Raw genomic sequence first — 72,089 nt, forward strand, 5'->3', positions numbered from 1 at the left:
GGGCTTTATCACTGTGTTCATCGCGAATTTTGATGCCAATAATTCCACTTTATCTCCCTGTGGTACCTACTGCCGCTACAACGCCCACAGCTACTGTGTGATGCCTCTTTTACCACCTGTGGTATGTAGGCAACTGAAAAACAACTGATTCCTGTGTACAACTTGTATTCTCTTCAGTTCCTCCAATTCTTAGGTTCTTAGGGCCAAGAAAACAGGATCTCATGACACAGCTATCCCCCTCGCTACTGGACTTAGCTCTTGCTTTCACAGCTAACTGTCCTGGCGGAAGTGATGGATAGCACTCCACCTTTCCATCAACCACCCCATGCTTGATGGAGAAAACTTAGTTCAATTCAAGAAGATTTAGGGCAAAATTTAGTTGTATATACTCTTTCAATACAAGAATATATGGTTATAGTCCCACTTCCTGATCCTACTAGCAGGAAAGACTAACAATAGCTGCCTCCTAAGGGCTAGGCAAATGATATGCATTTATTCTAGGTCTCACAACCACACTGCATGGATATTATTTCCATGTTATAGAGGAAGATACTGAGGCTCAGAGAAGTAAAGTAATTTACTCAAAGTCATACTGCTAATAAGGGCCAGAGCAGGATTTTTACGTTCAGATCTGTCTGGTCTCTAAGCATGTGCTCTTTCCACTCCATGAGGATGCTCACTCCCCTTTCCTTCTATAGTCAACTGAGACCAAGCCTAGGAAGAGGCTTCTAAAACGTGAGCAGGTTATTCAAAGCCACATCCCTTTTTTTGGGTCCTTTTTATTTTGATAAATATTCATTATCTTATTTGAGCCTCACAAAATCTCTCTGAAGTTGGTAAGGCAGTAATTATTAAGATAGTAATTGTAAATTGAGGAAACTGGAGCTTAGAAAGGTTAAATGATTTCCCCCAAATTACAAAGCTAAGAGGTGATGGAGAACAGGCTTGCTTCTAGGTTCTCTGGATCAAATCCCCGTGCATTTTAAAGTAATCCTCATTTTAAATCTGATTACAGAAATAACTTCTATTTCTTATGGGAAAAAAACACCACAGGAAATAAAATAAGAATCAGGAATAAATCTGACTTCCAAAGATCCCATGTTCTCCCATCTGTCTATGTCAGCAGTATAGACACTTTGCTGTTTCCATGCAAGGGCAACATCCCTCCACCCTGGGACACGATCACGGCAGCCAAAACATGACTGGGTTGGGTGCAGCACTGAGGGAGGGACCATGAGTTACCTGCCTTTCCTCTGAGTGACCATCGCTAGCCTCTTTGTAGATTTGATCCCGCATCCTGACCTCTTCATCAGCCTTCTCACTTGCTTCTGAAGATCAGGTTCCACCCAGGACTGCACGGGACTGCTCTGACACTTTCCCAGCTTGGTGATTAACCAAGCCTTCGTGGTTTATGCTCACTTGAATATATCAGCAGTTGCCTTGGATAGAAGAGATCTAAGAAATAAACTATTTTCTGTCCTTAAAATTGTTCACCTCCCTTAAAACTTAAAGTAAATGATCAGGAACCTCTTCAAAGAGTTGTCTCACTAAGAAAAGAAAAATCTTTATAATTAAACTAGATTGTGAGGGGTCAAATGGGATTAATTAATCCTTTTACTGGAGTGTCCTCAGTTCAAACATGAAGGATCAGGGCTGAGGACCCACTCAGGGTCAGCAAGGCAATGGGGGAGGTGGGTGAATAGCCGCAAGTGGCAAAATGAGGGTGGCCCATGTAGGCTCCCTGGGATGGAAATACAATTTCTAGTTTATTCTGCTTGTTGATTTCTCAGAGCCACCATTTCTTCACTTACTTCTATTTGGCTTCCTGGAATGTAGTGGAATATTTTGATCATTGCCTAGAAATCCTAGCTTATCGAATTCACACAAAGACTCAGGTACATATCGATCAAAAATGGAGATTTCTGAGATACAGCTTCTGATGGAAAGCAAGTTTTGTGTTCTCATAGCCTTCTTCAGGCTTGGTTTGAACTCACGTTTCAGCGGTGTGATTTTCTCCCTGGACACTTCTACATCTGCTTCTCTTTCTGCCTTTTCCTTTGCCTTCCTTCACCCACTTCACCCACATTTCTCATCCTCAGCCTCAGAAGCAGAGCAGCGCACCTCAAACTTTACTGTGAAAGCTGATTGCCAAGGCCTCTTGTTAGAATTCAGATTCTGATTCACTGGGCCTGGGGTGGGGCTCGAGAATCCCACGTGGTGGTCCTCTGCTCCTGTGAGCACCAACTTTGAGGACCCAGACCCTGAGCTCTGTGGGGTCAAGAGAGAGCTGGGGGGGCTGCAAGCTTGGCTGCAGACTAACATGCGTGGATGGCTCTGAGGTCTAAGAGACTGTGATAAAGTTGCTGTTGACTCAAAATGACTCAAAGTTGCCAACATTGAGGAACAAACAGCCATTCACTCCATGCCCCTGCCTCTGCAGAGCTTTTATATGACTAGACTCAGGCCCAGCACTTTCTCTGCCCCTGTGAGCCCCACTGTGCAGACAGTGCTGCTGCATTTACTGCTTCTGAGGTCTCAGCTCACCAAGCGTTCCCGCAGCCGTAGGGAGGGACAGACATTGGACATGCTTAACTTCCCTTCCTCTCCCTGGCCTGGTTTCCTGTAAAGAGAGACAACTTTCCTCTGGTTCTAGGCACACAAGGGCAATGTCTACATGATGTTCCAAAATGTGCCGGGAGTGATGAAAGGTGGACTCGGCGGGGTTGTGATCGTTAAGCTGCTCTTGGTGTTCAGGTTCGATATTGACTGACTTCACTGTTTTTCAACAGTTGGAGACAAAATGTTTTGATTACTTTTTTTTCTTGTAGTCTGTTCTTCCAGGGTTATTACCCGAATGTGACTGGAGAAGTCTGGTATAATCTAACGTGGACAGCCCTCTGGGATGGGGTGAATTGTTGTGTAAATATGGTTTAACCATATTATCCTTAAGCAACCTGGGTGCCCCTTTGGTTCCCTCTTACTGGATCTCCTGCGGGCCAGGATGCTGGTTTTCCAGTTTAGAAGGGCCAGTCTTTAAAATGTACTGGCCCTTGAAAAATTTGCTGCTATGTGGTTGGGGCCTCCGATAATGTTTGACCAAAATGGTTAGACCAATGCTTTTAATGTAAATTTAAATGGAGACAGATCCTATGCCAGAAATCTGTAAGATTCTTGTGTTCTCTGACAGATTCTGAATAGGATAGAATAGAATGTGGTCTATGGTTGGGCTTTTAGGTGACAGGGGGCAGACGACTGTGTTGGTTGTTGTGCCTCTAGTGGAGGATGGGGACCAGACCTGATTCCGCGGTAGCATTGAGAGGTGGTAGAAGCCCCAGGAGTGGTAGGAGAAGGCCTCACTTGGGAATGCTCTGCCGGCCAAAGGCCCTGGTGGGAGGTGCCAGGGAGCCGGCTGAGTAGATGTGTTCTGGGGGGAGCTGTTTAGGCCATCCCAGGGTGGAGTCAGGAGCAAGCAGGTGGAGGACTATGTACCTCGGAGAAGTTGGGCCACCTGGAAATCTGTGCTGGGCAGGTCTGATGGTGCCCCTCACAGAGCCCCTGCCCACAGTACCAGTCTGAGGTACCACAAACCTCATCATTTTACTCCCTTCACCTTCTGCCATAGCTCATTGGCTCAGGGGTGGACACCTGGACCAAGGCTGGTAATCCACAATCTGACAAGTGGCTTTTGACATGTTTGGGGTGAGGCTCTGTGCAGAAATGAACAAGATGAATGGGGTCAGTCAGAGATAAACTGAGTCACAAGGTTCTCTTTCTGGTGGGTCTCAGTTGTAGGAACTGCAAGATGGTGGAGCTGGGACTGGTAGCCATGTTTATCCATACACAGGAAATGTAGGCAGAGGAAGCTGCTAGAAGACAGCATTCTTCCTATTTCCATGTGGTGAGATTACGTATAGTAACACTCCTAGCCTCTTTCTACCCCCTCACCCACTCCTTTTGAGAGAAGGGGAAGAGACTTATTGCCTGGAATCTAGGGGAGCTTCTGCCACAGTCACAGGTAAGATTTATGGTTCTGCCTTTGCAGGTGACTCAGCTATGACTGTAGGTGGCTAAGTTTAATTCAAGGGTAAAATATTAGGGAATCCACTTGGCCCTGCTCTAAGCCACATTCTACAATAGCTTTATCAGTAGTAATGATGATATTTTGATCTGTCTCTGCTTGATCCATGTGGATATCTCTCAATTGATTCTGAATTTGACAGAAAAATAGGTGACAATTTATTGATCCCCCAAACCTTAACATGGTAGATGACCTGGGGACCTTATAAACGAGATAAGGTATACAATTTGGGACTAAAAATAACTAGTACATCCTGGCCTGTTGGCTGTAGACAGTAAGTGTTAATAGATGAGGCCATGTGGCTTTTTCACCTTGGCAGTCTGCAGTACCTGCATTTTGCTGTGTGGCTAGTTTTAAAATTTGCATAGTTGGCTTCTAATAGGCTTTGCCTTAGAAGTGGCTTTAGACTCTGGGTTTAATAAGTAAGCTATGTGGGAAAATGATGTTGGTGGGTCATTGCAAATTATGGCAGCTTTGTCTACAGGCAAGAGGAGGTTTATACTCTGGAAAGTGGGTGTTTCTGCACAGACAGGGCTGTGTGTGAGGGAGAAGCTACGTGGGCCTTAGCAGATGCCCTGCTGAATGGTTAGCTGCAGCTGAACTTGCACAATAAAGCCACAGATGGTTTTGGTATTGGGATTTAATTGTCAAAAGAGAGACTTTGAGAATCCTAAAATTCATATGGGGCAACCAAAGACCCCGAATTGCTAAGGTAACCCTGAGAAAAAAGAACAAAGGTGGAGGCTTCACAATCCCTGACTTCAAAATGTACTATAAAGCCATACTGATCAAATTGGCGTGGTACTGGTACAAAAACAGGCACACAGATCAATGGCACAGAACTGAAAGCCCAGAGATAAAACTGCACATCTATGGACAGCTAATCTTCAACAAAGGTGCCAAGAACATACAATGGAGAAAAGATAGTCTGTTCAATAAATGGTATTGGGAAAACTGGACAGCCACATGCAAAAGAATGAAGGTAGACCATTATCTCATGCCATACACAAAAATAAACTCAAAATGGATCAAAGAGTTGAAGATAAGTCCTGAAACCATAAAACTCCTGGAAGATAATATAGGTATTACACTCTTTGACATCGAACTAAAAAGGATCTTTTTGAATACCATGTCTTCTCAGACAAGAGAAACAAAAGAAAAAGTATACAAGTGGGAGTTCATCAGACTAAATAGCTTCTGCAAGGCAAAAGAAGCTAGGATTAAAACACAATCCACCAATTTGGAGAAAATATTTGCAAATCATATATCTGACAAGGGGTTAATCTCTATAATATATAAGGAACTCACACAACTGAGCAATAACAAAACAAACAGCATGATCAAAAAATGAGCAGAGGATATGAACAGACAGTTTCCCAAAGAATATATACAGATGGCCAATAAACACATGAAAAGACGTTCAACATCACTAATAACCAGGGAAATGCAAATCAAAACTACACTAAGATACCACCTTATGACTGTTAAAATGGCTATAATCACTAAAACTAAAAATAACAAATGTTGGAGAGGGTGTGGAGAAAAGGGAACCCTCATCCACTGCTGGTAGAAATGCAAACTGGTGCAGCCACTATGGAAAACAGTATGAAGATTCCTCAAAAAACTAAAAATAGAACTACCATACAACCCAGCTACCCCACTACTGGGTATCTACCTTAACAACTTGAAATCAACAATCCAAAGTAAGATATGCACCCCTATGTTCATTGCAGCACTATTCACAATAGCTAAGACATGGAAACAATCCAAGTGTTCATCGGCTGATGATTGGATAAAGAACATATGGTATATATATATATAACCCTAACCCTAACCCTAATTGTGTGCATATATATATATATATATATATATATATATATATACACAATGGAATGCTATTCGGCTATAAAAAAAAGACAAATTCATCCCATTTGCAACAACATGGATGGACCTGGAGGGCATTATGTTAAGTGAAATAAGCCAGACTGAGAAAGACAAATACCAGATGATTTTACTCGTATGTGGAATATGAACAAACACATGGACAAAGAAAACAGTTCAGTGGTTACCAGGGGAAGGGGGGCGGGGGGTGAGCACAGGGGGTGAAGGGGAGCACTTATGTGGTGACAGTCAAGAAATAATGTACAACTGAAATCTCACATTGATGTAAACCATTATGAACTCAATAAAACAAAAAAGAGAGGCTTTGAGTCCCATTGAAGACTTATCTTGAAACAGGTGGAGGCCCAATAACAATCTTTTGCTGCTCTTACTGTGTTTCTCGTCAAAGTCTACAAAAGTAGCTAAGTTCCAAGTGGAACTCACCAGTGTGTTTGTGGCATTTCTGGCTGTAAATTGTTGATGCCAGACCTAAGTAGTTTGTATTGAACTGGCTGCTTCAAGTTCCATTAATTATGCTCAAGGACAAAGGGGGACTGGGGCGGTGGGGCAACCTCTAGTGTTCTTAAGAGTCTTAACAGTCTAAGAGTCACTCCTCTGACCCTGCCTCACTGCAAAGTCTCATGTAGGCTTGGTTTTGTGTCTCCAAGAAATGAGTTGAGACATGGACTAGACTGGGTACAGGTCGGTTTTTATTTTTTTGAGATGATCCCAGGAAGCTAAAGTGAGAGAATGGGACAAGTGAGAAAGGCAAGGAGAGAAAGCAATACAGGATGTCTTATGGAGCTGGTTTCCGTTGTGGGCAATGGTACCCCCTTGGAATTCAGTAGAAAATATACTAAGATTGTCTTTCTGCAGCATGGGAAACTGGGCTATTGATCCACTACCTCCTATTCCCCATAGATTGAGAGCAGCCTCCTCTCTTTTCTGGGCTGTACCTGCATGCACTTGAGTAGGTTTCTGAGGCTTTATAGAGATTGCTGAAGCAGAGAAGCCTTGGGAAGGGCTAGAGAGGTCACTGGTAACATGCTGGAACTGTCCACCTCAGCGGTGCCGAAATCAAATGGGCTTGGTGGGGCTGGGATTGTGGCATGGGGCCTCCAGAGCTTCTGCTACCACTTGTTAGTTACATAAACTCTGACCTTGACATTGGATTTCTGAGATCCATAAAATAGCAACAGATTTTAAGAATAGAAAATTCAAAAAGTTTGCTGAGAATATGACATCAAAAACAACTAAAGGAGAAAATTATTTAGATGAAATAATCTCAAATCAAAATGCCAAAAAGGCTTTAGTCTGGAATTCTTGGTTTCTAGAAATCAAATAACTCAGGAAATAAAGGAAGAATAAGAGAACTATATTTACAGAAGCAAAGGAAAAAATAAAATAATGAAAGAAAGTATGATTAAGCGCTGACAAAGGTGAGATTTCCTCAGGAGATGTGCTGCAATGTAGAGGCCAGATTAGAAGACACAAAATAGAAAAGCAGATATCTGAACATCAGGAAAGGCAGATATGGAAGGAAAAACAAGATATGCCTAGGTGTACTTGCTCTTAAAAAGGGCATTAGGAAAGAGGAAAATATTTTAGATGTTACTAATTCAGAAATAGTGACAGGGGTTCAATAAAGGTAAGAAAAGCAATATCTTAGGGAGAAAACTGGAATTACTCCTCAGAAGATGTCAGAATCCAGAATAAGATTGAAAAACACTCTCTTAGAGCTGCAAATACAGACTCCATCATAAAAGAATTGGGCCACCATCCTTGCAAATCGGGACAGCAATACCAAGGGGTTATGGAAAATTTGAGAGAAGACTACTAGGAAGAGGAATGATTTGGAAAGCTCCAAAGTAACACAGACATTGCTTCCACCTTGAGGGAACATACCCAAGAAATATATGGAATTAGTACACTAAGAGAAAGCCCCCAAAAATGGGAATATTAAATGGGAGCAGGCAGATAACAATAGATGAAGTCCAGGCCTGGATCGACCGGATGGGAGAATGTGTCCTTGGTGAATGGTATTGTGTGACTGGATGACGTTTTGAAGATGGGAAGGTTTGTTTGAACAGTGGATGATCATGGAAGACCCAGAGTGTTTTGATTTCATGTTTCTTGCTATAGGAGAATGTGCAAGACAAAATCTGAAGGTATATTTTTCAAAATCACATGGCTGAGCCAGAAATCAAAGGAAAGTAAGAGGGAAGATAGGCAGATTCTAGGCATAGTTTAGCACTACTTATGTTAGAACAGAAAGAGTTGTCCTTAAGAAGCAGCTTGAACAGTTAGAAACTCAACTGAGCTGTCCTGGAGGAAAAGGGGAACAGCAGATGGAAATAAAACCTAAAAGCAGTGCTAGATGTTCCCCACTTTCTCCTCCAGATCTATTGTCCATCCTTCCAGGCCCTGCTCTGTGCTTCTGGAGGCTGATCTCTATCACTCAGGCTGCTTTACCCTCTAGATCTGGTTGAGTATGGCCAATGGAAGGCCCAGAAGGGATCAGAGAGTGGGAGAGAGGCTGACTGAGGTACTTAATCACTGGTTCCCTGCCTGCCAAGCTAGAGTTTGGCAGTGGCTGCATTTCCCTGTTGGGCAGCCTCTCTCCTGCGGCTGCAGCTCCCTCCCCTCACCCCTTTAGTCTGGGTTGGTAATAGCTTCCCTTGTAGTTAACTTAACCTGCCCACAAGTCCTCAGACATAGTGCTCAAAGGGAAAATGAAACTTTAGAGGTTTCTAATTAAGCAGAGGAGCAAAGAAAGTTACCTCAAATAAGATATGTTGACTGATGCTGTCATCATTGCAGATCTCTAAATTTTATAGTAACAGAGTTGTTCCTTGCAGGAATATCTTGAACGCCACTCCTTGAGAGAAAGACAGTGCAAGAGTGAATTTCCTCACAGGTATAGTGCATACATAGTGTCAAAATTAGCCTCCCAATAAGAACCCTCTATTCATTGAGTTGAAGGGCACAAATGAGGACCTTTGCCAGAGACTCTTTTGTGTCTTGGTGAGGCTGAACCCAGAGATCCTTGTCTTCTGCCATTTTCCCTTCATAGCACTGAGTCTTTGCTATGGTCTGTGGTAACAGTAGGTACTCAGGTCTGGGGATGCAGAAATGCAGGGATTAGCTGCGCTAGGGTCTATATTTTGTCATTATGGGACTAGCGCTATGATAATATTGTGTCCTGTTAACTCTTTTGATTCTTTAAAAGTGAGCTATATGCAAGGCTTGTTATTTAGTTCAACTTAAGAGAGTCTGAGAAAATTAAATTCATACAGTGGACAAGAGCCAAGCAACAGCTACTGAAAAATCCAATCTCTACCCAGACATCACAAATCCTCTAACCTGAGACAGAGCAAAATTAAAAATGCAGAGGGATTATAATATAAGAATCATATTGGTTTAAAATTATTTGGACTTTGAATTTAAAATGGCAAGAGGATTTGATTTCGGAATCTAACTTGTAAAAAAATTAATTTTTGAACACTAATTTCTCCCTGCACATTTCATAATTGGAGATGATTTATACTCAAACTTGGGGACTGTTACTCTAGGTATTCTATTAATGGAGTAGAGTGTTTCTATGCTATTATCTAATAGCATTGCAGAACCTCTGATAAGCTGTATTAGATTTCAAGGCCGGGCAAATTTGGGATGGGAAATGGAAAAGATAGTGAATTTTTCAGGTTTGAAGTTAATTGAATTAATGAACTGCATCAACCCATTTCAGAGCTCTTGGAGAGCAAAATGCTAAACTGCCCCCCAGTGGCGTGAGAAGAATCCTCAAAGAAGCAGTGGTTGGCCTTGGGAGATTAATCTCAGCGAGATAGGATAGACTTCTCACTTCCTCCTCACTCATCTGTTTGAACATGGGACGAATGCAGTGGTACTCAACTATGACTGCTCATTAGAATCTCCTGGGAAGCTCTTAAAAATCCCAATACCCAGGCCTCTTCCCAGCCTTATTAAATCAGAATAAGTGAGAGTGGGACCCAGGTGTCAATATTTTTAAAGCTCTTCCAGTGTTTGCAATGGTGGCTAAAGTTGAGAACCACTTGCTTAAAGGTCGAGGAAGGAAGGTAGGAAGGAATAAAGGAAGGAAGGAACCCAAATGAGTGCTAGGTTGAAAAGAATATTCCCCCCTCTTTCTGCTTCCAGGTGGGATGATTTTGTAGATTAATAATCCTGGCTACTTTCTGATCTCACTCTTTGCCCCCTAACGTAGTAGAACAAAATCCGACTGAGGAGTTTGGGAGAAGTAACTGGGCATGCGTTTGCCTCCCTTCTTTCTCCTTTGGATCCTCCTACTGAAAGAAGTGCTCTCCCCTGGCTGAAAGGTAAACTTAGGGTCAAAAACCTTTTGTTTTTTAGTGAGGCCTGTGTTGGTCCATCTCTGCTGGTGTCTGGGTGCATAGGATTAATTCAGGGCTGAGATATGAGACAGGCCACTTGGTCTAGAATTTAGTGATGTTCTCCAAACAGCTTTGTCAGTTAAAAAAAGAGTCGATACTTTTTACCTTCATTTGCCTGACTTCTGAGTTTTTCTCTCATTTTGTTCTGACTTTAAGAGAGAAACAGAATAAGCCAGGACATGGGATGGACAGATACAAGAAGATGCCAAAGGCAGCCTAATAATTTGGTGACCCTTTAAATCAATATTTTAAAAATATTTGTTCAACATTTTTCTAGGGGGAGGGGACGAATTTATATTTTGCTAAGAAATTTTTTTCTTTTTTTAAAGATTGGCACCTGGGCTAACAACTGTTGCCAATCTTTTTTTTTTGTTCTTTTTTTCTGCTTTATCTCCCCAACCCACCCTGTACACAGTTGTATATCTTAGTTGCAGGTCCTTCTAGTTGTGGGATGTGGGACGCCGCCTCAACGTGGCCTGACGAGCGGTGCCATGTCCGCGCCCAGGATCCGAACCCTGGGCCACTGCAGTGGAGAGCCCGAACTTAACCCCTCGGCCACGGAGCCGGCCCCGCTAAGAAAATTTTTATGCCCCTTCCTTTATGTCCAAAATTACAAGCATTGCACCAAATGTAACTTTAACTTTTTAACTTGGTTTATCTTTCATTTCTAGATTTTATGGCAGTCATGACTGGATAGATTCAGTCACTCAGATACTAAGGATAGAAGCAATTTACATAGGAATACTTGCTAAGTCTTATTCAAAATGTTCTGAAGATTCTCTCTTTTCTGGCTTGTATGTAGGCAAAGTATTTCCCACTTTTTGGTTATTCCTACTCTATCTTCATTTTTCTTTTGGAATTTTTTGAACCACACAACTTTTTAGAGTCACACTACAGAGTTTACACTATAGATAGTAGTAAATCACTCATTTGCAGCAAAAGGCATTACGCAATATTGGCTGGGACTGCCAACTTCAGATTACTGTAGTCGCATCGTGAAATATGTGTATGTGCTTTGTGGAAATAGTCAACACAGAGAGGTCAGCATCAGCCAGGAGCACCTTTTGAAATTTTCACTTGAAGTTATTGCCTTCCTCCATATGAGCTGGACCACGATGCGCCTGTGATGTAGTCATGTGTGGAAACTGACACCACAATTCCTGTATATTTCCTGATGCTTTAGTGTCTCTTGTAGACTGATCACACTGGGCACCTACATTTCTGGCTCCTCCCTCAATCAGGGGCTGACCAGGATGCAAGAGAAGAGACTTCTCGTCAAAATGCCAAAGAGATGCCAGGCTTCAAGTTAGTGGTGTTTGGATTATTCAGTAGAGTAGCAAGTTGTGATGATGGTGGCCAGGTCAGAGATGGTGGGCTAGGTCTTATGTGCATACCTTTTAATTAAAAGTCCTGAGGGCTTACCCGGTAGATGAATGTGGGGTGGATTCTGAGGATGAGAGGTTTATAGAATGTGATGATTTTTGACTTCACAAATAGAAGCATTAAAATATTATGTAACTTGGGTTCCCAGAGCAAATTAGTGCAGAGATGAAGTACAGTAAAATATTTTCCATCACTGAGATGCAATGGACTATAATAGGCTTTAAAGAAATAACTAAAAACTAGTTAACGTGTTTGGCCTGTTGATTTATATCAATTGTACTATATAAACTTATTATTACTGAAATTTTACATTACTATATAATTGGTTTATTGATAACAAGACTCTTCTTTTATGTCCAATTTCTCCAGAGCAAATTAGAAATTAACATCTGCAAAGATATTTAACTGAAGAAACACTGGATTATTTGGATCACTTAGGAACCAACTGAGTTAAGCACCCCAGAATCTCTTAGTCCTCATATTAAAACCTATTACTCCTGTTTTATCCATCTCTAATCAGGTGCAAAAAGTAGGCTAAAGGCACGTTAGAACTCAGGTGTACTCATGTCATAGGTCAAGCCCTGTCTTACCTATAATTAACTAGGAGGCCCCTTCTCAATCTAGACCTTTCTTCCTAATGAAATTTGTATCACTCTTCAGAGGTGGCACCTTGTTCAACTTAGCTCCTCCATCAACCTTGGAAGATGAACAGGGGCCAAGTATTATTATTTTATACCTAGTTGGTATAAATTAGGACTATAAATTAGGGACTTCACTCAGTATAATAATTAGGGATCATGTCTATTTCATTTCTACATCTCCAGCATAACTTCTAGAATAGAGTACATATTCAATGAATGCTTGTTGAATCAAAGAAAATATTTCTGGAATTTCTACCCAGCAATATGTTTCAATGAAACACATTAAGAAGTCCAGCTTGTTGAAAACATCATTTCCCACCTTGTTTTAAATTGCAGAATGACCTATGAGTCAAGTAAATTGTACCTTGATAATCTTTAGAAGGGCTCCAAATTTGATGAAAATGACATAATTTTTAAGTGTGACCATGATATAGATTAATAATGTAAAACTAAGAGTGGTTAAATTGGCTGAGATTTAAACTTTTTTCAGCAAATCAGCTTTCTAGTCATTAAGAGTTGGCAGTAATGTGATGGAGCATTTGGACGTATGAAAAGACACTTGGCAGATCCTGTCTGGTTTACGCATTGAAAATTTGACAAGTTTAGCAAAGAATAATTAATAATAAATCTTAGGAAAAGATAGAAAGCATGAATACTCACATTTGTTATGATTAGATTTTCTTCCCACTCTGTTCTTCAGATTGGGTTGATTTCTAGAGATCTGTCTTCAAGTTTACCTATCCATTCTCCTGTGATTTCCAATCTATTGTTTAGCCCATTGAGTGAATGTTTTATTTCAGATATCGCAATTTAGAATTCTATAATTTCTTTTTATCTTTTTTATAATGTCTATTTTTTTGCTAAGAATTTCCATCTATTTACTGATGAATCCCATATTTCCTTTAAGTCCTTGAAGACGTTTATAGTCACTATTATAAAGCCATTGTCTGAAAATTCCAGCATCTCTATCATCTCAGGGTCTGTTTCCATTCATAGTTTTTTTTTTCTCTTGATTATGGTCCACATTTTCCTACTTCTTTGTATGCCTAGAATTACTTATTGTATGCTATGTATTGTGGATGATACATTATAAGGGATTATGGATTATGTGTCCTTCCTTTAAAGAGTGTTGAGATAAATAATTTTGGGGTGTCTCTCCTCCGTCTTTTCATGCTTGTTTTTTAGCTTTCTTAGAGTAGGGCTGTCCAGTAAACCTTTCTGTGATGATGAGAGTGTTCAATATCTGTGATTTCCAATGTAGTTGTCACTAGTCATATTTAGTGAGCATTTGAAATGTGGCTAGTGAGACTGACAAAATGAATTTTACATTTTATTTAATTTTAATTCATCAAAATTTAAATTTAAATTGCTATATGTATTGGCCATGGCAGGTCTAGATTAAATCTTACCCTAGGATGTGGTCTTTCCTCCTAGACCTTTCTGGAATCTCAATGAATGTCTGAGGTGTTGATGAGTTTCTCCATTCTGACTGGGCCAGAGCATGTGTCCCAGAATTGTCTACCTCCAGCATCTTTGTTCTACTTTTAAATCTGTGACCTCCATTCTCTGCCAGGCTTCGAGGAGGCTTGCCCTGCACACGTGCAGCCCAGCCCTTGTCCAAAGACCTGTAGGGAAACGTCACACAGACCTATGCCACTCACTTGCTAGAATTAGGATTTTGATTTTTAGTATATTTTGCTTTTGTATGTTTCCTTGTCCTGCTACTGTACCCAAAGATGATCATAAAATTCTGATCCGTAGGACTTAAAAAGCCAGGCAGGCTATAATGATGGCTTTTGGCTCCTTCCTCCCTGTTCCCAAAGCACTTTTCATCCCTCTACTATATCTCTTATCATATTCCCCTTGTGAATTATGTGCATACCTGCCTTCCCAGCTAGTCCCTGAGCTACTTTAGAACAGGGACCGTGTCTTCTTCACTTACACGTCTTCAGTACCTAGAGCCTGCCGGGTGCATAGTGATGCTGTATTTATTGAATTATAGAGAGATTGACAGAAGGCAGGAGGAACTGAACTTTTAACAGACCAGACAAACCAGCACTGCAAAAGCAAGCAAGTCCTCAAGTGAGCTGTCCAAGTGAGCTGAGAGAGGCAATCAGACTGACACCGGGTTCAGGAGGAGCTGTCTAGGGATTGCTGTCACATCACTGCACATTCATAGTCTCTTTAAGAAATTAGGAAATTAAAAAGACTTTGTGATTCCAGAATTATCTCACTATTCCGATGGGGTCCTAAGAGAGCAGGTCTTGATGGCAGCCAAAAAAAGTGGGAGAGGCACAACTGTGAATACGTCCACGGTGATGTTAAGGGCTGACAGACTTTGAGTAATTGCAATTGTCAGGCATTGTAAAAGTCTCTCACAACAACCCCGTAAGGTAGGGATTATTACGACCTCTGTTTAACAGAGAAGAAACTGGGGTATAGAGAAAACAAGAACTTGACCAGTTTATAAAAACTAACACTTGTCAGAGAAGGGATCCAACCAGGAAATGTAACCCGGAAGTCCACGCCCCTAGCCTCTATATGATCTTGCCTCTCATATTCCTTTTCTGAATTATTATCTTGATGTGAGGAAGAATGATGAATATAGCATTGTTTCCCAGCATATTTAGCATCAGTATTTCAAACAAACACACCTACTCTTTGTAGGAATTTGTTAGACATCAAGAGTAAAAAAGATGTACTATATAGAGTCCTAGTCTAAGAAAGTTGAAATCTTGCTAGACAAATAATATATAGACCTAAAAACTGAACAATTATAGAAAACATATGCCGAAGACAAAGATTACATAGCTAGAGTCAAAGTTTATTATTATATAGGATACTTTACGTAAAATGATCATATAATCTAACCATTTTGCAGATGGGAAACTGAAATACACAGAGGTTGACTGACTTGCTTCAGCCCTTAGCCACTCACTTGTCCATCCATCTGTCTATCTGATTTTTCATCAAGTACCTACTTTGTTCCAGAAACCATGCTTAGGTTTGGGGATCTATGTAAGTGAGAAACAGTCCCTGTTTTCAAGGAGCTCCTGATCTAGTGGTGAGGACACGCGCATAGCACTTATGACCATCAATACAATATGTAATGTGATTTTTTTGTTTTGTTTATTGTTTGCTTGTTCTCCTCCATTAGAGTGGAGGCAGAGATATATACATTTTTCTGTTTGTTTCAGTGTTACGTCCCTAGGTAGATCTAAGTTTTGTGGGGCTTAATGTTTATACAATTTGGGGGCCTCTCTTTAAGAAAAAGAATACAAAATTCACAAAAAATTAGTTCTGAATGGATATTTGTTTGGAATAAGAAAAGAAATCACAAACACTGAACATTTAAAGCTGACAAATAAAATAAGCATCATAAATTCCATAAAAATAACAGCATATTCTCATTAATTAAATGCCTATCACTGCTACCATACCTTTTCTTCATATAGCTTTTGGCTACATACTCTTCGATCATCTCTTTTATTACAATAATTTTATAATGTATTCTACTTTAGAGGTAGAGTCATACTTTATTCTTTCCCAGTTGGTCAAATTTGTTTTTATTATTGGAAGTTTAGAAAAGTTTCTTTCAGTTTTGTAGTTTGTTTTTTGGTGTCATATGAGCAGTTGTAGACATACTTGTTGTTTGTAGTATGATTATAGATTTGTATCCTATACGCACAGGCCTTCTGATAATTTCCATCGTGTGTGATTCCTGTCTAAAAAAGAAAATAAATATACAATGTGTTTATAATTATATGCATTGCATTATTGGGTGTATTTTGGCAGGAGAGGACTTTTGTTTTGATGAGGACCAAATTTTCTGCTTATAATTTTCCGCATTTGATTTTGGACAGACTAGTTTCTGGCTGGTATGTTTAAATCTGATTTTTCCTCCACATACATACTTCTGGGGCTGGACACTACAGGACATGTTCATGTTGTACGACCACATCTGGCCCAGCACCTCTGTGTTACAGTGGCTGGTGAGTTGGCAACAGTGCATAGTAAAGTATTCTGGAAGCCATTCCTACTCCAGGAAGGCTGATGATAGCTTAACTGTACACAAAAGTGGCTACAAGCCGCATAAAAATATCCCACTAAACTCAAACTAAATGTATCCTCTTTCAGCTTCCCCTTGGCCAGATCCCCTGAATGCTTACTGTGACCCCAACATCTCCTGAGGGGAGTCCAAGTGGAAACAGAGGGTGGTTTTAACTGATTAAGTTTAAAGTGTCTTACTTATACAAATTTGACAGAAACATATGACCACATGTTGTTAGGGCCCCTTCCAGGATTTTAAAAGGGATGCATGTAAATGAGGGCCTCTGAAGCTTCATTAGCTTCATGACAAATCCACCGGGGTACCTGATGCCTAGAATGGTGCCTGGGACTGTATAAATTGTGCAGTGAATGAACAAATGATGATACAAAGAGCTCAGTGTCAGTAACAGAACTTGCAAAACATCCTTTGGGGGTTAACTGTGGGCATGACGGTGTCAGGGAAACTTTTCCAACTGCATTTGGTAGAGAAGAAGCAGTGACATTTGAAGCAGGGAAACAGCGTGAGATGAAGCCTGAGTCCAGGGTAGGCTTGAAGAGGCGTGGGTTAGGGGCCAAGGCCGGATTTCACAGGAATCTGTCATCTTAGCCCAGTGGTCTTCCCACCACATCATAGCAGCTGCTCATTTGTTCTGAAACTGGTATTTCTTCAGCTCTTTACCGCTTAGAAACTGCTATGAGAAGAAGCTGTTGTAGGAGACTGTATTCTCCAAGATGGCCTCAGCAGCATCTCTCACCTTGCACGCTCTTCTTTGCAATATGATGTTGACACTCTGCCCGTTGAGGAGCGGGTGGCAGGGTCAGGGGTGATTGGCTCCCCAAATGTTTTTACATGATGACACTGAACATACAAAAATTTCCTTCACAGACAGGATCATATTAATAAATGTGCAATTTTTGGTTCCTGTTTTTAGGCATTTGCTTTTCTTTGGTCTTTGTGACATCTCTACTTTCTCACACGTGTAGTTGCAGATGCAGGCACTGTCAGCTTTGCTTTTACTTATTCAACAAATATTTCTTGAGTGTCCATTAAGTGTCAGGCACTGTTCTACGCACAGGTGATACAACTAGCAAAGTCTCTGCCCTCCAAGAGCTTATCCAACATTGAGGGGATGTCAAGAGAGAACATAAAGCAGAGAAGGATGTAGAATGTAACAGAGGGTTCTTTTAAACAAGATGATCTCAAATGGCCTCTCTGAGGAGGAGACATTTGAGTAGAGAATTCAGTTTAGTGATGAGCAAACCACAAACAAGTCTAGGGGAATTGGCATTCCAGGCCAAGAGAACAAGTATAAAGGCCCTAAAAGTATTGCAAGCAGTTCCATCCTCTCCAGGGGACTGTTGCATTAAATGCTTCAAGGCTGGGGTCTGGGTCCAGCTGCTCTGTTGATGTTACCATTTGCCAGCTGAGATCTCTTCAGCTTCCCAAGGCAGGGTATAGGATTGCCTGCCCTGGAACAGAGACCAATAAATAGGTCCTGGGTCCTGGGCATTTTCATCATTTGACTCACACACACATCAGGACCTTGTAGCAAGGGGTTAATTCTCTTAAGTGGAGTTCTTTGGAACACAGGCGCCAGTTTTTGCCTCTAAAGAGTTTGCTGAGTTTGCTGTCTCTGCTGAAGGCTCAGCTCCAAGAGTCTCTAGAACTTACCTTTCGGCAATATTACCTTTTATTTGCAAATGTAGGGCTTTATTTGTACGGATTATTGGCCCTGGCAGCAGGTCATCTCCGTGGAGCTTAATTATCTGTTTACTTCACCTGTTTGCTGAGATGGCTAGTGGGAAAGAGTTTGGGCATTCTGGGAAGAGTATGAGCTCTCTGAGTTTGAACTAATCCACCACTGAACAGCCAGATGGCCTCCGGCAAAGGATGCCTCTCTGGGTCTCAGCTTACTCATCTGTAAAATGGCTACAGGTCGTTCTTGATTATAAATCTCTCTTATTTCCATTCACCAAATCCTGAACATCTCCTGGATGTGGTTGTGTTAAATTACCTTAATTTACCTGGAAGGTAGAGTAAGAGACATTCAAGTGCACAGTGAGCTTGCTGCCTAGATGGAGGCAGGCTGCTGGCAGACACACTAATTTTAATGATCACTCACTCAATTTCCTCTTGGCCGTAATGTACTAGTTGCTGGCTCGTAAAAGGGTCGTCAATACCATTACTGGGTACAGAGGCCAGAAGAAGAAACAGAGTGTCCAAACTCTAACAAACGGCTCTCAAAGGCTGCCCACTAAGTGATATGGGTGGATCCAAAGGCGCTTGAAAACTCGGACCTGTACTGGAGGTTATCATCTGATTTCCTAAAGTTTGAGGGCGAGGGCTCATGTGGTGAGGGTCTCAGTGAATAATTGTGGACAGCTCCTGGGAATAGAAACTTGTTTCCAAGGGACAGCAAATAATAAGCAGGGCCCACAGACCTGCGGGGTTGACGTTTAAAAAATTTTCATATCCAATATTTTACTATTCTTCCTTTAAACTTTGTGAGCCAACGAGTCTTAAGTGACGGCTGGGAAAGCCTGTCTTTACTGGACACTGAAATATCTCTAATGAGAAAAGCTATCCTCTAAAATAGGATGGCCTTGGACATTATGACTGCCCCACAAGGAGGCACCTGTGCCACTATTCAAACAGAATGTTATGTGTTCATACTTGATGAATCTGCTAATGTAGCATCTTTATTAAATCACACTGCAAGTGAATGCCTTCAGTGCCTGGGAGACTTAATAAATCAGTGGTTTGGATCGTGGGGCTCCTGGTGGAAAAAATTGTTACTTATTTTCTGAATCATTATCTTAATCTGTGTTTTCTCCTGCATGTGTCTATATTGTGGCTGTGGTATCTGCCTCCTGTGCAACCAGATAGTCACCAAATGAGCCACCTCCATGCCAGTGAAACCCTTCGCTGACCCCTCAGGCACATTGTGTAAGACTGTAAGGGCTTGTCATAAGGGGTGGAGCATTGGAGGAGGTCATAGAGAGGATGTGACCTGGGGTTGACCCATGAGCTGGACTCTGGCAATCAGAGGCGCCTCACCCCTCCCCCTGTCCTTAGAATGTCCATTTTGTCCACCATTCACAGCCGTTTTCAAGGATGCAGCCTTGAGAGAGCAAAGTGTTGTGGAGACCATCTGGATGGAATACGTGACTGAACCCAGTTAAGGCCTCTCTATAAACTAAGATGCTGCCGGGCGGGTGCGGAGGTCTTCTGGTCCTGTGGCAGCTAAGACCAAGCCTCGTCTGTAAGTTCCCTTGCTTATTAAACCTGTCACCTGCCCAAAAAAAAAACTTTGTGAGGAAGGCAGAACAGGTATTGTTGTTTTCATTAATTCATTCAGCTGCCGTTCATCAAACACCTATTGTGTCTCAAGTAGGAATAGACTTTTTCTTTCATATACATTTATCTCATTTAATTCTTAAGACCCCCTGAAATGAGTTCTCAGAGTTGGCAGCCTCAGGAGGATAAAGTAGTTATCCAGGGTCCCCAGACCAGGAAGGATCAAAGCAGGGCTGATGTCCAGCAGGTGCACACCAAGGTGGCAAAACTTTTTGTTGAAACATCAAAATATTTCCAAATCAGTGATAAATGGTCACTGCCTGGAGCTCCTCAAGCACCCCATCCCTTTAACGTAAATGTGAACCAGATATAGTCTGCTCTCATGAGACTCACAGTCTTGTTGGGTGAGGCGGAAAGTTAAGGGCACTCATGATACACTTTGGTACTAGGGTTCATCACGTGTTGTGGGGTTACATATGGTATGGTGTTAGTTCTACATTACCGTGTAACAAATTACCACAAACTTGCTGGCTTAACACAACACGTATTTACTATTCACAGTTTTTGAGGTCAGAAGTATGGGCATGGTATCGCTGTATTCTTTGCACGTGGTCTTTTGGGGCTGAAACCAAGGTGTCAGCTAGGCTGCATCTCATCTGGGCTCGGGGTTCTCTTCCAAGATCGCTGGTTGTTGGTAGCATTCATTTCCTTGAGGAGGTCGGGTTTAGGTCCCTATTTTCAGGCTGGCTCTCAGCTGTAATTCTCTTTCTTTCATCTTGTAGGAGCCTCTCTAAGGTTCTTTCCATGTGGCCCCCTCCATCTTCAAGCCAGCAATGGTATATCGAACTCCTTCATGTTTCAAGTTTCTTACTTCCTCTTCTGCAACCAGCCAGAGAACTCTGCCTTTAAAGGGCTCATGTGATTAGGTCAGGCCCACATGGATAACCTCTCTTCTGATTAACTCAAAGTCAACTGATTGGTAGCCTTAATTACATTAACAATATCCCTTTTGCCATGTAGTGTAACATCATCACAGTAGTGTTGTCCCATCATAGGCACAGGGGAGGGAATTATATGTGGGAGAGGGTCCTTGGGGGTCATCCTAGAATTCTGCCTGTGGACACATAGGATGAGTACTTCTCCTAAATTTTGGGATTGAAATGAGAGTGGGTAAAGCAGGAGAAAACTTTTCAAAGGATGTGATATCTGAGCAGAGAACTGAAGAAATTATCCAGAGGAAGAAGTGTAGAAGTGAAAATGGGGAGGAGAGAGCTCCTGACCAGTGTGGGAGAGGTGATGTTTGACATCAATGAATGTTCTTTTTGTTCCAGGTATCTCTTTTCTGCACTAAAATCTTTCATTTACTTTGTGTTTTTGTTCCTGATATTTCCCTGTGTACTGTAACCCCTCCATTTATTTCAGGTGGCAGCTGGGGCAGCCTGTGCTCAGCGCTTCAGAGAAGGGAAGGGTCCATATCCAGCTTTTGTGTTCCATAGCAGACTTTTAAAACTCCTGGTAGAGCCAGTAGATAAAATACAAAAGTTTTTTCCATCTCAAATGTCAAAACCTTGAAAGACTCAGACATACACTTCTGTTGTTGTTTTTTTGGCCTTAATGATTGCATTTATTTAATTTATATTTTTTGTTGTGGTAACATTGGTTTATAACATTATATAAATTTCAGGTGTACTTCCTTATATTTTGATTCCAGTGTAGATTACATCATATTCTCCACCCCAAAACTAATTACAATCAATCACCACATACATGTGCCTAGTCACCCCTCTTGCCCTCTTCCCTTCCTCCTTCGCCTCTGGTAACCACCACTCCAGTCTCCATCTCTATAGATCATATGGTATTTGACCTCTCTCTCACTTATTTCGCTTAGCATAATACCCTCAAAGTCCATCCATGTTGTCACAAATGGCCGGATTTCATCATTTGTTATGGATTTTATCATTTCGTATTCCATTGTGTATATATGCCACATCTTCTTTATCCATTCATCTCTTGGGTTGCTTCCAAGTCTTGGCTATTGTAAATAATGCTGCAGTGAACATAGGGGTGCATGTATCTTTATGCATTCATGTTTTCATGTTCTTTGGGTAAATACCCAGCAGTGGAACAGCTGGATTGTATGGTAGTTCTAGTCTTAATTTTTTGAGGAATCTCAAACTATAACAATGTTTGATAGTTTTCAGTGTACAGATCTTTCACTTCCTTGGTTAAGTTTATTCCTAGGTATTTTATTCTTTTTATGGCAATTGTAAATGGGGTTGTATTAATAATTTCTCTTTCTGCGATTTCATTGTTAGTGTATAGAAACACAAGTGATTTTTGTACATTAATTTTGTATCCTGAAACTTTACCATATTTCTTTATTATTTCTAAAAGTTTTTTGGTGGATTCTTCAGGGTTTTCTATATATAGAATCATGTTATCTGCAAATAGTGACCATTTCACTTCTTGCTTTCCAATTTGAAATCCCTTTTATTTCTTTTTCTTGCCTGATTGCTCTGGCTAGGGCTTCCAATGTTATGTTAAATAAGAGTGGTGACAGTGGGCATCCATGTCTGGTTCCTGTTCTTAGAGGGATAGCTTCCAGTTTTGCTCAATGGAAAATGATATTATCTGTGGTTTGTCATATATGGCCTTTATTATGTTGAGGTACTTTCCTTCTATATCCATTTTACTCAGAGTTTTTGTCACAAATTGATACTGTATCTCGTCAAATGCTTTCTCTGCATCTATTGAGATGATCATGTGACTTTTATTCTTCATTTCATTAATGTGGTGTATCATGTTGATTGATTTGAGGATGTTGAACCATCACTGTATCCCTGGAATAAATCCTACTTGGTCATGGTGTATGATCTTTGTAATATATTGTTGTTTTTGATCTGCTAGTATTTTGTTGAGGATTTTTGCATCAATGTTCATCAGTAATATTGGCTGGTAATTTTCATTTTTTTGTGTTGTCCTTGTCTGGTTTTGGTATCAGGGCAATGTTGGCTTTGTAGAATGAGTTAGGAAGCTTCCCCTCCTCTTCAATTCTTTGGAAGAGTTTGAGAAGGATAGGTATTAAGTCTTCTTTGAATGTTTGGTAGAATTCACCAGGGAAACCATCTGGTCCTGGATTTTTATTTTTAGGGAGGTTTTTTATTGCTGTTTTGATCTCCTTACTGATGATTGGTCTATTTAAATTCTCTATTTCTTTGTAATTCAGTTTTGGAAGGTTGTATGATTCTGAGAATGTATTCTTTTCTTCTAGATTATCCAATTTGTTGGCATATAGCTTTTCGTAGTATTCTCTTATAATCTTTTCTATTTCTGAGGTGTCCATTGTAAATTCTCCTCTTTCATTTCTGATTTTATTTATTTGAAGAATTTCTCTTTCTTTCATGGTGAGTCTAGCTAAAGGTTTGTCAATTTTGTTTATCTTTTCAAAGAATCAGATCTTGGTTTCATTGATTTTTTCCTTTTTTTGTTTTAGTCTCTATTTCATTTATTTCTGCTCTGAATTTTATTATTTCCTTCCTTCTACTGATTTGGGTCTTTGTTTGTTCTTCTTTTTCTAGTTCCTTCAGGAGCTCTGTCAGATTTTTAATTGAGATTTTTCTTATTTGTTGAAGTAGGCCTGTATTGCTATAAACTTCCCTCTTAGAACCACTTTTGCAATTTTGGCATGTTGTATTTTCATTTTCATTTGTCTCCAGTGATTTTTTAAAATTTCTCCTTTCATTTCTTCTTTGATTCAATCATTGTTTGTTAGCATTTTGTTAATCTCCATGTATTTGCGGTTTCTCTGATTTTCTTCCTGTAGTTGATTTCTAGTTTCATACCTTTGTGATCAGAAAAGATGCTTGGTATTATTTCAATCTTCTTATATTTATTGAGACTTATTTTGTGGCCTAATATGTGATGAATCCTGGAGAATGTTCCACGTGCATTTTAAAAGAATGTGTATTCTGCAGTTTTTGGATAGAATGTTCTGTATATATCTACTAAGTCCATCTGATCTAATGTATCATTTAAGGCCAGTGTTTCCTTATTGATCTTCTGTTTGGATGATCTATCCACTGGTGTAAGTGGAGTGTTAAAGTCCTCTACTATTATTCTGTTGCTGTATATTTCTCCTTTTATGTCTGTTAATAATTGCTTTATATATTTAGGTGCTCCTATGTTGAGTGCATAGATATTTATGAGTGTCATATCCTCTCATTGGATTGTTCCCTTTACCATTATGTGTTGCCCCTTTTTGTCTCTTATCACAGTTTTTGCTTTACAGTCTATTTTACATTGCTACCCCAGATTTCTTTTCATTGCCATGTGCATGGAGTATCTTGTTCCATCCCTTCACTTTCAGTTTGTGAGTGTCTTTCAGTCTGAAATGTATCTCTTGCATGCAGCATATATATGGATTTTTTTTTTATCCAATCAGCCACCCTATGCCTTTTTATTGCAGCATTTAGTCCATTGCCATGTGAAGTAGCTATTGATAAGTATGTACTTATTGTCATTTTGTTACTTTTTTTTGGGTGTTTTAGTAGCTCTTCTCTGTTCCTTTTCTTCTGCTCTTGCTCTCTTCCCTTGTGGCTTGATGGCTTTCTTTAGTATTATGTTTGGGTTACTTTCTTTTAATTTTTGTGTGTATTTATTATAGTTTTCTGGTTTGTGCTTACTGTGATGTTCATATATAATAACCTACATATATAGCAATCTATATTAAGTTAATGGTCTCTCTAGTTTGACCTCTTTCTAAAAGCTCTACTCTTTTATTTCCTTCCTCCCACATTTCATGTTTTTCCTATCATGTCTAACTTCTTTTTCTGTGTGTCTGTATCCAATACCCTCTTATTATGGAAATAGGTAATTTTAATACTTTTATCAGACGTAGAATTTTGAATAGGAAAACAGAGATTCTGTTAGAGTCAGCTTTTCCAAATGAGAAGAGATAAATTCTTCCTGGGAGAAGAGAGGAAAATTGGCTAGAAGAGCAATAGAGTTAGAAATGGGTAAGGGAATCTGATAAGGGGTAATGTATCCTATACTTGGTCTGGGCCCTGTTTGGGTGAGGACAATAGAATCATCAAATAGTTTGTAGGCTTTGAGAGCAGAAGGGAGCTGAGTCCTGCTTCCCTGTTACAGTCTTGGGAATCATCAATCTTAACAGAGTTCCCTTGCCTCCAGGGCAAGGGGGCATTAGGAAAGGGATGGCTGTGGGGACATCTAGACAAAGGGACCTGAGACAGCCTAGCTCAGTTTTCTACCATGCCAGAGAGGCTGAGAGTATGAACCAGCAGACCTAACTAAGCTTTGCGGACAGGACAATATGCAGCAGAAGATGCTGGGCTAGTCTGTAGAAAGAGACCACATGGGAACTCAAGCCCCAAAGCAAATGTGAGTGAGGAGACTCTGATGATGGGTCAGTGGAAGGATGCACATCTCAGCAGGTGCTAGAAGAAAGAGTGGACAAGGCCAAGGTGATAAGAAATGCCTCACACATATCCCAACCTAAGCATTTTGTCAGCCTCTCTGGAATTTAGATGAAATCCTAGGAAGAAAAGGAAGCTGAAAACCCAGAACTGACAGAGAAAACTCTGATTTGATCAAGAAAAACTTAATGTGAGTAAGATTAAATTACTAGCTCCAGCTGGAATTGGGGCTTGAGCTGGAAATCACATTCAATTACTGAAAAATAAAGAGAATTACATTCCTAGATATCTGAGTTTGTGGCCTGGGAAATTTGTATTCATTGCATAATTCTGAAAATGGTGAAATCATTGTGACTAAGGAGGCTGGAGGGGCAGGGACTTGAGCTGGATTATAAGGGACTTGCAGGACGGGAAAGATAGGAATGGGCAGTGGGGGAGTGGAATTGAATATAGAGCATGAGTAAAGGGAGAAAGGTAGAAATGGGGGTAGAGGGGTGGGAGCCTAGTTGGGACACAGAATTAATTCATGCAGGACACATGGTTGGAAATGGAGTATGATGTCCGATTATGAAGGGCATTGATGGGCCAGGAAGAGGAGGTGCTGAATAAGGTCATAAGATTTCAAGCTTAATAGAGAGGAGAAAGTGAAGCAATGTTTTTATGGAGTGTTTTCTGAGGGCTTGCACCTTGCAAATTATGTCCCATTTATTTGTAATAACCTTCAAGGCATGCATTATCTGCATTTTACAAATGAGTACACTGAGGCTCTAGGAGGTTAAATTCCTTATGTAAATTCAAACAGCTATGGTTGGTGGAGCAGGAATTTAGCTCTTGTCCTTGGCTCCAAAGCCCAGGCATTTCTCACTGCACCCAAGTCTCTCTGGGGTAGATTTTTGCATAGGAGAGAGCCCTGAGAAATCAGTGGTTTTGAAAGATTGGTCTGGCATAACTGCAAATGATGGATTGGAGAGAGAAGATGCTGGAGAGCAGAAACTGGAGCCTTAATTTGGGGCGTGAGTGAGATGGGCTGGATTTGGGAGATGCTGATGGAAAAGCAGAGGAAGGACATATCTAAGAAACAACTTGAAGGAAGAAGCTGCATAGGTTGGATCTGATGGACAAGACAGCCTTTCTTTGTCTTTCTTTTTTCTTTTTTTGGTCTAAATGATTTCCCTCCCCAGTTTCCAGTGGTTTCAACTATATTCTCTATAAACCTACAGCCATTTAGAAAAATCGTAAAACATTAAAAAGAAGTAATAGCTCAAGGCTTTTCACTTTTGGCAGGTTTATCTGAGGACATCTAGTTCTCATAATTAGTTTCCAGAAGGTACGAGCTCTACCTGCAGTGTTCCAAAGAAACAGTTGAACTTTCTCTAGGCTTTTGGATAGGAAAATTCACTTAGCCACTGTTCCAGCTTGCCACACATCCAGAGCTACCCAGACTGTACTTTTGTAACATATGGGAAAAGAACAATGAAAGCACAGTCCTCTGAGATGTCTGAAATTTATGCAATTTTATGCCCACGTTTTCATGGAATTTCTGGTAACGAGACATCTGGAAGCTTGCTAGCAGTATTCTGCCACCAGCAACTGGCCGCTCTTTCTGAGGCAGGGCTGCGTATCAGGGGCTCCCAGTGCTTTGTGAGGAGGAGTTAATTTTCTTTTCTGAAGGCCTTGCCATCACCTGCAGTTACACTGATGATGATAGAAGTCCAGGCTCTGGGTAATATGTCAGGTTCATCGGTTACAAGCAGTAAAAACAGATGCTGGCTAGCTTAAGCCAAAAAAATGGAAAAGTACTGGAAGATTCCTGCAGTATTTCATGAGACTGAAGGAAGAGCTAAAAAACTGATGGGCCAGGACACTCTGGGGATCACAGCAGCAGGACTTGGTGGACCTCTCTAGAGTCCTGAAATGAATGCAGTCCAGCTTTGAAGACTTAGATTTCTCCCATCCACATTTTAAATTCCCAGGAAAGAATTTGATTGGTCCAGTTAGATGTAGGGCTCCCCTTGTTTATCAAAGGTCGTTTTTACTTACTCTTGTAAGCCTTCAAGAGTGAATCTATAAATGTGAATTTGTATAATTTTTCAGGAGAATGAATAGTAATATATGTCAATAGCCTTAAAAATGTTTATTTTTTGACTCATAAATTTGATTTCTAGTCATTTATCTGATGGAAACAATATGACAAGGGTCAAGATATTATACTACAAAATATTCAGCATGGCAGGTTTACAAATTGGAAACGGATGGAAAGTTAATAGATAGGATTAGTTAAATGGATTATCTTAATATATGTAACAGACCACCCAGCCATTAATATCATGTTGTAGAAACTACTTATTGCTATGAAAGATGCCAAGTAATGTAAAGAGCTTGCAAACTGCATTATTCTCATGTTTTTGGTGAAAAAACAAGGAAAAGCTTACATATATATGAAAATGTCTAGAGCTAACAGTACTTATCTCTGAATAGTGATATTATACTGGTTTACATTGTCTACTTTTAATGCTTGTTTATATTTTCAAATTTTTCTATAATAAAAGTTTTACGTTTGTTATTTGAAAAAAGCAATTAAATATTTTTAAAAAACCCCAACGATGTCAATCTACTCCTTGGGAAAACTCTGCCAGCACGAAGGCTCCAAATTGCTTGGTTTCCTATTTCAAGTAACCAACCAGATCCTACCTCCTTTGCTATTGTCAGAATCTTTGAGGAAAGCTGACCTTTCTTTTTTTCTGTCCCGTCCTAACAGAACCAGCTTTGGCCTCTTTTGTCCTGGGCCACTATCAGAACGTCTACACCTGGGAAGACACTTGAACGTCAGGGGGCATTAGGAAGGCAGTGCTAAGAGGAGGCTCGGAAGGACCTGCAGATGAAAGAAAACGAATGATGCGGGGCAAGGCTGGGACGTGCTGGAGCTGCAGGGTCTTTTTCCTCCCTATCCTGCAGGCAGGCGGCCAGTAGAGCCCATGATTCACTTCTCTGCTTTGTATCCTCTACATCAAGTGGATCATGAAGGAGATCATGCCTCTCCTCGAGCCACAAAAGCGAGACAACTCTAGTCTGCTTCTTCCCCTGGGCTGCTTTAACTTTATCTTAAAGAATTTAAAAGGAAGGAAAAAAATGAACTCCAGCAGAATATCTACCAAACGCTTTTTTTCCTCTTTTTTAAAGATAAACACCTAATTCTTTGCTGTTTACTTTGAACTTGTAATAAAATGCTCTTGGGCTCTTCCTGGCTGTTATGTTGGAAGAAATTATGTGACTCTTAGCTTTCCAAGTCTATGCTGAGGCAGCTCAAATGCTGATGTGGTTTCTGCTCAGTGCTCAGCAGGGCTTTCCGGAGTTAAAGGCTTTATGGAGGAAAAGCCAGCTGTGTGTTTGAGTGTCAGTTTTCCGGCCACTTAGCATCTCTGTATCTTGGTTTACTCATCTGTAAAATGGAGGTCATAATACCTATCTCAGGATTTTGAAGTTTAGATATTATGTATGTGAAGCACTGAGCATGTTCTCTGGTATATTAGCAAGCACTAAAATATGGTAATAATATCATCAATTTTGATTATAGGTTGCAACCATGGAAAATCAAACTCAAAATGGCTTATGTCATAAAGGGAATTTGTTGGCTGACATATCTGAAAAGATCAGGAGGAGGAGAAGCTTCAGGTGAGATGTGATCCACCTTCTTAATAGCGACACCAAGGAAAATTTCTGTTGATCTCTCCCACCCCACCCGACTTCGCCACCAACCCTTTGCCACCTTGACACTCTAGGTTCTCCTCTTTTGACTGCAGTCAAAATCTCAGATTGTCACTTTCTGTCCTATAGGGGAAAAACGAAAAAGTCTCTTCTAGTATTTCTGGTTGAAGAAAGGAGAGGTGTTCTTTACTTGAAACTGCAGCTTCAAGTTTCAGCATCATGTTTTACTAGCTCTGATTGGGTTTCATGTTCACACCGAACATCGTGGCTGGAAAATGGGATGTGTTAATTGGCTGGGCTCAAACAGTTTCTGTCCCTAGAGTTATGGTTGAGTTGAATCCCACTCAAACTACAAAGCTGAGAAGGGAGAAGAGATGGTTTTATAAAGGAAATGTCATTATAGAGGATATTTGATACTTCCAGAAGGACGAGGAATAGGTGTTAATCTGCAAACAACAGATGTTTATCACTGTGGTTTTAATTTGCATTTCCCTGATAAATAATAATGGTGAGCAATTTTAATATGCTTATTGGCTTTTCCTCTTTAGTGAAGTGACTGTTCAATTATTTTGCCCAGTTTTAAAAATGTGTTGCCTTTTTTCTTATTGATTTGTAGGAGTTCTTTTCATATTTTAGATGTGAGTGTTTTGCCAGTGATATATGTTGCAAATATCTTCTCCCACCTGTGGCTTCATTCTCTTAAAGAAATCTTCTGATGAACAGAAGTTCCTAATTGGAGTGAAGTCCAGCTTATCAGTGTTATTTCTTTCGACTGGCATTTTTTATGTCCTGGTTGAAAACTCTCTTCCAACACAACTATCCTCTGATGTTATCTTTACTGTTTATTTTGCCCTTCCCTTTCAGGTCTTCAATCCACTTGGAGTTAAATTTAGTAGTTGAAACCACTTGGACCTGGAGTTTTCTTTTTTGGGAAAGTTTTTAATTACAAATTCAATGTGTAATAGATATTCACATATTTTGTTTCTTCTTGTGTCAGCTTGGTTAGCTGTACGTTTCCAGGGATGCATTTATTTCACCTAAATTGTTGAATGTATTGGCATAAAGTTTTAAGTAATGTTTCCTTGTTACCCTTTTAGTGTTTACAGTAGGGCTTGGCAAACATTTTTCTGTAAAGGGCCAGATAGTAAATCTTTTAGGCTTTATGAGCCATGCAGTCTCTGTCACAAGTACTCAACTCTGCCATTGGAGTGTGAAAGCACCCATAGATAATATATAAATGGATGAGTGTGGCTGTGTTCCAAGGAAACTATTTGTGGGCACTAAAATTTAAATTTCATATAATTTTCATCTATCATGAAATGTTCTTTTAATTTTTTTTCCTCAACCATTTAAAAAATGTGAATACCATTCTTAGCTTGCAGGCTATACAAAAACAGGTGTTGGCTGATTTGGCCCATGTGCCGTAGTTTGCTGACCCCTGGTCTGTAGCATCTAATAACACTAGCCTCTCTTTCCTTCCCAAATTGATAATTTGTGCTTTCTCTTATTTTTTTCTTGATCAGTCTTGATGGAGGTTTTCAACTTTATCAGTGTTTTTAAGAAGTAATTTTTGCTTTGCTGTTTCTCTTTATAGTTTGCCTATTTTCTGTTTCATTTATTCTGTTCTTATCTTTATTATTTATCTACTTTACGTTTAAAGCTCTCTCCTGTACTACTACAAGAATTTCAACCTACATATTCCCCCTGCTAAGCATTACTTTAGGTGCATCCCACAAATTTTGTTACATTGTATTTTCATATTTATTCAGTTCATAATATTTTAAAATTTTCCCTGCGATTTCTTCTTTGACTTAAGGGTCATTTAGAAGTGTGTTGCTTGGGGGCCGGCCCTGTGGCTGAGTGGTTAAGTTTGTGTGCTTTGCTTCGGTGGCCCAGGGTTTTGTCTGGTCGAATCCTGGGCATGGACCTAGCACCACTCATCAAGCCATGCTGATGGCTTACTACATGTAAAAATGTAAGACTGCTTTAACAGTATATTCGCTTTATCTTCCAGCTGTGTTCTATTGTTGTCATAGATTTTTCTTCTACATGTGTTATAAATTCTGCACAATACGCTGTTATTTTTGCTTTATAAATCAGTTTTTTAAAACATTAAAAGAATAAAATATGTTTTTAAGAAAATTACCCACATATTTGCCATTTCTGGCACTATTCTGTGGATCTGAGTTTCCATTTGTACTATTTCTCTTTAGTTTGAAGAATTTACTTTAGCATTTCTTGTACTATAGATGTACTGGCAGCTGATTCTTTCAGCTTTTATTTATCTGAAAATGTCTTTATTAACCCTCTTTTTGGAAGGGTTGTTTTTCCAGGTGTGAAATTCTTAACATTTTTTTCACACTCTGTAGAAGTCATTCCAGTTTCTTCTGCCCTCCTTTGTTTTTGATGATGAACTGTAGCTGTCCTTACTATCATTGTTCCTCTATATATAATGTGTCATTTTTCTCTGACTGCTTTGAAGATTTTCTCTTTATTTTTGGTTTTCACCAGCTTGGCTATTATGTAACTAAGTGTGTGTGTGTTTTTTTTTTTTTTTTTGTATTTATCTTCCTTGAGATTTGCCAAAGTTTTGGATCTGTTTGCTGATTTATTTTACCAGTTTGTGAGATTTTCAACCATTATTTCTTCAACTAACTTTTCTACCCCATTCTTTTTCTCCTCTCATTCAGAGATTCCAATTACATGTATGTTAAACCATTTGATATTTTTCCAAATTTAATTGCGGCTCTGTAAATTAAACACAAGTCTTTTCCTCTCTGTCAATATGGGTAATTTTTCTTGATTTGTCTTCAAGTTTATTTACCCTTTAGTCTGCATAGTGTAATCTACTTTAAGCTTATTTGGTGAATTTTTCATTTCAAATATTATAATTTTCATTTGGTTCTTTTTTTCATAGTTTCTATTTCTTTGTTGAGATTCTCCATCTGTTAACTCATTGCCTATCTTTTTCTTTAAATTCTTGTGTATATTTCAAATAGGTGTTTTAGACTTCTTGTCTGTTAATTCCAATATTTTTGTTATCTTTTGGTCTTTTTCTCTTGACTTCTTTTTCTTTTCTTTTTCTCTTGGTTATGAGTCACCTTACATGTCCAGTATGTTTTATTATATGCAGCACATTGCGGGTAATATATTGAAAGGAGTCTGGATTATGTTGTCTTCTTTTAAAGGATATTGAATCTTGTTCTGGCAGGCAATTAAATTGTTAGAGAAACTTTTTGATTCTGTCAGTCTTAGTTTTAGGCTTTGTTAGGGTGGGTTTAATTTTGTTTTGTCTTTAGTCCTAGGGCATAACCCTTATTCTAGAGTGTGGCCTTTACTCCCAAGGGATGGCCTTTCTGGGGTTCCGAATGAATGTTGGAGGTACTCAGAGAGGCTTCTCTATGCTGCTTCAGCCAGTATATCAAAGCATTTTTAAACCTTTGCTGTTTCTATTCATTCCTCCCGCTCCCAAGAGGGTCTCTCTGCTAAATGTTGTGGAATTTCATTTTGTACACAGCCGTTAGGCAAGGATTTGAGGGAAACCTCCACACAATGTTCTGAAGCCCCTACTTTGCAAAGCTTTTAAAATTCTAGTACCTTTTCCCACAAAATCTAGTCACCTCTGCAGGAATAGACTCTGATGTTTGCTTCCTCAACTCAGCGAGACAGCTGCTCTCTACTTTGTCTCTACCTCACTACATTTTACGATCTGGAAAGTGCCCCAGGCAGAAATCCCAGGTGAATATGGGTTTAACCTATGTTTTCCTTCTCTCAAGGACTGTGGTTGTGTGCTTCTCGATGTCTAATGCATGACAACAGTTGTCTTATATATTTTGTCCAGTTTTATAGTTGTTTATAGCAGGAGACTAAGTCTAGTTATATTAGTTATTCCATCATGTCCAGCAGCAACAGTTACTACATTATATAAATGAATAATAATTTTAATAATTTCTCTGGTGTTTGAACCATTTGTCAATGTAATTTTCCTGTCTCTATACTCATAAACTCACACATTTTAGATAAATGTGAAAGTCATTAGAGTTTTGCTTATATTTCAGTGGTTCTCAAACCTTGGTATGCAAAGGAATTATCTCTTAAAAAATATAGATTATTTGGGTATGAGGTGGGGCCTAGGATTATTTTAAACATGCACAGAAGGAGATTTTTGCTACATTTGTTCTTAGTTCCACACTTTCCAAAGCACCTTCAGTGTTATGTTGGATAATAGTTTATCTGTCCAAGTGAAGTTTCACCTTAAGCAAATCTGTATCACTGATGGAGGAACTTCATGAAAATTCGCACATATTTTTTCCTTCGAGGGAAGTAATCACTTCAGAATGATGGTGTAGCATCTTCTTTACAAGCATTAGTAAGACTTGCGAACTGAAGCGTAATTAGGATTTTATTTGATAAATTGGCAGATTATTCTCCTCTACTAGACTTAGGTGCACTGCCTGCAATTTAAGGCTGATTTTAAAATACAGTAACCCTAGAAGTGCTTAAAGGTGACATTACAAGTCAGATTCCATTTTGTTTCTTGTGATAAAGACTAAAATGTTACAGGTTTGGAAGTCTGCTACATTTGAAGTTCACATATTGCTCTCCACAAGAAGTATCTTGCCCTGGGCTCTGTTGTGACCCTCTGTAACTTGGTTTGACAGAAGGAATCCATAAGATTGTTTGATTGTTTTTTGTGTTCGTTCTACAGCAAATTTCTCTTCTGAGGTAGAGAATTTTTGTACCCTTGAAGAGAAGTTAATCTTTCCCGTGACTTTGTTAATTTTTTTCTGTCTTCTTTGAAATGTGTAAACGCTGAGCTTTGTCTGTATGTATCCAGCATGGAGATTATACAGAAATATGAACAGATATAGCCTATCATTGCTCTTCCTCAAGAGATTTTCTAGTTTTCTTGAATAGTGAAAGTCAGGGTAGCTCAGGGAAACATTAAATAGAGCTCATATAATAATGCTGTCCTTCAGGAGTCACTACTTGAATTACAGTCTTCGTATATTTAGCACTTATTTGCTAAGCAAGCAGTTCTCTCAGTGGATAATAAATCCCTGAGAGATGGTAATAGAAAAAGGGATGGAGATAATAGTTTTCCATGGATGATATTATATTATTTTCTGTGTGTGGTTAATAAGGACCTGAGCCATACACTGGAGTGATTTCCTTTTTGCCACATGTGGGCAAAGTAGTCATCTCACTGTAGTCATCTTCACTGACAGTTCTTTCGACATTTCCTCAAAGACTGCACTACGTGCTTATTATATTTCAGGTGTTGTATCAGGAAGTTGAGAGCTGAGACTGGGTCTGTCTTGTTCACCATTGTATCTTCATCGGATAGCAAATGCTCAATATATATCTTTTGAATAAAAGAATAAATGAAAATCCTGGCCCTTGAGAAATCTAGATGGAGGGACAGAAATGTAAAGGAACGGTTATGATACAATTTGAGATGTGTTCTGATAGAAACAAATACAAGAGTGCTGTGTGATTAAGCTGGAAGGAACAACTAGGTTTGGAAGGGGCAAGTAATTCTTGTAGGTTAGGACCATTAATTTAAGAACATTAAGCACACCCACTGAATTAAATAAATTAAGAAAAAATTGGCGTTCCTGTCCTTGGAGAAGTGGTTGAGCTTGGAGCATTCGGTAGTGTCAGAAAGTAAGTGCTTAAAGAAAAAAAGATGATGACCTGTTAAAGGAACACAGGAGCCACCCTAAAAGAGTTTGCAATGGACAAAATTGGAGCAATTTTTGCAACAAAATAAATAACAGTAGTATTGGATTATAACACAAACAATAAAATAAATATTCATAAGTGCAAATTGATATAAATCTTTTGAGTAAAAAATAGAGAGGCAATTCTTCCTTACAAAAATCCTCCAATTAATAGATAGAGAAAGAATGAGGGACATAGACAATCAGCCTTAGAACACCATAGTGATAATTGCTACAGACAAGATCCACTGATGAATGCTAAATCAGTGGAGAAAAATAGATTTTTGCATAATATTTACTCAGTACAAAGGAAAAATATTTACTAATTACAAATAAATTTTCTACAAAAGTAGAAAACCTAGGCACACTCCATTTTAACAAAGTGATCAAAGTTGGTATCACCAGTAACAACTCATATGGGCCTCACGTGTTCTATTTTAGGATGCACTGAAAATGGCCCATCCCCCTCTGGTGTTCTTCCCAAATGTGGATAATCCCAATCTAACCATGAGAAGCCATCAGACAAATCCAAGTTAAGAGACATTCTACAAAAACCTGGCCAGTACCAGTATCCTTCAAGAGTGTCAAGGTCATTAAAGACTGAAGAACAGTCACAGGTTGGAGAAGACTAAGGAGACATAATTAAATACGATATGGGATCCTGGAATAGAAAAGGAGCATGAGTGAAAAACTGGTGAAATCTGAATAAAGTCTATGATTTAGTTAATAGTATTGTAACAATGTAAATTTCTTAGTTTGGATAATTGTATTATAGTTATAAGAGATTAACATACTAGAGAAAGCAGGGTAAAGAGCATATTGGAATTATCTACTATTTTTGTAACTCTTATGTAAGTCTAAAACTATTTCAAAGTAAAGAATTAAAAAAAAATTGGAACCCTTGCAATTAACCTTGTTTGGTTCCTTTGGGGATAACCCTATACTTCAGCCATATAAAACTGCTCTTTGTTAATTGAAGTGGGAACAAGGCTGACATGGATGTCAGCAGATGGATGACCTGGAGGAGCACAAATGCCTCAGGTATGTATGAACTTCAGACCTTAGTCATGAAGCAGTTCTTCAGCTTTGGTGTCAGCCTCCAGTCAAGGCAGAGGGTGGACTCCTCCAGCTCTTGCGTAGCCACTTAGGAAAAGAGCAGTTCAATACGTTCAGCAATCTAAATGTTTTAACGTTTTATTCTTCTTCTACGGAAGAATTGATAAATGCTTGAGCACAGGCCAGAGTTGATTTGTATTGATGATTTTGCTTTTACATAGTATCCTATGGGGGAATCTCAGAGACAAGGAGATAAGGGATTGTCAGAAAATATTTTGACTATTAAACCTGTGACGGGCTTAGGAATCTGGGAAAGAACTGATTCACCAGGATGCAAAATTTTACAGATCTTTCATAGGAGGAACAAGATTTTCTAATCAAGTAATCAAAAATCAATCATTTTTATCAAATTAGTAAGTTTTTATTGAGCAGTTACTATATTCCAGGCACTTTTCATGTGCTATCCTATTTAAACATAAGAAAAAACTTCAAAGTAGATATAATTATTCCCATATAGCAGGTGAGGTAAGACTCAGAGAAGTAGATTGCCCAAAGACACAAACTTGGAAATCTTACTTGCAAGTAGAAAAGCATTCTAAGAGCATTCAAATGCATCCACTAAATTAGTTAAAAGGAACACTTGGTACTGTATCTGGACGTGCAATGCATGCTGACTGAAGTGCACAGATTCAGAAAGGCGAACTTTAAAGTGAAATGGGGAAGCTAGGATAATAACCCAGGCTTATATGAATCTAAAATTTTTGTTTCGTACCAGATGAATTTTGTAGGGGTTCAGATCGAAGAGGTGAACTAGAATTGGATGAATAGGTAGGATTTGGATAGGCAAAGAGGCAGAGATGTAGTCATGTTAAAAACAGACTGGGTTCTTAGTGATACCTTAATGATTTGAAGAATTTTCACTCATCATCTCCCATTTTATTTTCTTAAACATGAGTATCTCTTTAAAAAAATTCATCTGCTGAAGATCTTCAAGTCTAACTGATAAATTAATATCTACTCTTTGCTGGTGACTTGTTCCCAGATTCTTAAGAATTTCTCTCCTCCATTAAGAAATGGATTGAGATAGGACAAGTGTACTTAAACAATGCAGAATATCCTCCTTCTCTATACACCTCTACCTGATAGCCGTGGTCTAAGTCTTCCTTTTCTTCTAAAATGTTTTGGGTTCTGAAAGAGGGTGAGTCCTAATGAGATCATTATTAAGAATTCCCTAGGTATATTTTCATAAAGAGGATGCACAGACAGATCAAAGATTCCTATCAGCTTCTTGCTTATTATGTCTCTAGCTCCTCTCATTCATTAGAGAGAATTGTTTAGAATTCAGAGGAACCAAGAATAGACTAAGTGAACACTTCAAATTAAACCACTCATTTTACCACGATAAATTCTGAAAGTTAAAAAATTACTTTACTCCCATAAACTAGGCAATTCATGTGCTGAACAGAGAACCATAAATTCTAATTTGAATGTAAGATTAGGGCAGATTTGCAGAGTACTTGAAGTTGTCTTTTATGCATTAGATGTTAAATAGAGATTAAAAAATTGTATTTAATTCTTTCTAATGCAGTCTCATGGCTTCCTCATATCTTCCAAAAGTTGTTTGCCATGGGGTGGAAAAAGGTTGATTTAATCAGTCAGCACTGGTTAAGCAACTAAAACACTTTTTTCAAGCATTGTATTAGGTGCTAGAGCTAAAAAGATAAGATATTGCACCTACCCCCAGAAAGCTCATAATCCAGTGAAAGAAGCTAATAATAAGTAGTTACAATGTACTGTCATAGTGCTTGGATGAAATCTTTATGCATAAGGATTTGGAAATCAAAGAGAGGAGAGTGACCACCTCTCAGGGTGGGAGATGGTTGACACAAAGTCAAGGGGATTCATGGTTACCAATAGCTCAGAGGTTGGTCTATGTTGGCCTGCCTGGAGTTTAAGGTTTGTCTTTGTCTGTTCAGGCTGCCATAACAAAGTTTCATAAGTTGAGTGGCTGATAAATGATGGAAATTTATTTCTTACAGTTCTGGAGGCCGTGAAGTCCAAGATCAAGGTGCTGGCAGATTCACTGTCTGGTGAGGGCCTGCTTCCTGGTTCATAGATGGCCATCCTCTTTTTCCTCACATGGAAGAAGGCAAGAGAACTCTCTGGGATCTCTTATAAGGGCACTAATACCATTGATGAGGCTGTCACCCTTATGAACTAATCACCTCCCAAAGGCTACACCTTCAAATGCCATCACATTGAGGATTAGGCTTCAACATATGAATTCTGGGGCGACACAAACATTCAGTTCATCACAAGGTTCCAGTAGGAGTGTTTCCTAAAGTCAATATAGATTAGCAAAACCATTTACAAGATGGGAGCAGTTTAAAAAAATTATTTCAAAAGCCAAACTTATCCTCTGAAGGCAAGAAAGAATCATACAGAAAATCAGAAAATTCTGGGTCAATTAGGATGTTTGCCACTCCTATGGAGATGGATATGATTGTGATACATTGATAAGACATGGGTAATGTATGAACCTAGCTAATGCTGGCTTGATCACTTCTATTTTCTATTTCCTTTTGAGACAATCTAGGTGGCACATATTTAAATGTGAAATCTCAGAGGAGAGAGACACGTCCTACCTTAGCTTGCTTCAAAATATTCCCTATGTTTTAATGATAAGAACAAGAAACAGCGTGAAAAGTAATCTACTTCAAAGTACAGCTGGTGGCAAATTATTGTTAATAAACTAGCTTTCTTGAGTGTTGGCTCACTGTCATATGTCTGTTCTGTGCCCTCCGTGGTGCACATGTAGGTTGTATTACATTCAATTAAATTCATCAAACATTTATTGAGAGCCTATTGTGCATCTTTCACATACAAAATGGATCTGGAAAACTGACTGCAAGAAGGAAGACTGTTGATTTCATTTAAACTTTCTGTTATCACAAGGTCAAGGGATTTTAACAATTCTTTCACCAGGAACAACAGAGAAAAATATAGATTTCTGACTATTACACGCAGTTAGTTGAAACAAGTTATTATCTTAATAGCTGGCAACAGAATTTCTCTTAAGGAAGAAACTGTCTATGTAGGGAAATACCTTGAACAGAAAGTGAGACACTGAAGTGATGGCTTAGTAGGAGGTAAAACAACAAAAATCATAAAAAGCTTATCTTTAGATATGAAGAGAACATTATTGGAATGAGGAAGCCAAGAAGGTAGGAGTAATGTGATAGATTGCCCCAAGATGGTTCAGAACAGGGATGTCTGATATTCTAAGTTTTTGTGTTGTGATGAAGCAAACTCCCTTTATGTCCCTCCCAAAAACCTTCAGGAAACTCTGCCAAACACACAAAGGCTGTGTGTTTATATGTGTGTGTATAGAGTGAGAGAGAGAGAGAAAGAGAGAGAGAGAGAATATCATGGAAAGGGATTATATTCCATGTCTGGACTGGCACTTAGGGTGGATGGAAAAGGGACAGGATGATTAGGTGAGTCAATCTTTAAACTGAGTGAATTCTGCAAAACTGTGGTAGAGGTGACCAAGGGAATTTGGGGGACCCCACCTCAAACCTTGAACTTAGAGATTATCTTTGTGAAGCCACTGGACATTTGAGTCAAACTTATCTACATGTCTAGTAACAGATTATTCTGTTTTATCATCTCATACTGTTTTATTGCCTTCATAGCACTTAATATTGCCTGAAATAATCTTGCTATTTTGTCTGTCCCTTTATTGTTTATTTCCTATATCTCCTATCTTTCCTATCCTTCCCCGCCCCACTCCTTGAATAGAAACCTCTCAAGAGTGGGATCTTGCCTGTTTCATTCGCTGCTGTCACCCTAGTGCCTGGCACAGTGCCTAGGACAATAGTAGGCACTCAGTAAATATTTGCTGAATGAAGGGATTTTTGAACTACCTGGATTGTCTACAGTTCACACTGGTGGTGTTCTTTGAAATTTTACTCTGCTTGTGGTCAGTATCACACAGGTTTGCCTGTATTTAGACTATATTTCTTTTCAAATGTGTTAGTGACTATTTCTTATACTCAGTAATTTTTGAAGTCATTTTGGAGTAAAAAATGAAGCACTGATACTCTTATCTTTAATATTAGAAAACGCTTCTTCTCTCCCTCTCCATCCCTTACCCCTTACTATTTCTGTATCAACATCAGCATGTGCATTTCTGTTCCCAACAACATAGTGGGGGTATTGGAAATGGTAATTTAGTTAAGTAGATAAGGGTGGCATCCTGAAAAGAATTATGTGTCAGTTGGTGGGGCAAGGCGGGGTGGGTGCGGTGGGTAGACCATGTCAAGAGAGGGCTGTCCGTGCTTCCTTTGCATCTCCCTCTCGTTCACGTTGATTGAAAAGATTCTCGGTAGCTGGAGACAGCCAAGGACCCTCCAAAGGATCAGATCCACATAGGAATGGAAGAGTTTACCATTGTGCCATTTTGATCTGGGAGTGAAGGCTCATATTTGAGAATTTCCACGGACGTTTTTCTTCTAATGTGGAACACTCCCCCGTTGGAGATTCATATTTTTATATGAAGTTTGATCCCCCACTTTTTGACATTGGGAAACTGTTCATTGAACCTACGCTTTTCAGCATTACTTGCTGTTTGAAAGCTCCCTTGGGGGATAGGATTGTCAGATAAAATATAGGACATTGAGTTAAATTTGAATTTCAGATAAACGGTGAATGATTTTTTAGTAAAAGTATGTCTCATGCAATGTTTGAGACATATTTGCACTAAATTATTTGCTTGTCTAAAATTCAAATTTAACTGGGCATCCTGCGTTTTTACTTGCTGACTCTGGCAACCCTACTTAGAGAGAAAAGTCGTTTGGGACTGAGACGCTGAAATTCACATTTTAGGACCTCTGTAGGATACACAGCAATATAAGCCTGTCTCATGTTGGGAAGAGAATATGAAACCACTGCAGTATATCATCCTGGCAAGAACTGAACTACTTTCCCAGCATTTTTCTTTTCCAAACACGTACCAAAGTAATTTCCTAGATGGGGGTAATGAATTCCAGATCTTTTAATACCATGTACTGTAATTAGCTGGATAATAATCTGTAATTATTCAAGGAAAGTGAGCCCGTGTATAAATTATTAGAATTGTAAACTATGCTCTTTCAGTGGAGGAACTTTTGGCCTTTTCTCATCAGCAGTGGCATTGGAAATCCTCTGATGAGTACTCGGCCCTCTCTACTGGGGCCATCAGCCTCCCATCTCTGCCATCCTCCTAGATCTCTCTCACTTTCTTTAGAGAGGCCAGGCAGATGATGCTGGATCTGCTATGTCAGTGGATGGCACAGAGCCCAGACCAGGAATAGAGAAAGCCATGTGAGTTCTGGGAAGCAGGAGCCCAAGTAGGCACTTCTGCAGTGGTAAGGGATGCAGGTGCAGATGGATGCGTAGCCTGCACATGGGGGGACCAGACAGGCTGAAAGTGGAGGATATTGTTTATGAGGGCTCCTTTGGCCCAAGTCACCTCCCATGGACATCACCAATAGGGTACGCTTTCTACATGTAGCACCTCCGTCCGGGTACAGCAGTTGTCAGAACTGTGAAGTTAGTCAAAGTTTATTATTAGAGTTCACTAGCCTTTTGTCTCCCCTATAACCTTCTGATTCCTATAATACCCTCTGTCTGCTTAATCACGAATGACTTACCACTCTCTAAGGAATTTGGAATTCAAAAGAGGAAATCTGGCAAGGACTTTTTCTGAGCCTTTATCAAGAAGTAGTTCTCTAACAGTGAAATTTCAAATACTCTGGAGACTGTTTGGGAGATATTGTGGGAAGCAGGAACTTTCTGGTGGTCCTTGACTCGTGTCACATGAAAAGCTGACATAAGGCAAGTCATGTCTTGATCTTGGTTGGTGTTGACTATCTTAGAAGAAATATGAGGAGGGCCCAGTGTAGTGACCAATTGTCCCAGCATTTATACTCCTGAACTGCCATCATGGTGGATTCTTGAGCCTCTGATTGAAGGGTCAGACGTCCAGAGGTCTGAGAATGTTTCAAACCTCTCTAACAGACTCTTGTATGTTCACTATTAAAGGACCTGACAGTCTGCTTTATACATTAAACAGGAGAGGGGAAAATAATCTGAAAATGCTTATGTTTACTGAATGCCACGTTATGTGTTAGATAACATTACTTCTTTTAATACTGATAACTGCCCTATGAAAGTATCATTGGACTTATTTTATATTTTATCAGACTGAGGCTTGTTGAGATTAATGATTTGCCCAAAGTTGGTGAGTGGTGGAGCTAGAATTTGAACGCAGGTCCATCTGCATCCACTTTGTGGACTCTCATCACTGCATTCTTCTGTTAAGGGTGGCCCTGGAGTGGCACCTGGCAAAGACCCTGTCTCTGGTTAAATTCCAGAGTTTGGAGGGACCTTAGAGATGATCTAGTGCAAATTCTTCTGAAAGTTAAAAATCTGAGGCCAGGGCTTCTAAGCCCCTTGTATAATGTCCTGCACTCGGGTAGCGGCAAAGTTGGAATGAGAACGCTATCGGCACTGTTTCTGTTTAACCACTCCACAGTGCTGTGCCTTATCTTTCAGTCACAAGACAAGTTTTGGTTGGGATTTGGATATTTAGGTACCCTAGTAAGGAGGGCTCCCACCAGTATGCCTGTTTTTGTGACCTTTCAAAGAGTCAGGAATCAGGTCTGCCTCGTTTTCTTTTTGCATCCCCCAGCCCCATACCAGGAACAGTGAGGAAGTTGATGTTGTTGCCGCCGCTGCTGCTGCTGCTGCTGCTAATGATGATGACAGTGATGATATCCTTTAGGAGCTTTTGGTTGAAGACACATAAATGCATCCTCCAGGCAATACACATATAACCAGAGAGTAAAGCATAAACAGTAAAAAAATACTCCTTTCTCTGTATATCAGTGCCCAATACCGGATGGGTTAGTTGGTTGGGTAGAAATACAAACCAATTTTGAGGGCCAACATATCTGATATTTGTTAGTAATTTTTCTTGTTTGCAACCTGATTTCTTTTAGGCCCTGGGTTTTTGTTGATATGTATTGAGTGGTGATTTGTTCACAAACATCATTTAACTAGACCATGCAATTGTTAACGTGAACAGGAGGACAGTGTTTTCTGCTTTTAAGACTCTACCAAGCACTGTTACTTTGAACTCATCAAAGACCCATTCAGCATTTAAAAATAGGAGTACTGCAATAGGAAGTGTTCTCATTGATTCATATCAACACATGATAGTTACCGACTTCCTGCTACAGCTTGTGCCTTGATTAGGAGGTAAGGGAAATCTAAAATGCAGTCCTTTTGTGCAATGTATTTGTAATATAATTGCAAACACGTCTGAAAATCTACACAATAAACTGAGACCAAATGAGTGGTGTGCATGGTAAGATCAGAGGAGAACGGTCACTGCGAGCTGGTGTGGGCAGCAGAGGCTTCATGAGACGGGCAGAATATAAACTGGATTTGAAGTTCATTTAGGATATTACAGTGACACTGAGATGGTCAGTGTGTTTGCCACACTCTGAAGAACAAGTGTGGGATTTAAATGGCCTTGGTGAGTTAGAGAAAAGGTCAGAAACTGACACAGCGGAGTCAAGAAGGCGGTGCCTGCTCCTTTATGCAGACTGGACAGAAAGGGAGGGTGTGGTTCAATTATTCTTTCAACAAACTTTTGTTATGCACAGACTAGGTGCAGGGGATACTGTGGTGAGCAGAAACAGGTCTGTCCTGATGGAGGTATTGGGAGCACATGCTTTTTTGGGTTCTGTGCATATCAGTCTATTATTTAAATTCTAGATAATGAAGGGTTGAAAAGTTCAACTTCCTAGAGGCAGAAAAAGATGAAAAGAGACTGGTTGGTGCCTTTGGACAGAGGAAAGGCAAGGGATCAGAGTGAGTGAAGTAGCTGACAGGAAGTCAGTAATTTGGCATTGTATTATTACTGTTGTTGTTGTTATTATCATTGTTTTAAAAGCAAGCCTAACACTGGCCTTGCATTAAGAATGTCTCAGAGGTAAGAAAGTGGTCACATTATATGAAGGTAAATATTTTTGTCACCCCCAGCATCCTGAAACTTTGTTCTTCCATGGATTAAGACCATACAAAAGAAAAGAAAGCAAAAGGATCCACTCCTTTCTATCCAAGTCCTATCCCACTTTCCTTCTCCTTCCAGCCCCCTCACCATCCATGCCTTGTCTAAGAAATAAATTGAAATACAGACCTGTAAGATGCCCTCTGTTAGAAGGCCTGTACCCATTCAGATTCTCCATACTTTATTCTGCTGTAATTTCAAGCTGTCACTTTTCTTTCCTGAATTTGGCCAGCACAATACCCTCAATATTAGCGCCTTCCTGACTTCCAGCTGCAGAGCTGGTCTATTGTAGCAGTAACTGCCATATTTGTGCAAAGGGTTGAAGCTGGAACCCATTGTCTATGCAGACAGGGGAATTCACAGAACAATTACTGTGGGAAGTGACTGTTCGCAATTTGGTGAAAAACAGCCTTACTGACTTGTGTGCACTGCAAGATAATTTAGCTCTAAAGTACAGGGAATAATAACCAAGTCCTTTCTTGAGGACCCCCATAAGTGAAAGCCACAGCCACAGCAGCCGACTATACGAGTTCAGAAAATGCCACCGGGAGCAGTTTTTAACCTTTGAGAAGCTGTTATGTAAGTCTCGTCAATGTGCTGTTTTCCTTTTTGCTGTACAGATGCTCAGAGCCCATCCATGCCTTCACTTGTGGGGTTTAGGGCTGGGAGGGATGCTGTCAGACATTCAGCCCACTCCCCTCCTACTTTCACGGCTAATGCATTTTAGGTGTAGGGACATGTCTTTGAGCTAATTCATAATAAAGGATGAAAGTTAGTCACTAGCAGGCTGAAAAAAGAATCTGTCTAGAACAAGTATTTTTTTTTCCTGTGATAAATACATCTCTTGTCATGGTTTACACCTAAATTTTTTAAGTAATAAAATAGTTTGACCTTTTAAAAATCTGTCACCTTTTTCCAGAGAATTGATGCTCTTCAGATAGGGAACTAAGGGACATCAGTTCGAATGTCTGCTTTGTCACTAATGACCTCTGTGGTCTTGGGCGAGCCTCCTTAGTGATGAGTGGGGGTCAGGTTCCTCATCTGTATGTAGCTGCTGGGGTGTCCCTTGGCTGAGCCTAAGCATAGATTGGTCTGGGGGTCCTCGCAGCCCAAGCCCACCTTCCACTGGGCCTATTACCATGAAATGGCATTCATGAGGATCTCTCTTCCCTTCTCAGTCAGGAGAGAAAGGAAGGACATTTCTGTAAAGGTACAAAGGTAGGAGTAGATAATTTGGATTCATTTTGAGCCCCTAGAGTGAGAGAAGTTAGAGTTAGAAGCTGAAGAAACGGTTTTGGGGAGAGAGTTGGTGAGTCTCTCAGCACAGCCAAAGCTCCTTTAGGGCTCAGTTGGTACAATACAGCCCCAAAGTGGAAAGAGGGCTGCTCTCTTTCATCAGCTGCATGCGGCACTTCAAAAGAGAGGATAATTAAAATGAAAGCCTTTCTAGGCTTGGTGAGATTGACTGCTATTTAAGGGAGGTTCCAGGAAAGGTGGTGCCGGGAACGGGTCTTTAGGCTTGTACCTTGGGCACTGAGAATCTGAAACGATAACCCATTCTAGAGAAAAAGGTTAGACCACATCAACCCTGCCTAGACTCCTTGGCTATAAGATATCACTCCTACAGTCCCAAGCCTTGGCATGCTTTCAGAGATATACATTTTTATAGTGGAGAAAATAGTAAGGAAATTTGATCAGCCTCTTGTAAAGAGAACGAGGTCAGAAAATGGAAAATTTTCTTGGAGAGTTTTCTTTCAGCCTTAACAAAAAACCTTGAACTTTGGCTGAAACATGCCTCTTGTGAGGCATGCTCTGGACCAAAATAAAAGAAAGATGTTGACACTTTGCTTGGCTTTTCACTGGAGTCTGTCCATCTGCTCTGGCAGACAATGCCTGTGTTGCTGTGAGGGAGACCTCAGGTATATTTACCTGTTACTCAGAAATATGGGAAACTGTGGGACAGTGCAGGTTAAGTTTCTTAAGCCTGACCACCTGGTAGGAAATGAACGCTCTCTATTGCTGTGTGTCATTGATCTTGCAGAAAGCCATAGTCTATTCATTTTCAAACTGTGTTCCACAGAACTTTCAATTTTCCTTAGTGCCTACTTAGAGAACACCCCAGTGGAGCTCAAGAGTGGGGAAGGGTCGTGGTGGGGAGAGGGAGGCCAAGAGGATGGGATTCCTTGTCTCCTACCTACGCTTTAACCACCAGAACGGCTCTACTTGAATATTGCACCACTGCTTCTGACTTTGTTTACACAAAGCGCTCCTTGGTTAACCACAGTCATAGAGCCTGTGGCTAGAAGGAGGCAGTTAGTTCACAAGTGCCTCAGAAACTCATTGCTATGAAAGCATTAAAGCAGGGCTTTGATGCAGGCGAAGGCTGCAGTGACAGCAGGAATAGCCTTCTGGTTCTTTGTGCTTCTCATGAGCTTCAAGAGAAGAAGAAGGACCTCAAATCATTTGAAATAGTCACTAAGACTCTCGCCAGGTTGAAGAGATAGTACATTCGGTGACTTGCTGTTTCAGAGCATTGCCCAGGAGACTACAAAGGCCACCAAGACTAGAGGGAGCGTCATCCAACCCTGAAGTGTGAGTGTGTCTGAAACAAGGGCCAGGGACTTCTTGAAGGAGAAAACCCGCCATTCTGAATAGCTGGACAGAGGATGGCCATTTTGTAGAAGACTGAGTTTAGGGAACCCAGAATTAGTGATTCAGAAGCAAAATGTACTTGAGAGTGTGGGAACTGTAAACCCCTGCTCTTCCTTCTGCTCTGCCATCCCCTAATTCCTCCAATTCCCAATTCCCAGGTAATAGAGCATACTCCCCAGTTGCCTTACATATTTGAGGGCTGACGGAGCTCTTGAAAAGGGATATTGAAGGCAACTCCATTTTTACAGTTGCTCAGGCCTAAAACCTTGGAATCTTCCTTGATTCTCACATCTCACATCCAATCCATCAGTTAGTTTTGTGTGGTCTAACCTCAATATGGATTCAGAATTCCACCACTTTTCACCAGTTCCCTGACTACCACCATGGGCTCAGGTTCTTTTTCCTCTTATCTGGATTCATGCAATAGCTTCCTAACTTGCATCCCTATTTCTACCATCTATTCTCAGTAGAGAAGCCAGAATGATTCTGTTAAAATGAAAGGAATGTGAGTCATTCTACTTCTCTGCTTAAAACTCCATTTCACTCATAGTAAAAGCCAAAGTCTTCCTAAAGGCCTACAGAACCCCTCTACTTGATCTGATCTTCCATTATTTCTCTGAGCTCATCTCCTCCTGCCCTCCAGCCATACCGGCCTCCTTGCTGTTCCTTCAACCTTCTGGACTCACTTCTCTCGTAGGATCGTTGCATTGTCTCTTCTTGGTGCTTGAAATGTTCTTCTCACAGATGTCCACAGGGTTAATTTATTCATCTCCTTCAAGCTTTCGTTCAAATGATATTTTTTCAATGAAAAAACTACTTTATTCAAAATTTTTCCTACCTCCTACCATACACTCTTGCTACTTCTCCTTACTTGCTTCTGCTTTTTCTTTTTTCCAAAGCATGTTTTATGTGGTTCACTTATTTATTATGTTTATTTTGTGTTCTCCCCTGACAGATGTAAGCTCCTTAAGCACAGGGATCCTTGTCAATTTGGTTCCCTACTATCTCCAAAGTGCCTAAACTCATGCCTGGCTCATATTAGGTGCTCAATACAAATTTCCTAAATGAATAAATGAGTAATGGAGTTAGCCTAGATTCTTTCTAGTGTCTCTTCTACTTTAACATGGTTGGATTCCGTGATAAAAATAAGCATTTCTCGACAACCTTTGTTTTCTTGTCAGAAAAAGGTACTAGATTTGGGGAGTTAGATCACTAATTGCTTCTCTTCTGATTCGACAAAGGCTCTTGCAACAAGTATTCAGTGCTATCATGTGCCTGGGGATAGCTTTTAATGTCCCTACACTTGTATTTTAATGATAACCCCACAGGAAGAGGAAAGGGGAAATAGAAAATAGGTGATGAGAGCTAATTCCCCCGTCCCAAGGAGAAGAGTTCTTGTGAGCACATGGGGCGTAAGGTCAGGTGGCTCCTCAGCAGTTAGAGCTAGCGCAGATGTTCTGGTCCATGCTGGCTGATATTTCTAATTGTAAACTGATAAACTGGCATTTAGGCATCTGAGTCAGTCTCATTTGTGTTTTGAGGAATGAGAGTTAGCTTCTCAGGCCCGAGTGGGACCTAGAACATGGCAATCCAGTTGTGGTTAGGCACTTTTGAGGTTCTGCTCAGCTCCTGCTGATGCTATCTGATATTAATACATCTTCCATCTCTCAATCTACTGGTCTGGTCAAGAACATGCCTATTTGGGAGAGTGGGATGATTTATATCTACATTAACTGAAATTACTGATAAGAAAGTTCTTAAGGCATAAAAACATGAATTCTTTAAAAATCATATGGTTATGAAGATTTTATTTGAATCTCAATTTTAGAGTTCCTATCAACTTCTCTCATCCTTACTTTACTGCCCAAACTTGTTCCACCATCCTTTATCTATCTGTAGAAAACATCTTCAGAAAACTGAAAAGAAAGTAAGCAAGACAGAGTAAACAGAAGAGTAAGCAGCACACATGGGCTATTTTTTTCTCCCAGCTCCATTGGGGGTATAATTAACAATTAAAATTTGTATATATTTAAGGTGTATAACTTGATGATTTGATATACATATTCATTGTGAAATAGTCACCACAATCAAGATAATTAACATATCCAGCACCTCACATAGTTACCAAATCCTTTTTGTGATGAGAATACTTAAGATCTACCTTCTTAGCAAATTTCAAGTGTACAACACACAACTGTTAACTGTAGTCTCAGTGTTATACATTAGATCTCCAGAATCTATTCATCTTGCATAACCGGAAGTTTGTAGCCCTTGACCAACATATCCTCATTTCTTCTCCCCAGCAGCCCCTGGCAACCACTGTTCTACTCCTTTGAGCTTCTATGAGTTTGACTATTTTAGATTCCACATATAAGTGAGATCATATAGTATTTGTCTTTCAGTGTCTGTCTTATTTCACTTAGTATAATGTCCTCCAGATTCATCCATGTTATCACAAATGGCAGGATTTCCTTCTTTTTATGGTTGAATAATATTCCATTGTATGTATATACCAAATTTTCTTTACATATTCATCCATCAGTGGACATTTATATTATTTCCATATCCTGGCTATTGTGAATAATGCTGAAATGAACATGGGAGTATAGATATCTTGTTGAGATCCTGATTTCATTTCCTTCATTTCCTGATTTCATATACCTAGAAATGGGATTGCTGGATTCTATTTTTAATTTTTTGAGGAACCTTCTTACTGTTTTATATGATGCCTGTACCAATTCATATTTCCACCAACAGTGCACAAGGGTTCCCTTTTCTCCACATCCTCACTAGTGCTTGTTATCTTTTGTCTTTCTGATAATAGTCATTCTAACAGCTGTGAGACGACATCTTATTGTGGTTTTGATTTGCATTTCCCTGATGATTAGTGAAGTAGAGCACCTTTTCGTGTACCTGTGGGCCATTAGTATGTCTTGTTTTGAGAAATGTCTATTCAGGTCCTTTGCCCCCACCCCCTTTTTTTGGGTGAGGAAGATTGGCCCTGAGCTAACATCTGTTTCCAATCTTCCCTGTTTTGATTGAGGAGGATTGTCCCTGAGCCAACATCTGTGCCAATCTTCCTCTATTTTGTATGTGTGTCACCATCACAGCATGGCTTGATGAATGGTGTAGGTCTGTGCCTGGGATCTGAACCCATGAACAGCATGCTGCTGATGCAGAGTGCGCAAACTTAACCACTCTGCCACTGCAATTTTTAAATTGGATTATTCAGTTTTTTGTTATGAAGTCGCATGAGTTCCTTATATATTTTGGATATTAGACTCTTGTCAGTTCTATAGTTTGCAAATATTTTCTTCCATTTTGTAGGTTGCTTTTTCACTCTGTCTGCTGTTTCTTTTGCAGTGCAGAAGCTTTTTAGTTTGCTGCAATCCCACTTGTCTATTTTTGCTTTTCTTGCCTAGGTTTTTGTGTCATACCCAAAAAATCATTGACATAAGCTATTTTTTATGTTAATATTCAGAAAGCAGAGTAAATTGAGCTTCGTAATAACCAAATTCTTCTTTTAAATCAACAAATGTACAGGTAACCATTTTGCGGGCAATCAGTGGAGCAGAGGCAGTGTTCGTATTCCAGAAATCAAAACCAGACAGCAGGCGTCTAAAGCATTTCTGGGCACAGTGCACAGTCAGGTCCCATGATGTTGATTACTGTTGCTTCCCACTTTTCAGGATGGAGGGAGAAGACAAAAACCCCTAAAGTAAATATTAGCCATTCCTCCAGGACCTGGACAGTTTCTTTCTCTGTTCTGTATACACTCTGCTCATGGACTGGATCCTGGGAAATCAATTCCATCTCTTCCCCATCTACTGCATGATAATGGTCTTTTTATCTGAGCACTGGGTGAGTGATCGCAATGACCCAGTTTGTTGTAATATCGTGTGCATGACTGCATTGTGTGCTGTTACCCTGCATTAGAGTATGGTGATGGCTTTATTTGAGCACAAGGGACATTTTCCGGAATCTCTGTTGTGTGATTTGAGAATATTACTATGCTGCATATGGACTTGCCTCAAGTACTGCATTAAAAAAATAAAAACACAAACAACAACACAAAACTTCCACTAAAATATAATAACTCCAAAGTGGAATGATGCAGTTCTGAACTTTGCTTTTTAACTTCCAAACATGTACCCATAAGAATTGCTCAGAGGCACTGAAAAGGTAAATTATAGGGAAAACCAAGTTTTATTGAATGCAATTTCTTTCGGCAGATATGGGTCAAACCAATCCTCTTAACCTCATTTGGTCAGGTGGAAAAGGCTTTCCCACTGCTATTGTATATTTCAGCTGTTAGATGGTATATGTGGATGAAATACACAGACTGAGATTATCTTGAGAGAATTTCAGGAGCTCCTAGCATATTGAAGCTATTGGCAAGGGCAATAATGATGTAAAATCCTTCATCTGCTGGATGATTAGTGAGACTCATTTTGTGCTCCTTCTTCTAATGTATCCTTTCTCTTTTGGGCCAGCTTCAAACGAGTGATTTGACAGCTGGCTTCTTAGTTGCAGGATTTAGGTCGTAGGTTTAAAATGTGTATTGGTGACCTCTGGATTTGAGTACCCAGCATCTTCACATCTTTCGACAGAGAAATTGTGCTCCCAAAGGTTTTCAATCAGTAGTGGTGGTGGTTATTCTTATTTCTTTCTTCTTTCACCCCGTATCTTCCCTGGAGGCTGGGCCAATCTGTGTGGCATGAATGAAAGCATAAATGGGGAACTTTGGAAGAAATAAAAAGCAAGAGAGTTTTCAGTGCATTAGGCAAATAGCACGCAAAGATATATGCAAATAGTTACAAATGAGCTTTCGAGTTTGAGTCCTGAAGTCCAGCAGTGGTTGCAGTTTGTCCTGTAACACACTTCTCACTGCTTGTGGCTTCAGTCCAGGGGTCCATTCTGCCCCGGGGGGCATAAAAAGTGCCTCTGGGCTTTTGGTTGAGATATTTCTATTTCTCATTCCTCCTGCTCTCTATTTCCTGGTTTCTGAAGCTGAAGGTTTTTATGGATGGTCTGGTCTTTTGAGTCCTGCTGGGTGAAGTTGGGGAGCTTGTGATGTCAGGTGAGTTCTGCTCAAAGAGAAGTGGGATTCTTCAGGGCACTTTGCTTTAGGCAGACCTGGTGTCTTAGATGCACAGCCTATGTCTAAACATGTATGAATGAGAGAGGAAGAAGAGGTCATGCTGAGGTTTGGAAGAATGGTAGGCAGATGGATTGGAATTTGGGGAAGGAAGTTGCAATTTATATCCTTCCATAGTGAAATTGCCCCCTTGGCCTCCTGTTCCTACTGCAGATAGGCCACTGCCATTTGGGCAGATCTGGACCAGAGCAGAATTTTAAACCTACATCTTGAGGCTGTGCTATTCCTTTGTTCACTCACTTGCTCCTTCTTTCGTTCATTTATCCATTCCATCCATTCCATTTGTCCATCGATTCGTTCAAGAAATATTCACTCATCATCTATGTACTAGAGCCTGAGCTGGTCACTTTTGATATAGAGAAAAAAAGCCACAGTTCTCCCCTCACCTTCTATAGGAGAGACAGAGGACATAGACTATGACTATAGCATAGAGTGGTATTGGGCTAAAGGCAAACACAGTGTTGTATGGGGACACAGAAGAGGGTTGTCCCACACAAGCTTGAAAATGAGGCCTCAGCTGAGTCTTAGTGGCTGAGGAAGGAGGAGTGAAGGGCCTTCTGGGCAGTGGGACCATGTCTCACCATCAAGTTGAAGATGCTTTTTCAAAGTATTGTTTCTTCCTTTTTAGACTGACTGAAAGAGACCTGGTATTTTCTGGGGTTAAGTTTCCTGCACATTCACTGAACTCAGCTAACAACTTTGAGTCTTTTTTGCTCTGCTGTTTAATTCTCAGGAAAGTACATGGAAGCCACTGCTCAACTGATTTCAGGGAAGACTGAGATGGGTGTGCTATCTGGTTAGACACGTTTCTAGAGATTCTGCTTTCTTTTTAAGGAACTTGTGATAAGCTTTATAATGAAATCATTCTGGTTAAAAGAATCCTTGCCAGCTGATAAAAGCTTGAATAGTTTTTGGGATTTCCAGCTAAGATTTGTATTCAGCGTGAGACCTGAGGTCAGAAGATGACTGTTTACAAAGGTGATTGAAAGGGAATTGTTAAAAAAACATTCTAACAAAATGGAGTCAAATCCACTGGCCTGGCACTATTTGAAGCGAAGGCCCAGCTTTGATCATTTCAGACTGAACGACACTGATTCCCAACATATAGTGTCTTATCATTTATCTTGCTCCCCAAGTGTATCATCCTTATTTTGCTAAGCTGCAAGGTTGTGTTTTCATTTTTGGCTTTCTCAAGATGACTGAGAAGGCTGGAGGTATTATCTTCACCACAAACAGCAGATGCCCTTTTGGACTGTCAGAGAAATTGCCAAAGGTAAAGGGGACTTTTCCAATATCACACTAAAGTATCTGGGTATTTTTTCCTCTCCTTTCTGAAGTGAAAATAAAGGAGGCCTGAGGTTTAAGCACTGCCAACTCCTGTCAAGTCTCAGACCTCAGTGATGAGTGAGCTCTACTCCTCCTACACATGCGACTCGTGTTTTGGCAAGGTTTGGTGGTAAAAACCGACAAGAGAAGGCAGCTGGGTGACTTGTGCCCTCACTGATGCTTGCTCTGAAAATTCAGAAGTCCTGGCTTTTAGATAAAGATATCTGACTTATGTTGGGGCATGAAGAAACCACCCAGATCAGAGAAACCTTTTAAATGGGAGATGACAGGTGCTGTGGTGGTTTGGAAAAGTGAATGTGAATTGAAAGATAAGGGACCTTTGAGTTTATGTGGAGACTGACGTATCTTGACCTTGATCCCTTTCCTACCAAACTCAATCAACTGAAATTCTCATGAGGTTGAAGTTAGGAATGGGAAAGTAGGGACGTTAGTGTGAAGGATGCTCGTTGGGATTAAACAGGTCTGGATTTTAGATTCAGGTCTCCCACTCGTAGCTGTGTGGTTTTAGACAGGATACTTAACCTCTCTGAACATTCCCTCTTATGTAAAATGGAAATAGTTAATTTCAGGATGAAGAGTAAAGACTAATTAATTAATATTGAGATAAAAAGAGGGATGTGCAAAAATTGCACTCAGGAAAGTATACCTAACGTAAAAGGAAAGATTAGCCAGAAAGTGAGCTATGTGGCATGGGAAACTGGAATTGGACACCCCAAGATATGTCTCTTTGGCCTGAGGATTATTTTGGGTTGGTTACTTTTAAAAAACTGCAGACAGGAAAGAAGCTCTGCAAAGTAAAATTTACTTACCCTTTGTTAAGAGACATTTACATTTGTAAAGGAAATCTCCATCTGCAAAGGTGTCTCCCTCTCTGTACCAGGAAGAAAGAAGGATGACTTATCTCTAGAAACTCTTAATCAATGCAGAAGGCAAGAACTTAAATCTGCATAATAACCTTACTCTTGTTTACTGTGGTTTTTGGTAGCCTCCCATGATTGACTCCCCCCAGCCCCAACATCCTCCTTTTTCTTTACATGAGGGTGGTATTTAAGGTGAGAGCTTCTGCCATTTAGGCGAGTTGCTCAGTTGGTCTGAGCCTCTTCCATGTATACATGTTATAAAGCTTTGTTTAATTTTCTCCTGTTATTCTGTCTCATGTCAATTTAATTCTTTTTCTGGCCATAAGGACCCAGAGTGGGTAGAGGAAATGTCTTCCTCCCCTACAGTGGGTAAGATAGAGCTGAAGCACAGGGGACCCTTAAGACAACGGGAAACCTTTGCAAGTCAATTGACCACACAATTGACCTTCTCCACTTCAAAGTCAATAATAATAACAATAACAACAATTTGGGTTATAGTAGGATTCTGATGTTATTAAATGGTATGACTCTGACTCAGCAGTGCTCAAGTGCTCTCTGACATCTCTTCCTCCTTTTCCCCCCTTGGAGCCTGAGCTTGACACCTGATTAGCACAGCCTTCTTTCCAAGTCTTGGGATCTGAAACCCTCTTATTAGCAATGTGGAAGAAGTGATTAAAGAAGTGGGAGAACTAGCTAACTGGTCTGCAGAACAGGCCTTAGATTCAATGCACCTCCAGCTGTACACTTGCAGGGCAGTAGAAAAAGCACTGGAGAGAGATGGCATGGCCAGCTCTCTGGGCAGTATATTCACCCAGCAAAGTGCATGCCGGGGAAGAGAGGTTGTGGGGGATCAGAATTGACCACCCCAAAATGTGTCTCTTTGGTTAAAGACAAAAGACTCTGGAAGAAACTTTCACCTTCCCCCTAACTGCCTAACAGAATTTAAGATAAGGCCATCACCATAGATAACTCTGTGTCCTTGCTAAGCCCATTCCTATCAAAGTTCTGTCTACCAAATGTTTGCTTCTCCATTTCCATGTGAATTGCCTTCCTCCCCTTTGAAGTCCCAAACCACTGCCCCCAACATCCTGCTTTGTCTTTGGCTGAAGATGATATTTAAGGTGGCAGCTTTGGCCATTCTGGCAAGTTACTCAACTTTCCTGGGTTTTTCCCATGTATACATGTTATAAAGCTTTGTTTATTTTCTCTTCTTGTTTTGTCTCATGTCAATTTAATACTTAGAGTAGCCAGAAGGACCTAGAAGGTAGAGGAATTATCTTCCTCTCCTACAAGTTCATAGACTACAGAGGGATTCCCATCCATTATACACCCTGCAGCAACTTCATCTCTGGAGGAACAGGGGTAAGGGAAGGGAACTGAAAATTTCTCTGCCCCAAAATCAGAATGGTGGCTAACATTTACTGAGTGTCCACAGGCAGGCCTGTCTAGCTCCAAATCTCATGTCCTTAACCTCCCTGCTAGGAAGTATCAAAAAGGAAGAAGTTGCTACTCCTCAGGTCTAGAAAACAAGAGCATGAGCCCTTGTTTGTGAAAATTATCCTAGATGTTGCATATACTGTTTCCTTTTTGCCTTACCTTTTAAGCTTGCAGAGTGTCTTTAATCATATCATACTTAATTCCAAGTGTTCATTCTCTGGCTCTGAGCTTTTTAAATTGGTCAGCTTGGCAGATAAGTTACTTTCTTTTCACCTTAGAAATCTGTAATGAAAAATTTGCATTTTTTTTTTTTTAAAGCATTGAGTTATATTGCCAGGTAAGTATTCTTGTTCTCAGTGCAGAGAATCAATTTTATTTACATGTTAATGGAGTTAGGTACAGGTGACATGTAATAAGATCTTATTTAGGCAAACACAGACTTCTGAGGCTGTGTTAGAAATGCACTAGGGTGCAGAGCTAAAAGACAGATCCAGCTATGACATTGGGTACTTCTAATTATATACAGTAGTCCCTCCTTATCCACGGTTTCGCTTTCTGTAGTTTCAATTACCCGTGGTCAACCACAGTCCAAAAATATTAAATGAGAAATTCCAGAAATAAACAGTTTATAAGTTTTAAATTGCACACCATTTGAGTAGCGGCCTGAAATCTTGTGCAGCTCCTCTACGTCCTGCCCAGCGTGTGAATCATCCCTTTGTCCAGCATGTCCACATTGTATCCGCTCATTAGTCACTTAGTAGCCATCTTGGTTACCAGATCAACTGTCACAGTATCGCTGATGCTGGCAACTTAGATATGCCAAAGAGAAGTCAAAGTGCTTCCTTTAAGTGAAAAGGTAAAAGTTCTAGACTTAGTAAGGAAAGAAAAAGAATTATATGCTGAGGTTGCTAACATCGTCAGCAAGAACAAATCTTCTACTTGTGAAATTGTGAAGAAGGAAAAAGAAATTTGTGCTGGTTTTGCTGTCTCCCCTCAAACACCTATGTATAGGGAAAAGCAGCGTATATTGGCACTATCTGTGGTTTCAGGCGCTCACTGGTGTTCTTCCAGCCTATCCCCTGCAGATAAGGGGGCTACTGTACTCGCAATTCTAGAAAACTTCCCCATCCATGTCCTCTCTGGGGAGACAGGGCAAAAAAGCCTGCTCTACACAGGGAATATACCCTCTTGGACTGGGATCTCTGATTCTTTTTTTTTTTTTTTTTTTGAGGAAAACCAGCCCTGAGCTAACATCTGCTGCCAATCCTCCTCTTTTTGCTAAGGAAGACTGGCCCTGAGCTAACATCCGTGCCCATCTTCCTCTACTTTATATGGGGGACGCTTACCACAGCATGGCTTGACAAGTCGTGCATAGGTCCACACCCACGATCCGAACCGGTGAACCCCAGGCTGCCAAAGCGGAAGGTGTGAACTTAACTGCTGGGCCATCAGACTGGCCCCTCTGATTCTTTTTCTGTGTACTTTCAGAAGAAGCCTGATGACCTGATGGAAGGGTTTTTATAAAGAGGAAAGCCCCACCCTAATATTACCTATTCTTACTAATATTATTTCAGCAGTAATCAGTTCTATTCAGAGAACGTTTATTAAGTGATTTCTATGTGCCTGGCATATTCTGGATGTTTTGGAGAGTTTAAAAAAAAAAAATCACAGGACTAAACTCTTCCCCTCAAAGAGATTATAATTTACTAGGAATATCTGGCATGAATATCTGGCAGTCAGGAATGAAATAAATTAGAAAACTTAAGTGCTTAATTAAATGTAGAAACATTTTGAAAAAGTGTTTTGGAGAGTAAGCATATCAGAAGTGCAGTTCTCAACCACAATATTATTACACACTCCTGTGTCACAATCAGTTCTGAGATTTGTTGCTAATAATTTATTAGTAATAATAACTAAAAGACCTAAAATTTGTGAGTTATTTATTTTTCATACAAATTAGGGTGGATTCAATCTAATCCCTAAAAACATCACTTGTTTGCATGCTGAAATGCTTTCTTGAAGGAGAGAAAATCAGAGAGGTGGAAGCTGATGAGCTGTAATTACAGTACCGCTTCTTATTAGGAGCTTGGATCCTGGAGTCAGTCATCTGAGCTCAAATCCCAGTTCCCTCACTTCCACCTAACATCGCTGAGACTCCTCGGCTAGCTATGAGGATTCAAGGAGATAATCCCTGTGCAGCGGTGCTTACCTCGCCATGAGGCAACCACTAGATAAATGTCAGCCAGTGTCGTTACTAATTATGTATAGTGCTGGGTACACAGCTATTGTTCTAAGAGACCAGAAAAGGGAGCAATTAACGTTGCTTACAATTAAGAGGGAATCCCTAAGAACAGGATTGGTGCCGAGAATGGTGCAAGTTTAGAAAGGGGGTTTATTCCACTTTTGGTTGTGCATGCTCCAGCTGCTCATGGTGCCGACACCCCTACTATGCCTCACTTCCTATTTTCCCCGTTACTGACAAACCTATCTTAGGTTTTCTATGAGTTGTCCTTGGAGTTTGGCTTGATCCTTATGTGATCAGATTGTTTGGCTTTGGGAAGGTGTGTGATGCCTTGATTCTCTTCTCTTTCTTCTCCCCACATGTGGAGAAAAATGTCCCCGCTGACTCCTATCTATCGTTTCAATTCCTACACCAGTGCAAACTGGCCCCACCCAAGTCAGGCCCGTCACCCTGAGGTGGACCTTTGTGCTGTTCTGCAAACTTTTTATTCATTCTTGGTCAAACCAGCTCCCATTTCCCTCAGCAACTCTTTCAAATCGTCACTTGCCTTAAGCCTACTACTTGTACTCATTCTTTTTTTATTAAATAAAATAATTGTTTAATGAATATTTAAAAAATACGTAAAAATAATGAAGCTCCACATATTTATATTCATTCACTAATTTTGAAGATTTTTCTATATTTACTTTATCTCTATCCCTTTTGACTTTTCATTTGGTGAATTATTTTAAAGGAAATTTCAAATATATTATTTCATGACTGTGTGTTTAAGAATGCATCTCTAAAAATTATGGACGTTTTCTTACATAACCACAATGCTGTTATCACATCTAAGGAAACAAAAAATAATCCTTTGGTATCATCAACTACCCAGTCAATTACCAAAATTCTTTTTAAAGTTGATTTGTTTGAATTAGGATCCACACAAGGCCCACAAATTGCATTGAGTTGTGCTTTGAATTTCCTTTAATCGAGATCAATCTCCTTCCCACCCCACCCCTTCCCCTCACCCACCCCCTTCACATTTTTGTTTTTCAACCGCACTATTGACTTCCTGAAGAGAAGAAGGGAATCATCCTTAAGAATGACCTATATTTGGAATTTATCTGTTTGCTTCTTTGTGAAGCCTTGATCCCTCCATTCATGTTGAGTCTTCTTATAACAGCGGGGAATGTTTTTCCATTTATTTAAATGTACATTTTTCATCTTTCAGTAGTGTTTAAAAATTTTCCTTATGAAGATTTTGCATATTTCTTGCTAAGTGTATGCCTAAGTAGTTTATCTTTTTAAGCTGGAGCCTTCTCTTCCTTTATATAGCATAACATTTTAGTGTTTGTATATATGGAAGCTATTGATTTCCATATATATCCTGTTAATTTACCACATTCTCTGATTTTGTAGTAGGTTTTTCTTTGATTCTCCTGAGTTATTATATTTTTTTGGCCGAAGAAGATTTGCCCTGAGCTAACATCTGTTGCCAATCTTCTTCTATTTTGTATGTGGGTCATCAGACCTACACATGGCTGATGAGTGGTGTAGGTCCATGCCTTGGAACTGAACTTGAGCTACCAAAGTGGAGTATGCCACCAGGAAACAGGGCTGGATCCTTGATTTTTCTAATATACAGACCTATTATCTAAGAATAAATCTAGTTTTACCTCCCAATTGCTTTATCTTGTCTAATTCCTTTGGTTAGTTCTTCCACCATCATGTTAAATACTAGTGGCAATTGTGGGCAATTTTGTGTTGTTTATTACATTAATGGAAATGCCCTTAAGTGTTTCCCCATTAAGTAAGATGAAAGTTTAATTGATTCTTGTTTTAGTGAATTCTTAATTTAGTGTATTTAGTGAATTCTTATTTTAATGAATGAATGTGTATGTGTGAGTGTGTGTGTATGATTTAAAAGTAAGAGCTGATATTTTTCAAATTTTTTTGGCATTAAGAGAGCTGGTCATATGATTTCTTCCTTAACCTATTGTTATGATTAATTATATTAATGGATTTCCTCATATGGAATCATTTGTATTCCTAGAATAAACTCTGTTTGATCATGATGTATTTTATATCAATATGATGTAAGATTCTATTTTAAATATTTTACTTAGTTTTCACAGGCGAGAATGATGTGTAGCTTTCTTTTTTGTATGAACTTTATACAGCTTTTATATCAATGAATATTTGGTATTAGATATAAAATATTTGAATGATTTTCCTTCCTTTTCTATGATCTGGAACAATTTAAATAGCAGCTAGACTATGTGGTTTTTAATTGTTTAGTAATGTTCCATTGTAAAACTCTCTGGTCCTGGTGCCATTTTGAAGAGTAGCTTTTTGAAAACCCTCTCAGTTCCTTATATGATAATTAGTCTGTTTGGACATTCTATCTCAACATTTTATTTTGACTGAAGTTATTGATTTCCTTTAGGTTTTCAAATATTTGCATAGGATTGTGCCAATATAATTATGTAGATTAAAACAAATCCTAGTGACATCAGCATCATGATGAAGTGAGCTCTTCCCGTAGACTCTTCCCCACTAAGATACAACAAAAAGGACATTCAGATACCAACAGAGCACATTCACACAACACAAAAGGTGCATGAGAGACCCACACAGCCATACATCCAAAAGTGGAAGTGCCGAACCCCTGTGGAAGAAGTGGAAGGAGGTAAGGGGAACTCCTCTCCCTCCCCCAATGATAGCAACCCATGGTACAGGATCACACATGACTCTGAGAGAGGGGGGAGGGGTGGCCCTTTGTGGGAGCACCTTCACTCTCCAAGTTCCCACACTGCACGTGGGAAGCCCCACACAGAAGTGGCTAAGCTATTGTGGGGGTGTCTTCATCAGGCCAGCACCCTAGGAAAGCAGATAGCAAGGGCAGAGAGAAAATGCCCCTGGGATCGTGCAGGTGAAAGAAACACCCCTCACCATGCCTGGTGCTCTAGCTCAGCCAGTCAGCCAGAGTGAGGTGCATATGATAGAAGAGCAGCAGCAGTGAGTGAGTAAGCCAGGGTCATGGTGAGTTCAGAATACACAGCTCTTGACCCCTACCCAGTAGCAGCAGGTGGAAGTTGCAACCAAATATCATCACTATGCAGAGGCAGAAATCTGTGCCACCAAATATCATGAAAAAATATATTGATACTTCACACCAGAAGGAAAATGACAAACACCCAGAAATCAATTCTGATGGCACAGAAATTTATAATCTAAATGACAGAGAATTCAAAATAGCTATCATAAAAAACTCAATGAGTTACAAGAAAATACAGATAGACAGTTCAATGAAATCAGGAACTTCTTCATAAAAGAGATTGAAATTATAAGGAAAAACCAATCAGAAATATTGGAGATGAAAAACACAATGGATGAGATAAAGAAAAATCTGGATGCCCTGAATAACAGAGCTGATATTATGGACGAGAGAATCAGCAGTTTGGAGGACAGAAATGAAGAAATGCTTCAGGTGGAGGAGGAGAAACAACTAAGACTAGAAAGAAATGAAAAAATTCTCCAAGAAATATCTGACTCAGTTAGGAAATGCAGCATAAGGATTATAGGTATTCAAGAGGGAGAAGAGAAAGAGAATGGAGCAGAAAGCTTGTTCAAAGAAGTAATAGCTGAGAACTTCCCAAGCCTGGGGAAGGAGCTGGAAATACAAGTGAAAGAAGCTAATATATCTCCTAATTATACCAATGCAAAAAGACCTTCTCCAAGGCATATAATAGTAAAGCTGGCAAAAGTCAATGACAAAAAAAAAATATTAAGGGGAGCAAGGCAGAAGAAAATAACTTACAAAGGAACCCTTATCAGGCTTTCAGCAGATTTCTCAGCAGAAACCTTAGAGACTAGGAGAGAGTGGAATGATATATCCAAAATTCTGAAAGACAAAAACTTTCAGCCAAGAATACTCTATGCAGCAGAAATATCCTTCAGATATGAGGGAGAAATAAGAAATTTCCCAGATAAACAAAGGCTAAGGGAGTTCATCACCACAAGATTTCCCCACCCCCCAAGAAATGCTCCAGAAAGCCCTCATCCCTGAAATAAAAAGAAAGGGCTTATGAAGTTTTGAGCAAGGAAATACGTAGACAAAAATCAGAAAACTGCAGCCCTCTATCAGAACAGGTTAGCAAACACTTAAAACATTGAAGATAAAGGGAAGGAAAAAATCAAAAATAAATATAATCTTGTCATTTTAGCCACAAACTCACAATACAAGATGGAATAAGTTGTGGCAATCATAACTTCGAAGGTGAAAAGGAAAGGGATGGAAACAGTTTAGTTTAAAGAAATAAGAGGCTATTAGAAAATAGGCTATCAGATAATGGATTGTCTCATCTACGAGATTTTTAGTGGTAACCACTAAACAAGTAAGCAGAACAGAGACACAAAGGATAAACAAAGAGAAAACTAAGAAAACCATCATAGAGAATTACCAAACTGAATTGGTAGTCCAAAATACATGGGGCAAGAAACAAGGGAAATGCAGAACTGGGAAATGAGCGATAAAATAGCAGAATTAAGCCCTCATGTATCAATAATCACTCTAAATTCAAATGGATTGAATTCTCCAATCAAAAGACACAGAGTGGTGAGATGTTTATTTTTTAATAAACAGGACCCAACAATATGCTGCCTCCATGAAACACATCTCAGCTCTAAAGACAAACACAGGCTCAGACTGAAGAGATGGAAGATGATACTCCAAGCTAATGGCGAATAAAAGAAAGCAGATATTGCCACACTTGTATCAGACAAAGAGGACTTCAAGACAAAACAGGTAATGAGAGACAAAGAGGGGCAGTATATAATGATCAAAGGAACACTCCACCAAGAAGACATAACACTTATAAATACATGTGCGCCCAACACAGGAGTACCAAAGTACATAGAGCAACTCTTAACAAATCTAAAATGAGATATTAACAACAACACAATAATAGTATGGGACCTTAACACCACACTTATATCAATGTATAGATCATCCAGACAGAAAGTCAACAAGAAAATAGTGGATTTAAATGAAAAACTAGACCAGACGGACTTAATACATATATATAGAATCCTCCATCCAAAACAACAGAATGCACATTATTCTCAAGTGCACATGGAACATTCTCAAGGATAGACCATATTTTGGGAAATAAGGAAAGCCTCAATAAATTGAAGAACACTGAAATCATATCAAGTACGTTTTCTGACCATAATGTTGTGAAACTAGAAATCAACTACAAGAAAAAAGCTAGGAAAGTGGCAAACATGTGGAGACTAAACAACATGCTACTGAGCAACCAATGGATCATTGAAGAAATTAAAGGAGAAATAAAAAAATATCTGGAAACAATTGAGAATGAAAATACACCTTTACCAACTCATATGGGATACAGCAAAAGCAATCCCAAGAGGGAAATTCATAGCAATATAGGTCAACCTTAACAAACAAGAAAAATCTGAAATAAGCAATCTTAATTTTGAATCTTTGTAACATTATATATTGTTAATTTTTGTAAATGTTCCACGTATACTCTTTAAGAAGGGTGCATTCCAACTATTGGAAAACAGAGTTCAACACATGTCCATAACATCTGCCTTATTGCCTGTTTAGATCTTCTATATCCCTATACAATTGCTTTTGTCCATTTGATCTATCTGGGTGTAAAAGAAACCAGTATGAGAATAATTTCTTCTTATTAGCTAAGTTAAGCCCACTTGCATTTATTGACATGATGGGTATACTTGGCGTTTTATGTTGTTTCATATGAGTGAAATAATACGATGTTTGTCTTTCTCTGTCTGGCTTATTTTGCTTAAGCTAATACCCTCAGGGTCCACCCATGTAGTAACGACTACTTGAAACTCATGTGTTTTCTTTGCTTTCTATTGGTATTTCTTTTGTTATTTGAAAGTTTTAATTTTTGTTAAAACAGACATGTTTCTATCTTTATTTAATACTCTTAGTCACCTCTTGTTCAGATATAACCTGTTGGTTTTCTACTATGACCAGTAGTGAGGTTAATGAGCAATCATTCTTCTTTTCTCCACTGTCTCTCCTCTATACTCCAATTTTAGACACTAGTATCATTTAATGTTATTTTTTGTAGTTTTAGGTGCACTTAGCTTTTACTACTTGATTTGCTAGCTTCAAAACACACATACAGGGGCTGGCCTGGTGGTGCAGCAGTTAAGTTCACATGTTCTGTTTCTCTGTGGCCTGGGGTTCGCCGGTTCAGATCCCGGGTGCAGACATGGCACTGCTTGGCATGCCAGGCTGTGGCAGATGTCTCACATATAAAGTAGAGGAAGATGGCCACTGATGTTAGCTCAGGGCCAGTCTTCCTCAGCAAAAAAGAGGAGGACTGGCAGCAGTTAGCTCAGGGGTAATCTTCCTCAAAAAAAAAAAACCCACATATACACATCCCAGTTAATACCTATACAGTAGTCAGTAAGCTTATTGTACTTTCCATATACTCTCCCTTCTCTCAAGCAATTTTTGCTATTTTTCTACATTTTTAGAGCATATACCTTTTCATATTATTATATTACACTTATCTTCACCCTTTAGTCTTATTTTGATAGGTAAATATATTCAACCTAGAGCATTATCTTAAAACTTTTCCAATTATTTTGTGACTGTCTGAAGCTTATTCCTGTAAATTCCTCAAGATAGGCTCATGGAGACAATATTCTCTAAGTTTTAGCATGTCTATGACCTTTATATTAAAAAAAATTTTGGATAGATTTTAAACCCTAGCTTACAGTTTCTTTCTTTGAGTATGTTAAAAATGTTACATTGTTTACCAGTATGAAATATTACTATTAAGATGAGTGTCTAATTTGAATCTGATGCTTTTTCCCTATAAATAGCCTGGACTTTTTTCCAGATACCCAAAGGTCTTTTCCATATATATATACATAATTTAAATATATATGTAAAAGTATATATATTAATTGATATATAATTAATTATATATTATTTATATATAATTATATATAATATATAAATAATATATAATATTATATATTTAAAAATTATGTATTTATATTTTATATAATTTATATATATTTTATATATTTATAATTTAATTAATTGCATATATAATTATATATTAATTAATATTAATTAATTTTTATAATAATTAAATTTTATAATAATAATTTTATTATTATAATTAATATTAATTAATATTAATTAATTAATATTAATTAATATAATATAATAATAAAATAATATATAATTATAATATAATTATAATATAATTAATTATAATATATAATATAATATATATAAATATACATATACACAAAATACATATTTTAATTGAATTGGACTCCCTCATCTTCTCCTGACTCAAAGCTCCATTTATTCATTTTTTTAAAGATTGGCACCTGAGCTGACAACTGTTGCCAATCTTCTTTTTTTTCTGCTTTTTTCTCCCCAAATCCTCCCAGTTGTATATTTTCAGTTGTGGGTCCTTCTAGTTGTGGCATGTGGGATGCCACCTAATATGGCCTGACGAGTGGTGCCATGTCCACGCCCATGATCTGAACCAGCAAAACCCTGGGCTACTGAAGCAGAGCATATGAACTTAACCACTCGGCCACGGGGCCAGGCCCGACTTTTACTTATATTTAAAGGCCAATACGTTTTTTCTTTTTGAGGAAGATTAGCCCTGATAACATCTGCTGCCAATCCCCCTCTTTTTGCTGAGGAAGACTGGCCCTGAGCTAACATCTATGTCCATCTTCCTCTATTTTATGTGGGATGCCTGTCACAGCATGGCTTGACAAGCGGTGTGTAGGTCCACACTTGGGATCCAAACTGGTAAAACCCGGGCCGCTGAAGTGGAACGTGTGAACTTAACCACTGTGCCACTAGGCCAGCCCCTAAAGGCCAATACTTTTACTAGGAAATGTCTGTGTTGACACTTCTGGATAAATTTTCCATGGCAACAGTATGCTCTTTAATATATAGATGCAAGTTTTTTTACTTTAGGAAGATTTTCTTGAAGTATAGTTTTAAACATTTGTTCTATTTCACTTATTTCTTTTTCATTTTTTAGAAGGTACCAGCTGTATATTTATTCACTCTTCTTTGCTTATATTCTGTATTTGTCACTTTTTTTGAAACATATAAAAAGTCTGAAAATTTCTGGCTCATTTATTATATTATTATTACTATTTTATGTATTTCCTTTCTATCTTCTATTTCCCATAATGTACATTCTTTGGTGTCTGTTCACTCTTTTGTTTCTTTAATTTAGCCTTAGAGTCTGAAAATGTTTTTCTGATTCTTTTCTGAAATGTCAGTTCTTGCTTTATGTACTCCTCTTGTCTAGTCATATTATAATATCTGAGCTTTTCTATTTCTTATTTGTGCTGTTGTTTCAAAGCTTCAAAAATGCTTGAAATTTTGATTACCTCATTTTGAAACATTTGGATAGTTTTCTGCTTTGTGGCCACATTTTAAGATGTGTTTCCATTACTTGTCAAAGTGTTATAATGTCCTTTTCAACTTTTTTTCATGTAATAATTTTTTATGGGGTTATTATTTGTTGTTGTTTTACTTGTTTAAATGACTCTGATGTTACTAGGCTATTAGAGAAAATGTCTTTGGAAGAAATGAGTTATGGTAATATTTTTCTGGGTTCATGGTTTAAAGTGCTCCTTTCTATGCCATTACCACGAAGAATTCAAACTATGGCCTCTGTCTGAGATGAGTTGGATTGAGAAAAATTTTCTGGTCCTCTGAAGCCCTTGCATTCTCTGGTGGCGCACACCTTTAGAAGTAATACTCTGCTGTCACAGTGCTTTCTGGGTCTGGGATCCTCTGGGCCCCATCAGGTGAAGCTTCTCTCTCTTTCTCTTGCCCTCAGTGTTTCTGCTCTCCTCTATTTGGTTCCTTTCTCTGTTAGATTTCCCTCAGGTAAGAATCAATTCCTCTGAGAGTGTTTGCCGAATCATTCTGAAATTAGAGACCGGAAACACTATTTGGCCTTCCCATGTCTGAGGCAGACTTTTCCCCTCACCCGCATCACAGAGCCTGTGGGGACTGTCTCAATTTCAAACGTCATTTCTTGATCTATCTGCTTAGGTTTCCCTCAAGTAAGGTTTTCTCCTTTGCCGGTAAATTTTTGAGGCAACATTTAAATTTCCACAACTTGGTGTGTTTATTCCCTGTCTGCCTGGCCACACAGCTGCAAATCCTAGGCAGGTCACAGTTGGTGGTTTGGTAGCACTCACCCATGTCTTGGGTCTATGGGAATTCTCTATCATGAAATTTTGTTGATGATGTCCTCTATGGACTTTTTTCCCTCGTTGCCATCATGGTTGATCGGTTTGGTTTGTAGGAGGTGTTACGGGGACTGTCAGAAACTGCACTGTCACCAGATCACATTGTTCTCTCTGCCCTTTATTAAATGAACTTACTTCCTATTTCAACAAGAAAGTTTGAATCACTAAGTATTTTGTCTCTAAACTTCCTAACTACTTGCCCTATATACAAATGTATCTGTATCCAGATCTATCCTTATCATCTTTTCTTCAGACTCAAAAGAATATTCTAGGTATAACCTAAGGGCCGGTTTGACAACTGTGTCTGTAGCTTTGGTTCTCTCTCCTCTTGCTACCTGTAGGAGCTTACTCTCTCAGTTATCCCCAACTCTCTCCTTTCTCTTTAGTCTCTCTCTTTCTTGACTGCTTCTCTTTATCCCATCAACATGATTATCTTAAAGAATACATCCTTCTTTGACACTGTATTCCTTTCAAGATACCATCCAATCTCTCCTCCTCTTTCTACCCAAAAATTGATGATTCAAAGTCTTCATTTCCTCACCTCTCAATTACTGTAACTCATTGCAAACTGCCTACCATTTCTACCACTTTTTTGAAAGACATCTTGTTATAGTCACCGATGAGTTACTACTTGCAAGTACAATGGGCATCTCTAGATTTATCTTATTTGACCTCACTGTTATATTGAAACTATTGATCATGCCCTCCTATAACCATCTATATGTTCCTGTAATCCTTGCTGAACATTCCTTCTCCATTTCTTCACTGGTTCCTCTTCCTTTCCCCGCACCTTGATATTCCTGCTTCCTAGGGCTCCATTCCTATCTCAATTGTCTTCTCATTCTTCATCTTCTTCCTCATGGTCTCATCTACTTTCATTACTTTGACTTCTTCTCATAGGCTGATGACTTCTAAAGCTGTGTCTCTTGCTCAGTTCTCTCCTCTGATCTTCAAACCTTTTAATCTATCTGTGGGCTAGGCATCCCCAAACAAATATTACAAAGATATCTCAAACTCAGTATACCTCAAAACAATCTTGACTTTTTTCTCTAGGATTTTCTATCTTGGTGGTGGCAGTCACACAAATTAGAAACCCAGGAATCATACTTGATTATCTTTCTCTTTCAATCTTCACCAATTATTCATACACCAAATGTTTGGAGAGTATTATCTCCAAAATATTCTTTAAATTGGCCCCTCTTTTGTTTTTCATCCCTACTGTCGTGCTATCATCATCTCTTGCCTGTTGTGATGCTAACTGCTCTCCTTGCTTCTACTGTTGCCTTCCTCAATTACCAGCATGATCTATCTGATCATGTCACTGCCCTGCTTTAAATTTTCTGTGGGTTCTTGTAGACTTTCTGATAAAAATCAAGTTCTGTGACCTGAGATGCAAGGACTCTGATGGTCTGGCCTATGGCTTTCTTAACAGTTTCTTCTTTTACCACTCCTAGACTGTAGGAACACATTTCACCGATTCTGAACTGCTTTAGCTCTCTGAACACAGGTTGTCTTGCTTGCCCATGCCTTTGCTCTTGCTGTCCCTTTCACCACCTTTTCTTTACTTGGGTAACTTCTATTCATTCTTTAAGATCAAATTCAGATGTTAACCCTTTCATGAAGACTCCGTGACATCTGGCCATCCCTTTCCCCAATCCTAAATTGGATTAATTACCCCTCCTTAATGTTGCTCAGCACCCACAGCTCACTGATGTTATTTACCTAACACTGTGTTACAATAAACTCTATGTGTTTTTGCCTTTTCCACCAAGTCTTCCTTTAGATTCTCATATTCCACATAGAAGTCACTTAATATATGTGCTACTAAACAAAACTATCTATTTGAATTTAGCACTATGGATGCAAACAAGAACATGGTTGTTGATTTTTTTCCCCTATTTTTATATTATTTATCATATCAGCCCAGACGCCTTGTACATAGTTTGTGCTTAATGATTATTCTGTGCTAGATAAAGTTGTTGGATGTCCCTGCTCCTAAGGAGCACAGTCTTTGGTGAAATAGCAAAACCAGAGGGGAAAGCTCCCAGGCTTAAAATGTGAAAAAATATGGCTTAGAGAAAAAGGTCCATGGAATGAAGCTGTCTGGAGACCCGTCAGCCGCACTAACTAGCTATGAACTTGCCGGGCAACATTCTTATATCTGTGAAATAAAGTGATGGCCTAGGTAGATGCTATGATCCCTCATAGCTCTAACATTTGATTCTAAGTAATAATCCAGCTTATTGTTTTCAAGAAGCTCTTTCCAATAATATGGGGTAGTTTGGAGTTAGCCTATGCAACGGACTGACAAAGAAAACCCGAGGCAAAATCATTGGCACCAAATATCGTCCCTGTAGATGCAGATTCATGAATTCTCACCAGATGCTATGACCTTAGTTTCATGCCAGCTCTCCTCCACTTTTGAGCCCCCACTCATTCTGTTCTTCCCACCCACAATGTTCTTCCTTTCCTCTCTGCCTACCCGTACCATTCTCCCTCCCTCCAAGGCCCAGATCACATCCTACTTCCTATTTTTATTTCTCCTTTCTCTGTGCTTCTGTTCACTGGAATTATGATCATTACCATGCTTCTGTGTTTAATTGTTCCCCAAACATTTAATGTGGCTTAAATTTACTTTTATGATGAATTGTTTTTAAGCTCATATAAGACTGAGGTACGTGCCTTTAAAATCTTCAAGGCCTCGTCAGGGACTAGCCCTTTGTTGGGCTCATAGTGGTCCTTATAAAATCCTTGCAGGCTGTGTAATCTCTGGTGATAATGTTAGAAAAGGTGAACACTGAGCAAAGGCAGTTGGTATTGTGAGGAAATTTCCAGCAGAGTTTCCTCTTGCGGAAGCTTCAAGTTTCAGACCAAGCATAAGACCTTTGCTGTGAATCTGAAATCTGCCACACACACTCTTTGTATAGTTTTTTTATTTTCAGGTTGTTAGCACTGATTGACGATAATTGTTTGCTCAGGGGGTTGGCAAAGATCAGTTTGGGAGCTGTGATCCTTGCCTCTTGAAACCACATGAAGCTCATCTTTGCTTATTGGGCATAGTGTCTCTTGAACAAAGCCTGCCACTGTCGTTGAACCTGCCTCAGTCTCAATTGGACAGATTCCTTTGCTCAAAGTGAGCTGCCCCAATCCTAATAGCTTCCTGCTGAGTTGGTCTGACTGCTGCTGCTGTTTCTCAGCAGTCCGCAGCTTTGCCACACCACTTGAAGCTTCGCACCAGGTCATCCTTAAAGCATTTGCCTGTTCTCCCTGGCAGAGTCATGGGCAAGCTTGCCTGTGTGACATCCTCTCCATCTACTGGCAGATGGAGTTACCAGAAGCAACCCTTCTGGAGGCCTGCCAGAGAGCCAGAATGGGAAGTACATTGGCTGCACCTCAGCTGGGCAGGTGCTGAGGGTGACAGATGTGCGGAGTTGAGGTGCTCTCTGCTGCAGGAGAGGGCAGGCACCATCCTGTGGGTTTCAGCTGAGGGCTCATTCCACTATCAGGAAACTGTTGACTTCTCTCAGGTGGGGGTCTGAGTGTGTCTCTTTCCCAAATTTATTGAAGCCGGTACTACTAGATGCAATGCCCTGTTTTCCCGGAGACTCTTTGGCAGAAGTTTCTTATGTGTGCCTTCCATGAACACTTTATAGAACGTGGCTCTTACTCCTCTAAGATCTCATTCAATTCAATTCATTCTAATTCAACAAATATTTATTACGAGGCTGGGTTGCTGAGATTACAACTGTGAAGAAGATAGACAAGGCATATGTTCTCTGAGATCATAATGAAAACTTCTCTTGTGTTCCTCTGGAACAAAATTTCATTTTTATATTTAAATCGTTCATTCACATGGAATTAATTTTGATATAAGAAGTGAAATAAGGATATGATTTTTATCATTTTCTAGATCGTGACCTACTGGCCCATTTTTTGAGTGAGCCATCCTTTTATCTCCACATGTGGTATTCCCTTTCTTATGGCAGAGTTTTCTCCTTATGTTATGATGCTAAGTTGTTCTAAGTAGAAGATCTTCTTACTATTATTTCAATGGCAAAAAATTGTGTGGTTTCCTGAGTCTCAAAACAAAAACACTTTATGCTAAAACAATTCCATACCCCATTGAAATCTATACAACATCAATAATTAGTATTTATTATAACAAGACATAACAAGGGCAAGTTTCATTAATTAATTTCTCTAAAGTATGGCTATATATGTGTACTCGTTCTCTCTGTCGTAGCCATTGGATGTTGTTGTAATCTTAAAATAATCCTCACAGACAAAGGATTCATGTGATTCTCAATATTTAAGTTATGGAATTTTTAGGGTAAAAAAATCAATGAAATCAGTGTAAATGAAGAGCTTATTACTACTATGTGCTAGAGTATTTTGGAGGAAAACCCAATAGAACATGCACCAACTATACAACTCCAAGGAGTCTGCCTGTTGGCTCTAATTTCACAGCACTCTCTTGCTCAGAGGGAATCCTAATTGATCTTCATAAATACGTGTAAAGTCTTATAAGCCAAAGCAGGAGTATTAAACGAAATTCTTCATAAGACTCTTGCCATTTGAATGGCTGCACCACAAGATATGGCTGTACTAAATCCAGTGGGTATTTGTGTCTGCTTCTGGACTCACTTTCCTGTTTTATTATCTGTCTGCTTATTTATGCATCAATATAATTGTCGATTATAATTACTAATTACTGTAACTTGATAATAGGCTTTACTATCATGCATATGCAAATAATTATATGATTTTTCTCTTTTGACATTAGAATGGTGATTTATATCAATAATTTTCTAATATTGAACATTCTTACATTCTTTGAGTTAACTCCGCTTATACATGGTGACTTATTCTTTCAATGTGCTGTATATTCTATTTGCTGATATTTTATTTAGGATTATTGCATTGATATTTCATTAAGTAACATTGGCCTGTAGATTTTTGTGTGTATCTTTTGGTATCAATATTATACTAGCTTCCTGAAAAGAACATTCTGAAATAGTTTAAAGAGTACTGTAATTGCACATATAAATGATTGATGCTATCGTTTCTGAAACTTCTAGACACCTAATGGTTCTCAAATGTTCACTATCAATTTTTTTTTTCATTTATCTCTTTCTTGGCTTAAATTCAGCTTCTAGTAGGTTTTTATTTCAAGGAAAAGTAGCTTTTCTTTGTTGGTTTTTGCACATTTGAATTTTTCTTCTGTTACCATTATGTTTATATGACAGTTACCTGGTGTGGCTGAGTCTGCTGGCTGCTCATCCATGTCTATTATT

General features: G+C 39.3%; 1 long non-coding RNA gene across 1 annotated transcript; it reads left to right on the forward strand.

Moving 5' to 3' along the window:
* The first annotated feature begins 19,458 nt into the window (after positions 1 to 19,458).
* LOC138925276 (uncharacterized) lies at positions 19,459 to 38,113 on the forward strand. The gene is made up of 3 exons (XR_011441200.1): positions 19,459 to 19,726; positions 27,955 to 28,868; positions 35,066 to 38,113. It is a non-coding gene; the product is annotated as an uncharacterized lncRNA (long non-coding RNA).
* The last annotated feature ends 33,976 nt before the right edge of the window (positions 38,114 to 72,089 follow it).

The sequence above is a fragment of the Equus caballus genome, chromosome 7 (genome assembly GCF_041296265.1).
Source record: "Equus caballus isolate H_3958 breed thoroughbred chromosome 7, TB-T2T, whole genome shotgun sequence".
NCBI classification, from domain to species: Eukaryota; Metazoa; Chordata; class Mammalia; order Perissodactyla; family Equidae; genus Equus; species Equus caballus.